At 44.7% G+C, this 71360-nt stretch overlaps 1 protein-coding gene across 1 annotated transcript; it reads left to right on the top strand.

The window, feature by feature from the left end:
* Positions 1-12432: 12432 nt before the first annotated feature.
* Positions 12433-66874, top strand: PRKCQ (protein kinase C theta). The gene is made up of 19 exons (XM_069034477.1): positions 12433-12573; positions 28531-28929; positions 30071-30196; positions 35510-35709; positions 36849-36909; positions 38560-38722; positions 39301-39332; positions 39424-39509; positions 40617-40746; positions 41407-41516; positions 41643-41766; positions 43141-43316; positions 46391-46564; positions 55997-56088; positions 57569-57631; positions 61217-61355; positions 64031-64219; positions 64793-64921; positions 65549-66874. Exons 3-19 carry the CDS (start codon positions 30079-30081, stop codon positions 65702-65704), a joined length of 2142 nt encoding a protein of 713 aa, XP_068890578.1. The 5' UTR covers positions 12433-12573; positions 28531-28929; positions 30071-30078; the 3' UTR covers positions 65705-66874.
* Positions 66875-71360: the final 4486 nt, after the last annotated feature.

Genomic DNA, 71360 nt, shown 5'->3' with positions numbered 1-71360 from the left:
TACACACTCTCCACCAGGATGCAGACATTAAATCCCTTTTAATTTGCAGTTGATGACCTTGAATTTTCACTTCACCTGCCCCGCTGGGTTGAGCAGCAGCTCCTCTGTTCTTCTCTTTCTGCCAAATTGGGCACAGAAGGATTCAAAGTGAAAGTCACACACACACGCACACATATGAAAATGATCCCTTTGGTTTTCCTGTGGTCTGCAGTTTGATCACTGAACTGGTTTGGAAAATTGACTGGCACATGAATGCACCTCTGGCAGGTTGGATGGAGATTTCCTGGTTATCCCTCTCTGTTCTGCTGTGGTTTTCAGTGTGCTCACTGCCCTAGGATGCCACCCCCTACCCTCAGGCCAAGGTGGTCATAGGTCACATGAATTAGAATCAAACCTACTCATCTCCAGACAAGCACTTCCTGCCTTCCCTGCAGCCTCGCATGTGTCATCATCTTCTGCTTATTATAGTGCCCAGTGCTCGGTCACAAGTGATCACTTCCCCTTTCTCCCCTTGCACTGCTCACAAAGAGAAAACCAGGCCCTGCCCAGAAGGGACAAACTGGTCACAGGGAGGTTGCATTTTATTTGGGCAAGGGGTACAAGCTCTTGCTATCAGGTTTAGTAGAGAAGCCTGATGAAAAGCAGGCAAACAAACCTGTGCAATAACAAAAGTGATGCCTCAGGGTTTAGGCTGGAGGAGGGAGGTCACATCCAGGCTGTGGCTGCTGAAAGGCGTGGCAGTGTAGAGTCAGTGGCACAACTCCTCCAGCATGTAGGTGACAGCCCTCTGTTCAGTCAGCTGGAGAGACAGTGCCACCTCTACTGCAAGGAACCTGGAGAAAATGGTGAGAAAGAGAGCCAGAGAGGGACTTTTTACTAGGGCTTGTAGTGATAGAACAAGGGACAATGGCTTTGACCTGAAAGAGGGGAGATTTAGATCAGGTATTAGGAAGAAATTCTTTACTGTGAGGGTGGTAAGGCCCTGGCACAGCTGCCCAGAGAAGCTGTGGCTGTCCCATCCCTGGAAGTGTCCCAGACCAGGCTGGATGGGGCTTGGAGCAACCTGGGATAGCAGAAGGTGTCCCTGCCCATGGTGGAGGGGTTGGAACAGAATGGTGTTTAAGGTCCCTTCCAACACAAACCATTCTATGTTTGGGGACACTGGGGCTGGTTAGACAGGAGCAGCCACCTTCTCCACAGCCCCACAGTCCTCAGCAGGAACAGCAAAAGCAAAATTACATCATTTCTGTTCAAGTGGGAAAAAAACAGCTGTGCAGCTCCAGCCTGGAATAGAGCTATAGCTGTTGGTCCTCTCCACCTCCTGCTCCACATCTTCTAGATTATCTCCTCAAAAGCAGACTCTCACCTTCTGAAATGTCCCCTACATCATCTCGAGCAGCACATGGCTGTGCCCATCTCTGCATTTTTTCCTCATTTTTCCTTGTGTCCATCTGTCTTCCCAGCTGAGGGACTGGAGCTGACTCAGACACTGTGCTGAGGCACTGGATTAAAGGTTCAAGCATGGAAGAGTCAGTCCATCCACTTCCACAATTCTTTCACATTAGAGCTGGGGAAATGTCTGTACAGGAATAACAGCCTGGAACAGCTTCCCTGTCTCCGTTATGTCACTGGCATGGCACAGCACATCCCCCTGGCTTCCAATATCTGGGCAAAAGCATCGAGAACATTTGCAAAATTAATAGTGAGAGTGGTGGGGAATACAAACAAACACATGCATAAATACTCACATGGGCAGATGGGACACAAGACTGTTCTGTTCCTGCAATTCTCTTCTATCATCTGAGCATCTCTTTTTATATCTCTAACTTGTTGTCACCTCCTGCTTGCCCTGCTGCTGCAGGTGACAAGGCCCTCTCCTTGGTTTTGGATGGAGACACCAGTGGTCATACCCTGGGGTGTCTGGGGGTGTATATTTGTAGGATCTTCTGATATCCTATGTAGATTATGCCCCTGCTACATCTCTGCATCTAAACATTTCTGCAGCGTGCATATGGATATGGCTTGGCAGTGTTAGGTTTACAGTTGGACTCGATGATCTAAAAAGTGTTTCTCCAACCTAAGTGACTCTATGTATGAATATGGATTTGCATGCATAAATATCTTGGGGTTTGTTATTTGTATGCCTCTAGATTAATGCACCATGGTTTCAATATTCAGTTTTCTGGCTCTTAAAAAGCGTATTTTTTACTCTTAAATTAAGTTCTTAACCCTAACTCCTAAACTAAGCTCTTACTCTTAAATTAACCTCTTACTCTCCCAGCAAACCTCAAACACAGACCAGTCCATGTAGCTTTTTGTTCTAGCACATTCCTTCTGTCCCCAGACTCAAACAGAGCAACCCTTTTTACTGACAATGAACTAAACTCACACAAGTATTCCTCTTGATCCAGACTTCTGAAATTATTGAAGATGTTCCTGCTGTGGTTTAAATGAGCACAAACCTCCTCAAGTCAATGAAGTTTTACTGACTTACAAAGAGCTGCCTCTTTGACTTCACCGTCTCGAGAAGCTGGATCTGAATTAGACTGGCAGTTCTTCATGGAAGTGAAGTTCTACATGAATTTCAGAAGGCAAAGACATGATTCCTAAAGGGAATATATACTGCCAGTTGCTATTTAGTATTCTTATTTCACCAGCACCTTGGTGAAAAGCTCTCATGCTAGGATGTGTCCAGACCTGTAGAAGTGAAAATTGCTGTTCCAAAGAGCTCAAAGATCCAAATCAAAAAGAACTGGGGGAAGAAAGGCACACCACTGGAATGAAATTACAAAAATAGATGCAGAGTCTTCATATCCAGTGCTAAGTGTAGTGACATTACAGAAAGTCAGGGCCCCATGCACCTCACGACCTTCCAATTGCCATACAGAGCTGATTCCCCATTACTGAACGTGCAATGGCCTAAGAAATAACATGAATTAGGAGTCTGTGCAGTGACATTTTTAAACATTCACTGACTTTTAGGGAAAGCCCACAATGAATATTAAACAAGCCCCTGCCTTTCCTAGGGTTGGTGGGTAAGACCTGACTTTCTCAGTTATGTGCGGTGACCTTTAAAAATCATTTTTGTCGCTGCACTATTCCCCTCTTCCCCTGGTTCTGCAGCCTTTTTACACTGGGACTTCAAGAGAATTAAGTCTCTTCTGTTCCTAATAAATGGAGCCCTGCATTCCCTCACCTGGAAAAGGACTTTTGACAAACGCTACTGTGCACAGAAGAGTGCTCAGAAATTATAACAGCATTTGAGTGCAAAGCAGAGGCACTAATGGAAAGAATTGCTGGTTTCAATTGTTACATTTAGTGCTACAGCACCCTGATGCCTTACATGACACTCAGATTACATCCAAATCTGCAAGGCGGTACTGGAAGATAAAAGACAAAGCCTTCTTATCACCAAAGTCCCACTTGAGCCTTCAAAATAGACTTCAGGTACAACTGGAGTGCTACACTCAACTCCTGCGTAGGGGACTCTCCATAATACAGTCATTTAATTTCAGGACATGTTTGAGCTTTTTCTTATGCATCCTAAAGGAAATCATAGGATCAACCACTTGGGATCAGAATGCAGAAAACAGATTGTAGTTTTGTTTTTCCTCTCCATCTTTTGTTTCTCCTCTCATTAGTAGGCACTGCCAAGCAGGCTTCCAGCCACCTAATCCTCTCTGAGAGCTCTCTCTAAGAATCAGACAAAGCCGGAGGTAAAAAATGATTCATTCACGGTTGTGTTTGTCATTGTCTGGAAAGCAAAGTGTTCAAATCCTCCAGAGACAAAACAGCCTGAGCTGACACCATGATGACCTACTTTTAATAAAGGAATGGTTCAGAACTGTGGTTTTGGGGTAAATGTGTGAGGCCCCTAGAGCACTGCTAGGAGATATCCTACAGGAAGGATGCTCTGGGGTCTTTTCACCCTTCAGATCCTGACCTTCTCCAGAAAGAGATGGGACTAGATCATGCAGTGGTACCATGGCTTTCATTTGTTACCAACATACAGCAAGAGCACTGAGGAACAGAAAATCATTAAGGCTGGAAAAGACCTCCAAGATCACCAAGTCCAGCTTTCAATGAAGCAGCCCAGGATTTATTTCATGCCAGGGGTCAATTTGCAGCCAGTTGTTAGGTTATCCCAAAGTTGCATTTTCATTGCTGCAGTGACAAGGACAGTAAACAAAGATTGTGATCCAGTGCACAGATATCAACGATCAAGCAGCTCTTCCTTCACATCTGTACTATCACAGAGCAGCTCCCTGAGCAGCTACAAGAGCTCGTTTCAGCTGAGCTCAGGCATTTCCTCACTGTACTGAGGGCAGCAGCAGCACCAGCATTCCCGAAACCAACCCGAGTGAGGCGACATCCTCTGTGTTCACACCTGCCCACGGCAGTGTCCCCGCTGTGTGCTGCCCCAAACCCTCACCTCCTGCATGGGAGCTCTGCCTCTGCCTCCTCACAGCCCTCTCCTCTTCCCACGGCTTAGACAGGGTACTGAAGGTCACCTACAGCAACACTCTATCCTTAATTTCTTACCCTTTTCTCTCCCCCTGGTCTCCTAACAGGAGTGTGGTGTTTTCAGTGCTTCTGTCCACCTTGCCATCCCCGTTGACCACAGTGGACACCAAGCTGAGTTATGTTTCAAAGGGGTTGATGGAGTGGCCTTCAGCCACTCATAGGAAAATACTAACAGTGAGAACCACAGCCATGAAATACCTGGAGAACTCCCTTTTATTTTTACCTTTGCTGAAATCCCATTTCTACTCCAGCTAGCAATGCTGCAGACACTTGGGCACCTACGTGGGTTATAATCAGTTGACTGTGGCCAGTGAGAGAGTGAGAGGATCATTGCTTGCTTTAACTTCAGGTACCTTCCTAAAGCTGGAATTGCTCAGGACATTGCCCCAAGTATCTTCTCCTGATGCTAGTTGAGATCTCTGGAGCATCTGCCTCTCCTGGCTGCCAGAGCTGGCCTGAGGGCACTTGGTTTTCAGAGGGAAGGTGACACATTTGACACCATCTTATTTTGTTTTTTTCCATGCTGCTGAAAATTGAGTCAGTTTTGTCTCTTTCTGTGCGTCCCAAAGCTGAGGTCATTGAAGGAAAAAGCATCCCAGATGCCCAGTGTCTTCCAGGGAACTGAGGGAACTGTGGAAAGTCATCATTTGGAGAATTTTATGGCCATAATAGAAAGGATCACAGAACCACAGAATCACAGAATTAATTAGGTTGTAAAAGACCTCTGAGATCATCAAGTCCAACCTACGACCAATCACCACCTTGTCAACACAGAACCACAGAATCAATTAATGCAGAGTCACAGAATCAATTAAAATGTGTGACAATGATGAGACGGTGGTTCCCTTAACCAGACCCTGACATGTTTCTGCCAGCCAGCCCTGATGGTAAATGCACTCACATCAGACATTTTCATAGTGCCAAGAAAACATTCTGACCTTTCACCTTAACCACTAAGAGAAAGCAAGCCAGCAAACCCACTCCTCACCCAAAATATTCACCACACAGAGGTCAGGTCTGAAATGTTACCGTCAGCAGCCTCTGCTCACCCTGACTTACGTTAACTCTGCAGCAGAGAAGGACGATTTCTGGGAAACTTAGAAGGAGCACACCGCAGCACCCAACTGAATAACTCAATATTAGCAAAATTTCTCTGGGAAACAACACTGTCTGTCAGCGCCCTTGTTTCTTGTGAACAGGGCACTTCACAAGAATTAATAAGCAAGCTCATGTGAGAAACATAGAGAGAATTCAGAGAAATAAAACAAGCACCTTCACAGATCAGCTTTGGCTCTCACCTGCCCATGGGGTGTTACAGAGGAGAGGTAAAACTCACAGAAAGGGCTGGGGTTTGGGTGGCTGGTCCCAGCTGAGGGGTGGCACTGGCAAAGCAAGCACAGGGGGCAGATCAGTGCTCATTTTGCAGCACCGAGAAGGGGCCAGCATGGCCTCAGCACACGGAGGAGCAGTGGGATGGGAGTGGAGCAAGGGGCTGCTCAGCACCCTGTGCTGGGCTGGGGGGAGGCAGAATGGGCTGAGTCAGTGTTAGTGCCTTCCAAACTCCATCTCAGTTTCACAGACCCATTTCCTGAACTACTGATGGCTTCTCTCAAAGCCTTTCTTGGAAAAAACACTACTGAGAGTGTGAAGATCTCTAATGAGCACCTGATATCATGAAGGGGTCAGCTTGGTGCTTCCATCTTCACCAGTGCTGTGTGCACGTCTACCAGCCCCTACTACATCTCCTCAAGCTTTTCCCATGCTAAATCAGCTCTTCCTTTGCTTAAATCTTCACCACCTGCAGCAGTTTCCCTCATTCCTTATGCAGAGGGTGGTGAGGCCCTGGCACAGGTTGCCCAGAGAAGCTGTGGCTGCCCCATCCCTGGAAGTGTTCAAGGCCAGTTTTGACAGGACTTGGAGCAATCTGGGATAGCAGAAAGTGTCCCTACCCATGGAAGAGGGGTTGGAATGATCTTTAAGGTCCTTTCCAACCCAAACTATTCTGGGAATCTATCATTAACTTATGCCCCGCCTCAAGAAAGACTCTCCAGTGGGACAAGTCTTCAGCTTTTTCCTGCCAGGCCTGACCTATCAGTTCTCTCCACATGCCTTACAGACCTGTCCAAGTGCAAAAGACACCTGGAAATAAGATGTCCTGGGACTCATAACACAGGGATGTGTGACTGATTACACAAGAGCCAGACATTGCCCTTCTGTTTCCCCAGGCTTCTCTCCCATGCCTGTTAAAGAGGGAAGGTTGATCCTTTTCAGGGCACAGTAAGGATAAATGCATTAAAAACCAGGAGATATGAATATATTGATGTGAAAACCTTTGGTCCTGCCTTAAACAACTGCTTCTGTCTGGCTTTCCCCATCCAGACTACTTGCTATTAGAAGTTGGTCTCTTTTAGGACCCAGCACGAGGGGTTTCTGTATTGGGCATGCAGCACTTCTGAATTATGAGTGATAAACTGCTTTGATTTACTGCAGTGTATACCCCAGAATCAAAGTTATCAGGCAAAACCTCTCACCTCTTCACCATTACATGAAATGGCAGACTTTTAAGATTCAAATTTGGTGTCTTATTGCTCTTTCTGGCAAACTATTTGACCTGTGTGCCTGCTGAAATTGTAAAATGAAAAACATTTTTGGATTCCTGGGGGGAGTTTTCAAATCTGCTGTGAGTGCACTACATCAAATTCAAGAACCAGATTTTAGTTTGAGGGATGTGACTTTGTCTCCAAGAACCTCTGCAAGCATTAGCAGCATCTTCCAGCCATGATGCTGCTTTCAGATTTCAGTTATGCTGCAGCTTTAATCTTGGTACACACCTCAGCCCGGGGAGGATATCATGGTGTGAGTTGTCAGCAGAAAGGATCAAAATTCAGATACTCAAATCTAAAAGTGAAGATTTAAAATAATAATAATAAAAAAAAAACCTCACCAGCCTCACAGTCATCTTGCCTTTAGAGTACCCTCTAGAGGGGTAAAAAGCATAACCTCAAAGGTAAATGTGAGCATACTGGAAATCTTGCTGATCTCTTAACCTCTGTGACCTCCCTGGGCAATGCCTTCTACTGATTCCAAATGAAACTAAAAAGTCTTTTAACTGGCAAGACAGGGGATGTGTAAATACAGAACAAAAAGAACCCAATGTCATTCAGGTGGACTCTCCATCCTTGGAGATATTCAGAAGCTGCCTGGACCTGGTCCTGGGCAGTCAGGTCTATGTGGCCCTGCTTGACCAAAGAGGTTGGACAAGGTGACTTCCAGAGGTCCCTTCCAACCTCAAACATTCTGTGACTCTGTGATTTCTAAGCTGATTTTTGTCTGTTGATTTTGCTTCAGATTTCCCTGTGTAATTAGTTAACGTTATCAAAAGAGACAGGAATGGTCCTGTAACCCTCCAACCAAGCACTTTGTCTCCAAGCATGGTCAAGAGTAATGTCCAGTCCAAGCCTGGAGCTGGCTTCCCACGATCCCCATTTCAGGGAGGATTATTAGGGATGGTGTTTCAGTGCAGAAGTCAGTGGGGGGGATACTGCTTTCACACAGCAATGGGAGCCTGTTTCCAGGACAGGAGAGGAGCTTTCAGTCACAAGTGACTTTGCATTTTCCCAGCAGTTTCAAAGCACCTCACCTCTCATGCAGTGTCAGCTGGAGCATGTGCTCACACACCATGAACTTTTTGGGAGGTTTTCACCCACTCCCACCCCTCCACCCCTTTCCCCCCACCACTCTGATCACTCAGCCCTTCATGTGGCCGTTTCCTGTGAAGATGATGCCACTTACAGGCAAAGGGCAACCCCTTTCTTTAGTTTTCTTTTGTTTTTGGTTTTTTTTTTTTCCTTTTTCAGTTTTGCTTTGCTTGTGTTTCTTACATCCAGGCTGTTGTGCTGCTCTGGCTGAGAGTGCAATGAGGCAATGGGTTGAGTCAGCAAAGTGAGGAAGTCACAGCCTGGAGTGGGGAGGCAGGAGACAGGCAGGAGTGAGGCAAAGTGTGGGAACCAGCAGGTGAAGGCAGGCAGAGGCTTTGCCTCCCTCAACCTGTGCCTTAAAATGCATTTTATACACCTGCTTAAATTGATTATTCTGAGTGCTGCTGACAAACCTTAGTATTGAGCCCAAAATGACAGAGAAAAAGCTTTGAAACTTTATAAAATCACAGCTGAACAAACTTTATGGCCTGGGAACACATTTAGCACCATATGCTCAGCTGATCCCTGGCATGAGACTAACAACTGTCGAAGGATATTTTAACACCACCAGCTATAGGACCAGCACCACAATTGATTTATTCCTCTCTATAGCTTGAAAGGGATAACACATTTTTCCAGGAGATATTTCAAGGAGTTCCAAGGAAGTAAAGTCAGGCTGGACCCCACAGAAGGATTTACTCAATGTTTTCTGGTGAAGCCTGGGAGATGGGCATCGTCACAGGGCATTTTGCAAGTGGTGTGATTTGCTCACTGCATTTCCTGTCCTCTTCTGGGGAGGCCGGGCAACTCCCGAGCTGGAAGTGTGTAACCTCCAGCTGGACAGACATCTCGTGGGAACGGGGGTTTTGGGAAGTGCTGGACCCACTGTATGGTAAAAGGGATGAAGTGACCTCTCTGCTCCTTTCTAAGCCCTTTTTTAGACTGCTAGAAGAGACCAAAATGTAAAATAAACCTCATGGTAACATGCAGTGCACACTTGGGGCAGAAATAGAAACCTTTGAGGCAGAAAAGAAAATAAACAAAAATACCAAAAACCTGAAAACAACCTGATCTATTTTCTTCTTTATTTTTCAAATGCATTAATTAATTCATTTCAATGAATTCAAAGCACCAAGAGGAATACTATATCTGCTTTCACAGCAGTTATTAAATATGTTCCCTTGTTACTTTCCCCACCTCCTCCTCTAAATTAACAACAAATTACAAACAACTACCCTTAAAAAACAAACAACAGAGACAAAATATTTTGAGAATGAAACTCTTCAGAAAGGCCCACTGCCCAGGAGAAACGCTCAATCAGTTTTGGATTTTTTTTTTTTTCTTACTGAAAATGTGGGTGGTTTTCAAATACAGGAAAGAAAACACGATGGCTTGTGGTGATATTTTCCACCAGAAAGATGCAGCTTTAAGGGCTTTTGGTTTCCAGATACCTCCACCCACAGGAGTGGCCTCATCTGTTGTAGAAGGCAACGCCTGAATAGTTGTACGAGTCAAGTTAAATGACAATAACAATGCACAGCAGTTGATGGTGTTTCAGTGGAAGCTCTGTGTCAGCTGGATAATTATCCTGAGCCTGGGTAATTAATATGGCAGCTGCCTCCCAGACCAGAGCTTTTAAATATGATAAAAAGCTGCTGTGGGAAAAAAAAAAAAAAAAAAAAAAAAAGAAGTGGAAAGAAGTGGAAAATCTGTTCTCTGTATCCCTGGTGGACAGGATGGAGTTGATGTCCCTCCTCATTGCAGGGGGTGTGGACTTGACAGCCTCTAAAGATCCTTTCCAACCCAAACCATCCTGTGGTTCTGTGAACCCATAACAAGACATGGGCTTAAATCCCAGCAAGGAAGGTTTAGGTTTTGCATGAAGGTCAGTGAAGGACAACGTTGGGACAGGCTGTGACAGGCAGGTGGGGAACTGTCACCAGAGGCCTGGAGTGGCAAGACTATCACAGGGTGAATGTCCCTTCAGAAAGGGCTCGTGTTGATTTATTTTCCCTTGCAGCAAGGGTTGGAATTCTCGGCTTGTCTTGCCAACAGTTTTCCCTGATCTGAGATCTTGTTGTTGCACAGTCAAATGTTTTGCTGGATGCAGGCTCAGACCTTCTTCTGCCAGATCGGAGGTAAGTGGCCTGGTGCACTGTTTTGTGTGTGATACATGGAAACTAATCCTGACCCTAAATATTTGCACATCTGCAAAATTCCCATAGGCAAAGTGATCCTCACATAACCACCTGCTGTGTCACGCTCTGTCCCCCAGGTCACAGGATCACAGAATCCTAGGGTGGTTTGGGTTGGAGGGACCTCTAAAATCATGTCATTCCAACCCCCTGTGTTGCTGCCTGCCCGCGTCACCCCTGCCATGAGCAGGGACACCTTCCACTAGACCAGGTTACCCAAAGCCATATCCAACCTGGCCTTGAACACTTCCAGGGATGGGATCTGATCTATGTGGGGGAGGCAATGGGGTCAGGCAATGGGGACAGACCATGGGGCTGCATCCCAGCTGGGGGTATGCCACTACAATGCCCAAAGTTTGCACCCATCCTAAATGCAGGTGCATATGGTCCCCCAAGCATCAGGTTCCTGTGTAAATTTTAGCAATAGCATCAGCAACCAGTAAAGCTGAAAACTTAAGCTTGGGATGGGAATACATTGGGTTTTAATTATCTTCAGCTCACCTTGACTTGGGGTGGAAGAACCTATTCTGTATGCCTGTGGTATCAACAGCCCGGTATAATGGACTCTGAGGCAGACAGGGAGGATGGATGTGTAAGTTAATGGGGTGTGAGCAATTAAAATGCAAAATCATCTGCCTCATGAAATGTCTTTTTCTCTCCTGCCAGTGACAGGAATAGGTATTACAATCAGCTCTAATTGTCCCAGAAAATAGGAAAGAACCACTCTTTGAAAGCAATTAATTTCTCCCAATTCCAAAGTCCCAGCAGCCTTTCCCCTTGCCTTGCCTCCTTTTTCTTTATTTTGATGCATACATTACATTTTAGAGATCAGCATCAAGGTGAAAATAATCACAATAATATTCAATGAACTATCCCAGCCTGCTCAAAGTGAGCACTTACAGGCCCTAAAATTTCTAAACACCTCATTTGGGTGATCTCAAATAAGACATCTTTCACAGATCTGGCAGGTGTCCTGTTGTATACATTGACCTTCCAGGGAAACACTATTTTAAACTCTTCACTGGAGCTTTTGGAGGCAGAGAAGGTGGCTGAACATGGCCTCGTGTTTTCTGTGGGTACACCAGAGGGATAAACAACATCTTTAGGTCTCCTTGCTATAGCTGTGATCATATTGGTTTGTTTGTCAGCGAAGCCCACGAGTCTCACAGAGCTGCTGTGGCCCTGGAGGATGGGGGGTTTCCCTCTGTCTTCTTCAGAATCCCTTGCCATTTCTGGGGTTTCCTTTCCTTCTTGTGGCTCCTCTCCCATGTTCCTGGGCCAGTTTCCTGCTCCAGATCCATCTGTCCACGACTGCCACCATCACACCTTGTCTGACAGCACAGGAAGAAACCACGATTCCTGGGGAGCTGAGGTCTCCCAGGAAATACCCTGGGGAAAACACACTTTTGATACCCTCAGCCCCTGAAAGGGGAGCATCAAACAGGTACCACCTTGTCCTTCTTCCACACAACAGCCTGGTCCGAGGTTTCAAACACCTATGTCCAAGAACATAACACAATGGGAGAGATGAAAGAGGAAAGGACTTCTCTGCTGACATTCCCTCTGCAACCCCCAGCAACCCCCCTGCCAGCCACGACAACAACGCTCTGAAGCCTGGAAAAAAATCAGGCTGTCCTATCTCGTTATTCTGGGAGAGAGTTCCACTGCAGCCACTTGTTTCCCTGTCTGCAACCGGGACCCCGTGCAACAGCCCTAAGGCGGGTCCTGAGCAGGATGCTCAGCTCTCAGCAGCTCCAACCCCCGGCATCGGGATGTGTGGGGGCAAACACGAGAGGACACCGGGGGCGGGGAGGGGGACGCGGCGGGGCGCGGAGCGGGGTGGTGCCGAGGAGGAGGAGGAGGAGGAGGAGGAAGAGGCGGCGAGGGCAGCCCCGGCGGTGGCTGCGGACGGCCCGGAGTGCGCTGCTTCCCTGCGGGGGCCGGGCTGGGCTGTGCCGAGCCGGGCTGTGCCGGGCGGAGCTCAGCAGAGCCGGGCGGGACCGGGTTCAAACCAAGCCGAGCTCAGCTGAACCAGGCTGCGCCAAGCCGAGCTGAACTGAGCCGAACGGGACTGATCCGAGCCGACCAGAGCTGAGCCGAAAGCGGCTGATCCGAGCCGATCCGAGCCGAGCCGCGCTGCGGTGCTCGGGCAGCAGGTACCGCCGGCGGAGCGGGATGCGCGGGGGATGCGCGGGGGATGCGCGGGGGATGCGCGGGGGATGCGCGGGGGATGCGCGGGCAGGGCCGGGCCGGGTGTCCCGCTGCAGGGCGATGTGCCGGGGGCGAGTGAGACCCCCGGAGGGAGAACCTGTGCAGCAGCACCGGGAAAGTTGAAGGCACTGCGTGGTGCTGTCGGTGTTTCACCGTCCCTGGCTCCGCTGCAGCCACCGGCTCTGCTGTTACGGGGTTTTAAAGCTGACAAATTGACATTTGTCCAGAGAGTTGTGTTTCATGATTTTATGGTTTTTTTTTTTTTTCCGTAAATAAGAGTCTAAATTGCTTTCAGCTTCTACACCTGATGTCTCAAACCAGTGTTTGTGGTTTCGCCATCACATTTTCCTGCCTTTAAAAAAGAGATTTGTTTTCTCCCGTGTCTCTTCATACAACAGAGAAAAGGGGAAAGTGAGAAACACAATGAAAACCGACTACAAACAGTTTTAGTCAACACAGTGAACAAACTGGGGAAAATATAGAGGGAAAAGACTTTCCCCTGCTGGGCTCAGCGATGTTTTGTAGGTGTTTCATGGTTACAGCAGCGTGTGATAAGACAGCCAGACAGAAGTCTAGTTTTAGATGCGATGTTGTATCTCAGCAGCTGGGTATACCACTCTTGGGTCGAGTTTGTAATGTTCTAGAAACAGGAGCTGCGGTAAGTTTGAGAGCAGATTTGGGCACTTAAAGAGGAATGAACGGCCTCCATCCCTCCTCCGCTCCGCCGTGTTCGAGCTGCATTTCCTTTCGGAGGAGGGGACTCGAAGCCCCAGCCTGGCTGAGTTCCCTGCGCGCACGTTGAACGCGAATGGAGTTAAACTCTTGGGTGTAATCGGATCCTTTTTAATTGCAACTACAAGGCAAGTAACCAACTTCTCGGCTGTACTTTAATCTCTAGTAGTGTGATACTTGTGATACTTTTCAGATGGGGAAAGCTTTTTAAAAGCTTTTTTTTTTTTTTTTTAATTTCCACCGATGAAAGAACAGTAGCAAAAAAAAAAAAAAAAACCCGGCTTCAGCAGCTGAAAGCCACTCAATTGAGTCATGCTAACAGCAGATTATTTAGTAGGGTTACTAGGGCAGGAAGAGATAAAGTTTCACTGAACTTGTTATTAAAAAAAAAAAAAGGCGGGGGGAGCAGCAGAACTATTTGAAAAGGACAATGTTTGAACTTTAGTATTTTTGAACAGCCCAGTCCTTGAGGCTCTGGATGTGGGGGTTTTGTATTTCTTTTTTATCCTTCTTTTTAATTGAAGAAAAGACTTCACATCCCTGTTGAGGCCACCAGGCACTGTGAGTTTCTGGGGAATGTGCTTTAGGAGCAGAGTTGAGGACACAGCAAGGAGCACCTGCTCCAAGGAGGTTCTTGTCCCACCTGGTTGTGGTGGAGCAGGGCTGCATTCAGCTGGAGGTATCAGATGGCCTCCTAAAATGCTGCCTTCCTGGAGTTCACCAAGGAGCTGCCATTGCCTGAACTCCTGGCAGCAGAGTTGAATCTGAATCCCAGTGTTGTCGCCTCTATCTCTTTTTTGCTGTCTCAGCTGGGCATGAGACTTTGGTGTCTGCCAGCCTTTACTTGCCAAGGCTCCCTGAGCCCTGCTGGATCCCTCATTTTCCTCACATGACTCTTTAGCCAACCCCTGTGAGGACACGTGGTGAATTAAGCAAGTGATGCTCAGCCTGTGCAAAGGTTTTAGCCTGGAAAGACTCCCTGCCTTAAGATGATGCCAGCTTCACTGGCACAGCCAATGCAGAGTTTAGTTAGACTTTCTCCTTGCTTTTGCATGTGTTCTGTGATTGCTTATTTTTAAAGCCCTATTGAAGATTCAGGTCTCCCTCATGAACCTCCACCCAGAAGCTCAGCTGTCCCCTGTGTCCAGGCTGGTTTGTGTCCAGGCTGGTTTGGTACTCAGGCTGCTATACTGGGGAAACCCTTTCTTTTTTTTTTTTTTTTTTTTTTTGCACCCCTAGGAGTGCTGTGAGGGTTATTACACTGCCAGGGTAAAGCTAAATAAGCTCTTTTTTTCTGCCTCAAGTGTGTTTCCTTTCAAAGAAAGTCACTTGGTTGACTCTCGGCGCTTCTCAGAGAAGCAGCATGTGGCTCAGTATCCCATCAGAGGTAGAGAGCTAAAAGGAAAGAGGGAGAGACAAAGAAGGAGGGATGGAGGGAACAAGAGAAGCAGCTTAGCTTTCCCAGCATGCCAAGTTTTATTTTTCTTCCTTGGGACCTTTTCCAGGTTAGTCTCAGTTTATCCTCCCACTTTATTCTGAAGGAAAAGATATGGTGAATATAATTTCTGAAGGCAACTTTTTTTGGTTTCTTTTTGCATTATCTGAGTTTAATTGCAAAGAGCTCAGCAGCAGCCTGGGAGGGAGGTGAAGTATGAAGCACCTTTCAGGACTTTGCCAGGAGGGCTGTTCTACTCTTGGCTTTTTTAAAGCATATGTTTGTGGATCCAAGTTAAAACACTTGGCTACAAGTTCTGCTGTTGCTTCCCATTTTGCTGAAGCCAGGATTTGTGTAAACAGAGTGTTGTTCTTTGCCTGAGCTTCGAAAAATTCTCTCCTAAAATAGAAAAGGAAGAGAAAGTCAGTACAGGAGTACGAACATCCAAAACCTGTATGTGTGAAATGATGTAAAGGATTAATCAGAGCCTTGACCCTGTAGTCCCAGGTAGGTACCTGCAGCTTTGCACAGTTCCCTCACAGGGTTGCTCACGTGCCTGTTCTCACACAGAAACGTTGGTGATTGACATCGGAAGCAGCCTGCAAACACTCACTGACAGTTTGTTTCCATCCCGTGCTGTTGTTCTCTGTTTGCCTCCATGCCTTGCATCCAGCTCCTGGTTGGGAGGAAAACATTGGCAAAGGCAGCTTAAACTGCAAACCCTTCTCTGTAGCCAATTGCACAGTGCTTTTATTGTATCATGGCTTGTTTGTGTCAATTTTGTGATTTATCTGCATCGTTGCTGCTTTGTGTTAATATTGTTATTTATCAGGCCTGTTGGAGATTTTTCATCTCACCACCAGCCAGATCACATCCAGTAGCAGAGATAACATTTATTAACTGTGATGGTGAGAGTGGAAGGGACCCAAATTACTTTTCAAATCACACCCAGCTGTCTTAGGAATGGATAATTCCTCTGGTTTGTATCATGCCTTTTAGTAGCACCATTGCTTCGGAACAGTTTGCTGGGGCAGAATGGTGCCATCTCTTTTGGGGATATTTTTATTTCCACCTATGTGTAAGAACATGTGCTGAGTTTGCTCCTTCTGGGCAGAGATGCTGAGTGGAATAAGTGTACAGTTTTAAAGGATGCACCCAGGGTGAGACAAAAAGAAAATGGTGCAGCTTTTACAAAACTGTGCCCCATTTCTGTCTCCACAGTGCCACATGTAGTGAGGATGTAGGGCTCAATTATCTCTCCAGTGAATTTCTTCATATTTATCTGAGCCATGAAGACTCATGAGATGTACAGGGGATAAGCTCAACATGACATCTTTCTTTTGTTTTGTTTCTTTTTTAAATGGTCATTTCCACTTCACATTTGACCCATTTTGGGCTGGATTGCTTCTCAGTAATCAACTGCTTCAGTTGTTATGGCATTTAATTTGCTTGGCATTCATTGTGAAGCAGTGTATCCTCTTTTCCTTATCATCCCACTTATCTGCAGGAAATACAGAATAGTCAGAGCATGTGCATAGGAAATACCACCTCTGAAAGACAAAAACAATTTCCCGTTAGTAAACAAGCGAGGACAGGGAGCTGATGAATCTTGGGGCCATCCATGTATCATATTCAGCCTGATTCTGCTAGAATCATAGATCACAGAATGGTTTGGGTTGGAAGTGACCTTAAAGATCATCCAGTTCCACTCCCTGCCATGGGCAGGGACACCTTCACTGTCCCAGGGTGTTCCAAGCACCATCCAACCTGGCCTTGAACGCTGCCAAGGTTTTTTAATGAGAAATCTGCATTCATTTACTAAAGTATCACCTCCTGGCATAGACAAGGCACCCAGAGTGATGAAAAAAAATCAGTTTTCATCCAGGGTTACCAGACCATGGACAATTAAGGGAAAGTAGTTGATGTGACGTCTAGAGGAGAAAGTTGGAACATCTTCCATGTTACGTAAAGGAATCCAAAAATGACATTAAAAAACTTTTGTACTTATCAGGTGGTAATCATCAGCAAACATGTCAGTGGGAGGACTCTCTCCATAATTACAACTGCCCTGATGTGAGCTGGGGATGAGAAACACATGAATCCATAAAAATAAGTTGACCCTATATACATACATATTCTTATATACAACGTTTATGAGTGAAAGCAAATGTAGCAAAGCCATGGCACATATGGAAGTAGAAAAGGTGAAAGAAGGAGATGGAAAGAAGAAGGAGGTATTGCAGCCTTGTGTGTAGCAAGATTCCAGCTCTTCCTGGGCACACTGACCTGTTTTCTGGTAAGGTGTTAAAACAGCAGGATCTGAGCTGGAAGCATCAGGGTTACAGACTAAGATGGCTTTAGAGTACCAGAGAAATGAAGGTGGTTTCCTTTCTAAAACACAGAAGATGGTCAGGGTTTTTAAGTTCTTTCATGGAAATATTTTGGTCCACAGCAAAGATGTTTTGATTCTGAGCACTGTTATTGTGTCTTGTAGGAGTTTGGTTAAAGATGATATGTGCATTTCCATTCAGTTATTTCCTGGGGTTTCCAAGCTGCAAAATTAATTCTTCATGTGGTGCAGAAAGGTGTTTGCTCCATCCCCAGTGTCCATGGCAGTAGTGTTCATGGAAGGTGTGGATCTGCAGATAAATCTGGTTGGCAGAAAGAATGAGGAGATGTGCGAACCTTATTGATGAGTTGTGACTGGTCAGCTTTATCAAAACATTTCAGACCCTACAGCAAAACCCATCACTTTTCTGCAGAAAATATGCGTGTTTTTTAGTTGAAAAAGCGATTCTTTATCAGATATATTTACCAGAATTTTCTATGGCAACAAAAAGCACTTCTCACCACCTGCTGCCCATGGGTTTTATCATTTAGAAAGGCAGGAAAATGGTGTTTGAAACTGGTTTGAAAAGGTCATCCCAGACACTGGTAGTAACATGGGAGAAGGTGTGAGTGTGCCTGCAGAAACGGATCCCTGAGCTGAGGAGGTGGATTAGACCTCAGACTAATCAGGACTGCAATCTGAGTCAGGAAAACACCTGAGGAGAAAAAAAACCTGAGAAAAAGGTGCTGGTAACAGTGGGGTGGGTACAAGCTAGACAGGTCTGTGGTGAGAAGAGGGGAGAAGGGTGTGTGGGGCTGGGGACAGCTAGTACAGGCCTCCCTCCTGCAGAAGGGTGAAGGTTTAAGGTATAGATTCAGCTGTGATTATGTCTAACACACTGTATTGAAGGGCTCTGGTGCTGAAGTTACAGTGATGAAGCAGTGGAGGGTCAGTGCAATGTACAGGAGCAACCTGGTCTAGTGGAAAGTGTCCCTGCCCATGACAAATGATCTTTAAGATCCTTTCCAACCCAAACCATTCCATGATTCCATGAAGTATGAGGCATTTGGAAGATCCAGGAAGAGTACAGCTGACAGCCTAAACCCCAAACAATAGCCTAAGTCAAGCACAGATTCCTCTTCTGCCATCACACTGGGATATTTTATTGCACAGCAGCCGCCCACCCAGGCCAGGAAGTGCAATTCCTGCCTCAAATGTCATTGCACCATGTGTTTCTGGAAAAGCAAAAACACCCCGTGCATCCCAAAAAGCAGAAGGGCTGTCACGCCACTGTAAATGCACCCAGTTGCTGAGAGTGTGGGTTTAGTGTAGCTGATCTCAGGGATGCGTGAAAGAGGATTCTCAAAACAGACTGGTTGTAGGGTTTTGGCTGAGTTGTTTTGTGAAGTTATTCTGGGTTTTTTTGTGAGTAAAGAACCCTTCTGACAAATGTACTCCTAGCTTTGGACTGACAGCAAGGTGTTTCTTGGGTTTAGTAGGGGAATATTTTATCTCTGTCTGTCCTCATTGATGCAGTAGCTCATCACTTTGTGCCCAATTCTTTCCTTGGGATCAAACACACAACAGCAGTTCCTCATTTGGGTTAAATGCCTCTGTTTGAGAGGCCAGATTTAATCTGCCCAGATATGTGGCCTTAATTTTATTTTTTAACCAAAAAAAAAAAAAAAAAATCCCAAAAACGTAAAAGAGAGAATTGCTAGAGGGTGGCACCAGGATTGTCATAGAGTCATTGAATCACAAAATGGTTTGGGTTGGAAGGCTCCTTAAAGACTGTTCCAACTCCCCTGCCACGGTCAGGGACACCTTCCACTAGACAAGGTTGCTCAGATCCTGGCCTTGAACACTTCCAGGGGTGGGGAAGGAGATCACACACACTCACATAAAGCTGGAGTGACTTTCCTGAACCATGCAGGCGTGTTTCAGCTTTGCCTTGGTCCAAGTGAAGTCCTAATTCACCTTGGTCTTGTTACAACCCCGTGACTTTGTAAAGAGCAGGTAACAATCCCCAGGGATTCTCAGGCACACCACAGCCAGCAGCAGGATGTCACATTCCCAAAGGGGCCAAGCTGTGGGGTCACCTGGTGCCATAAATCCCCAGGAACCTGACTCCAGATTTTGTTGGGAGCAGAAGCTTAACTTGATTTTGTTTCAAAACTAAACTAACATGTGATTAATTTTTCAGTTGGATCCAAGTGTTTTCTTCTGAGGAGTTTTTTGATGTGATCATTTCACTTTGCTGTGGAATATCTGTGTGCTGATGAGGCTGCTCCTCTTTCTCACCTAATTCACCAGCAAAAGTCAGGGAAAGCTGGGGTGGGAGGAGAATCTGAGCAAGAGGGGAGGCATTTTGGGGCTGATATGCCAAGAACAGAAAGAACAGAAAGAACAGAAAGAACAGAAAGAACAGCTGAGGCTTATGGAGATCTGCTCTGACTTGTGAATGGGATTTGGACAAGGTCATACCCTACTTATCCATGGAAAACAGAGGGACAAGTGCAGTTGTGGGAGTCACTTTTGCTTATCTTGAAGCACTGTGCACGTGCTGAGAGCCAAATTTACTCAGATTTTCCCCTCCCACCCTTACAGTAACAGTTTGCTATTTATGTTTTGATTTACAGCACAGGTGAAATAATAAAGAACGTGCATCCTCCAGCTTCCGTTTTCAGCTCCCTTGTCCCTTCTCCCCCTCGTGCCAGGGGAGGGTGTCAGGACAACTACAGACATTGTTATTAAAACAATTAAAACATTGTTTAAGTAAATAAAGAACTCCTGAAAACAGCTCTTTTTCTCCTTGTCCCCCCAGTCAAAGCAAGGTGATTCTCTGCAATGTATTTTGTAGTGAAATTGGAAAGGATGGTGCTTTTACCAAATCTCTTCATTAGAAAATTCAATTATATGGACTCTGACAGTTTTTCCAGTTCCTAGTCATTAACATTGTCTTTCTGCCTTATTTATAAACCAGATTCAAACCCCAAGGAAAGTAAATAAAGGTTTCAGTGCATTTTGATTCAGTCTGTTGTACTTTGGTAGAGCTGTAAAACCTCCTGTCCTCAGCTTATTTCTCTCTATCTGCAGTACCTGTGTTAGCTCATGGGGGTTTCAATGCAGAAAAAACACCCACAAGCTGATCTCTGAATTTACTCAGCTTCTGGCAGGTGAGACCCCCCATGTGGGAGCCATCCCCTCTTGCCTCAGAAGCTGGGATGCCAGACAGACACCTCCACCTGAACCAGGCCTGGCTTCCCTCAGCCCTGGGGGGAAAGAGGCATTTGAGGCCACCAGGCATTTGACCCATTTTAGTCAGCAACCTGGGGATAATGGAAATTGAAAACCCAGCAGGTTTCTTTCTTTCTGCTGTGTGTGAAGAGAGCCTGGGGTGAATAGTCCACATGCAAATGTGTATGGAGGAGGTAAGACAGTGAATTTCTGATGCTGGGTGTCAGAGATTGGTTTGTTTGGCTGGTGAGGAGAGGGAAGGGGCCTTCAGTGTGTCGCAGTTTGGGATTTTGTGAGTGTACCTGGACACCAAAGGGTGTGACTGAGTCTTTCACTGGCCTGTGGTGTGTGCAGGAGGAGGGACAGCACATTCCCTGTGCTCTGCACTGCTTAGCTGAGCTGGGACAGCGATGCTGAAGTGAAGCAGATTTTGTCTGCATGTTCATGATTTAGCTTTTCTCACAATGGGAAGATGAACTCATGAAGGTTTGCTTAAGCAGCCATATGGTGATATCAAAAAAACCAAACCAAAAAACCAGAAACTAAATTAGAAACTAAAACAACAACAACAAAACATCCCCAAAACCTGATTTTCAGCACTTTGGGCAAAAACTAATTTTCTCTGTGTTTTATATTTCATTTTTCCACCCACTGTGTGTCCTATATCCCTCCCAGTCAGGGAGATAACTAAGGGCAGAAGCACAGTAAGAAACTGGTGGATAAATGATAAAGTTGATGTGAGTTCAATGGTGAGTGGAGTGGAAAGATATGGAGAGGTGGAAAGTCTCCCAGGAACTGATCTGGACCTCTAACACTGAGAACAGGACACCACACTATAAATGGGAAGAGGACTTTCAGCCTAACTGGAGCCAGATCCTTCTTTATTTAAGTATAAGTGCAGTTTTAAATTGAATATGACTGAAGAAGGAAATTATATATCAGAGTTTATTACAGGCGGTGGCTGGAGTCCAGAGGCACTGGGAGTGGGAAGGACATGGAAGTTGGAGTTGGGATGGTGTTGACAAGAGATGGCACAGATGTGGCACCTGAGATTGAGGGAAACAAACAAACAAACAAAAAAAATAATTGGGGGTGATTGTGGTGAAGCCATGGCAGCAAAAATTGATGGAGCAGAGAATGAAGGCAGAAACTGTAGATCTGCCAGCACCTGCTTTGCAAAAGAAATATTTCCAATTTTAGTATATATTTATGTAATTATATTTAACAGAATAAACAGGAAGCTGCAAAGGTGTGGGAAAAGCTGAATTACCTGAGATATTCCTGGTGCTGTTCATCGTAAAATGTGAGCTGGGTCAGGTGCTCACAGGGACAGAGATTCCTGCAGACGTCCTGGGAGGATTTCAGGCAAGGAGGAGGCAGCTGAGGGCTGTGGACCAGAGCTGGGCTCGTGGTGTTGGGGTGCCTAAAATGAATTATCTGGATGGTCAGACATCTTCTTGCAGTTCCTTTCTGCTGAGCCTGAGAGGAAACATCCAGTGCAGAGGAGTGAGGAGAAAGCACTGATTCTCTTTAAATAATGGCGCAAGATCTGGAGAAACGTGGGACAATCCTAGATCAAAACTAGTTTCCTAAAATACATAGAATCATAGAATAGTTTGGGTTGGAAGGGACCTTAAGGATTATCTCATTCCCACCTCCTGCCATGGGAAGGGACACCTTCCACTATCCCAGGTTGCTCAGTGCCCCATCCAGCCTGGCCTACATTTCCAAAATCCATTTTGTCACACAAAAATGAGGTGTGCATGTCCAGTGTGGACTCCAGTTATGATCTGAGGTTTCTGAGGTAAATTTGCCCACTTTTTTGAGGAGTGGTAACACCAAGCACACAAGAAGCTTCACTGCTGACAGATGGCCAGACAGATACCACAAGGATGATGTGTAGACACAGTCTGCTGGGTGGCAGAGGGGTGACTGAAATGCTCTTTTCCAGCCCAACATTTCTGTAATCCAGGGTCCAAATACCCTGAGCAGATCTCTGCATTAAACAAAGACATTAAATACCTCTACTGCTGAATGAGGTTCATCACAGCATGAAACTGTGCCTGCAGAAGGAAGGATGTTCATAAGGCTGTACCACTCCATGAGATTTTTCTTTCTTTTTAAGAGAAAGAAAGTAAAAAAGTAGGTGCAGATGCTGGCACTGGCAGGAAGTCCGTGCATTAAAAAACATCCTGGTACAAGACGATGAAGTATTTAAGGAACACTCCACCTGTGTCATTAAAAAAAGCACCAAAAACACCCAAAAGGCCATAGCAAGAAATCTATGAACCAGTGCCAAAATTATGCAGAAATACAGAAATTGCTGTGCTAATGAACAAGAGGAAAAAGGAAAGGACATATTGTAGCTACAGCTGAGTTCAAGATACTTTTATTTCCCTTATTACATTGAAAATCTCTTGAAAGAACTTTGTGTTCAGTGTTTGATAAACAGGGCACTGCCACTTCTAGCTTGGTCTGTGTTTGTTAGGAGACAAAACCTAAAAATACAATATCAAAAATTATAAATAAGTACAATAGGGATAAATACAATAGGGATAAATACAGAAACATTTCTTTTTAACTTGTATGGCCCAGATCTTACAGAAATGAAGTGATACAGGAAAATAACCAGAAGCTTTCCAGGAAAATAAGGAAGCAAAATTAGCAAGTTGCTCTTAATACACTGGACCCCAAAAATGCAGAAAAAAAGAGAAAAGTTTTACAAAGGAGAGGAAACTGAATAGTTGGGCATTTTTCCAACAGTACAAGTGAGAAAGATTGCTTTGTTTCAGGACCATACATAACAAAAATTCATTAAATGTGAGGAAAAAAAGCGGTTTGGCCTAGCTTCAGGGACAGGACCTAGAGGGTTTTAATCAAAATAAAGATTTGGTGGGTCTGCTCTGCTTCTCTTTCCATTTTGCACAAATAACAAGGGTTTCAGCTTTAAAAGCTCTGCCAAGGCAGATAAATTCATGTTGTCTGCCGGAAAGCAAAAGGCATGTCTGAGAGAGATTCTTCTCTTTTTCGTAAGAATTTGTATCCTCCTTGATGAGCAAATTAAAAACTGCTCAGGGGTGTTCCTGTGCATTGGACCTTTTTTCCATTTCTAAGCAAATTCCAGAGTGGATGGTTTTGGTGTGGAGTCCTCACCCAGCTGTTTGTCACTGTCTTCCCAAGCTGTCATCACTGTTAGACATGAATGCATCTGCTCCTGAGTCAAGCCCTAAAATCTGGGTCCTTTTCACTGGATACCTGAACAGCAGTGGTAGGACTGACCTTGGCCATCTTTGTGTAACCACAGGGCTGAAACAGCAGCTCCAGGATGGGTTTGGCTTTATTTAAAATATTCTCTTTAGGACGGGAAGATGCACCTCTACAAATGTTTGTATCTCCGTGCTGGGTGTTCTGGGAGCTGGGCTGGCAGCCCATATGTGCAGTGCAGTTGTCTCTGTACATTCATGTGAATCCACCCTTAATCTCTTCCCAGGCAGCCAGGCTACGATTTCCCAGCCTCTTTGTCCCAGCCAAAGTGCAGTTGCTGCATTGCATGCCACCCCCACACATCATCATCATCATTCCTGCTTGGGACAGGCCCTTGCATCCCTGCCAGGTCAGTCAGACCAGGGGGTGGATGCAGCTGCAAACTCGCTGGTCAAGCAGAGAAAATAGAGGTTTCTTTTAGACAAATCTGCTCTAAAGAGACATCAGGCTGTTCTGGAAGAGATTGGGAAGCTGCAGTGTGACATGGGGTGAAAAGCTGAACTGTATCCTTGGGCACAGCCTGTGTTTATGTTAGGTTGAAGGAATTGTTATGAGGAGACCTAAGGGGATAGCAAAGCACAATTTCTCTGTTTTTAAGACCCAGCTATACATGTGTCTGCTAGAAAGGTTGAGGATTCCATCTTAGAGTCCACAGATGAATGTAATGACCACTGTCATTCCCAACAGCTCTTTCCTGCAATTCCCCAGTGGGATGGACACCAACCCTTCCACAGCTGTAAATCTGTTCACCTGTATTCACTCCACTGCAGTTTAATCATGTTTAAGATCTGAAAATAGACCTGAGGCTCTGGTCTTGCCTTGTGCCTCACAAATGCAACAAAAGAAACCCCTGAGCTCAGCAGAGTCCAGATAGAATTTGTAAGGTATGTATAGGAGATAGGTCTTGTTACCAGTACACACCACTTGTTCCAAACACAGCTTCACAAGACATCCCGGGGGGGGGGTTAAGAGAAACACCCATCCCTGTGCCTGCCACTGGTCCTAGAAAAGCCTGAAAGCCTCATTTCCAGAGGGCAGAGTAATGCTTTGCCCAGCCCTCTGTGTCTGCAAGTGATGGGAAAGGGTCTGTGTGGGAAGCATCACCTCCCTTTTGAAATCAGGTGGTTCCAAGAGGCTCTTTAGTTGCATGGAGTCTGGTATTGTCCCAGTCCCATCAGAGACTGCTGGTCCTGGCTTGCCTCCCCCTCTCCCTTCTCTGCCTTTGTGAGATGTTGAGGATGGGATGGCTGACTATGGAGAGAGTGAAAATTAAATGGCTCTGCAAATTCCCCTCTTTTTCCTCTTCTGATCCACATCCTTGTCAAAGGAAAGTGAGATACGCTGGGTGGCACCCAGAGAGGTTCTAAACTTCCTCCTTCATGAGCAGGCTGGTTTGAGCTCCTTTGAAATAACAGCTGATATGGGCACCCAAAATTAGTCACTCGGGGGAGTTATTTACATCCCCATTCCCTCCTGTTTGGTCTGTAGGATACGAGGAGTCCAGGAACAGAGAGAGGGACTTCAGCCATCACTGCTGGTGTTCAGTGTTGCTCCTGAAAGCTGCAGGAAGGCCTTGAGGTGTGTTATGCTCATGTGCATGTCTCCACCAGCCTTACAAACAGAGCTCTACAGGGTCAGGACCTGCCTCTTTTGCTGGGAGATGCCTTGGAAAGAGGGTGAAAGAAAGTTCATACCCTCCAGCTATAACTCCTGGATCCTTTCCCTCTCAGTGATAGTGATCTGAAGATTATGAACTCGTTTTGCAAGCACAGTTTTGCCTCAAAAAAAAAAAAGGAAAGAGAGCTGGAAATGTTCCCTCTGACCTCGAGAAAATGAGAGTTTGATGACATTAGGAAAGCAGCATCTCAAACCCAGAAATATTTCCCTTTTCATTTGGCCCTTGTTCAGTAAATTGCCATCTTTCCTGTGTCCTACATGCATCCATTTTCAGTCAATGAGAGGCAAAAGCACAAATCCCACCACAGGCAGCTGTCCTCCATCCAGATCTTCCACTGACTGGGACCAGGAGCTCATTTCTTCCTCTCTACTTAACCACAATTGATTAAGGATGTTAAGGAGCTTATTACTTCCTAATATCATCTGAGAATGATTTCCATATGTTGCATTATTCTCCAGAACGGGCAGAGCTCTCCTCTTCCAGCAAAGTGGGGTGCAGCATTGCTGAACCCCAGTTACACCATATTTAATGTTTCTCTGGAGGAGAGGTTGCAGGTGGCCTCTTACAGAAAGCTGCTTTTCATCCTTGGTTTTCAGATACCTCACAGTATCCTTTCCACTGGGAAATTAAGCAGACAGTCTCCATATCCACTGCAGCTGTTTCTGGTGTTAAATTAAACTGCTGCTATTACAGCGAGCCGTGCTGGAGCTGAGTTGTGTTGTTCCTTAATTGTTTATGGCCGTGGATGCCAGCCAAGTAGCAGTTCTGTAGTGGCAAACGCTGGATATCTGACCTGGAAAACAGATGTTTGGGCCAAAGCCAAGGTGGTTTCAGGAAAGACAGTGGGAGAGAAGCAGGAAACCAGTTATCTGTCTGATTTATTGGGCAGGGTAAAGAAATCCACCCCAGGGCAGAGTGCTCACACGAGGCTGGAACAGCAGTAAACTCTGGTTTTAGCAAGCTTGAGCCAGCCTTTGCAAGGCTTATAAGGGCAGCTGTTGGTTTACCAGTGCTGACTCTCAGTGTGCCAAACCTATGTGCTTTGCAGCTGGTGGAAAATTCTCACCTGTTTGCTGGAGGCTGCAGAGCATCTCCTGCCATAAACTGGTTTATGTGAAGTCCCAGCACAAGTCTTTTAGATTTGATACATTGAAGGGATCTGTTCAAATTTTAGAGGCTTGAGGAATCTGATCAAAACCAGCTCTTAGAGTGAAGGTGCTTCACGTGAACAGATAATTCCCATTTTCTCTCGAAGGAGGGAAATCTTGCATTGGTGTTTCCAGCTCAGGATCTGAGGGTGCCAATTTCCCTCTGTTCCTCTCTCAGGAGCCCAGGTGACTGCCTGGGGATGCAGATGCTGCAGACATCTGGGTCTTGGTGAGATCTACCCCACTGTGTCTTCACAGAACCACAGGCTGCTTGAGCTTTGAAGTGACCTCTTCTTGTCCCCCTCTCCTGTCCAAGCAGGGGCACCAGAAGCTGCCCTGGATCATGCCCAGATGGCTTTTGAATATCTTCAAAAATGAAGACTCCACATCATCTGTGGACCTGATCAGGAAGTGCTTGATTGCACAGAGCCAAAATGAAGCATTGCCCTGGAGGGGAGGGAGGGAACATCCAGCATTTAAGAAGAAGGAAAGTTTTAAATGTCACTGTTCAGGGAGCTGATCCACAGACCGGAACAGATGTCTTGTAGCACATCCAAGCAGTGATTTCTGGAGCAGTGATATGAGTATTTAACAGGACAAGAGGCTTTCACAGTTCTAACTATGTTGTGAATACTTTGATTTAATTGAAGTGTGATGAATTCTAGCCCTAATTTTATTTCTTTTGTACCTGAGTCAATAGTGTCACCACATTTTACTGCTGAGGAGCCATCAAAAGAACTTTGGATTCTTTTAGCAACACTTGTGTTCTTAGATGCCCAACATATTGACTAATAATTCTGACAGCCACTCTGAGCTTTTAAAGGTGAATTTTGAAAGTCCTGGTAAGGGAATGCTTAACCCCTTGCACTTCTTCCTGCTCCTGCCTGTGGAACAACAGGGTCCTAAAGCAAAAGGTGTAGGAACTGGGGAATTGGAAGAGGATCATAATCTTCTCTTGTCCAGCAGTGACCAGAATTGGTGGACTATGGTAGAGGCAGAGAGGACATTTCTGTTCACACACACAGGTACAATGAAGATATTTTAGCTGTTGGCTTTAGTCTTTGGCCATCTTTAGCTTTCCACACGGATGCTACAGAACATACAACTCCTTGGATTTCTCTGCTGCTGCTGGAGACCCTTTGATTTGTTTTTCCTTTTGTCTTTAGACTAAGGAAGCTTCTTATTTTTTGAAACAAAGAAAATGTCTAAACAATAATAAATGTCTGCATCACACAGAGAGGGAAAAAAATATGTATATACTTTTTTTAAAATTTTTTTCTGATGAAGAGATTTTTCCCTTCTTGATCAGGTTTCTCTGCTTCTGACGGTTGAAGCAGACATTTTAGCCTTTTCTTGCCATGGAGCACTCATAAACCACTCACTGTATTTCTCTGCAGTGCCACAGGTCTACCTGTGTTTGAGGATCTATCTAAATGCAAATGGCTCTCCAAAGCAGCTTTGTCAGGCACTTGGCTAATGTGAAACATCCTTCAAGATGCTGCCCTCATCCAGGGGAGACCAAGATCATCCTAATCTCCTATACCCAGCCCCAAGCAGTGCTTTGTCTTCCCCACCAGCTTCTGGAAATTTGCAGAAGTGCTGATGTTTTCCTAGTGGAAGGCAATGCCACATGCAGAGGTCCATGACCTGTGCATTCCTAGGGATACACAATAGACATGAGCCACAGGATATTTTTCTCTTTCTCTGCCCCATCCTGTCTTTCCCAGAAACCTGATGATTTTCTTCTCTTTTAAGCACAGTATCCAAGTTGGTTTATGACTTTTTGCTGTTTTCCTGAAAACTCAGCCCAGTTGTTGGCTAACACACCCAGGAGCTCAAATGGGAACAAGAGTCTTCAGATACTGTCTGTTGTATAAACAGGCCTTATGTAGGGTAGCAAATTCAGGGAAACCTCGTGGGAAGGCAGAATCTCTGTCAGAGAACACGGACAGTTGGCTTCATGAGCCATCTGTGTCGGAAAGTGTTGGAATGTGAGTGCTCAGTGCTTGTGAATACTCAGCCAGAAGAGTTGGTGTTCCAGTCCCAGCAATAACTGCATCTGTTTGTTTTATAAAACAGGAGAAAGGAGAAGATCCCATCAGATCCAGGATACAAGTGGAACAGCAACCTGCTGCGACCTGCCCATGCACTGATTGGAAGTTGTTCTGGGTTTTGTAGCGGCCCCAGACTTCTGTACAAGGGGCTCATGGAAACTCATCCCTCCACACTGCTGGGGAAGAGAGAAGACACTCAAGCAAAGGGCTACATCTTGGCTCCTCAAGATTTCCTCTCCCCTTGATGGTTTTGCCTCCTGTCTCCACAAACAGAAAGGCAGGTTTTGAAGTGAGCCCGGCCAGAGGAGCAGTTACCCTCATTCTTTCAGCTGAGAAAGTCCTTTCCATGTTGTCCACAACTGTGATGAAAAGAGAAGCTCCTCTCTGAGACTGAACTTATCCGTCAGAAAAGTACCATTTACAGGTAAGAAAATGCTATTCCCAGCAGAGAACCTGGAATATCTTCCATGTGAGACCAGAGAAGCGTCCCTTTAGAGAGATCATTTTTGTGTGTAAAATGCAGAAGAGACTTGGCTGCATCCCACACCACGAGTCATTCAGCCTTTTGCTGTTGTGCTTGAACAGTGTGTCATTGTCAATATATTTGACAGATAACAGCTGGTGATAGCACTGGTGTCCTTTAACTCTGGTGGTCCAAGGCAGACATCTGCAGCCAAGTTCAAAGTGCCTCTTGCTCCCCATTGACAGGAAGAGAAGCCAGAAATGACAAGCTCAGATGATGAGACAAAAGTTGGGTAGTAAATCTCAGTTTTGGGCCCAGATGGCGCAATGATGGGCACTAGCTACTGCAGTTAATAATTTCTGGTTTCACTAAATCTTCACTCTGAAGGCTTTGAAAGACCTTGCAGAGAAAATTCTGTAGTGTTTAAACCCGAAGGTTTTGCAGTGTTTCCTGGCATCTTCATTTTATTTGTTTCTCTTTTCTGCTGCTTAAAATAATCCCAAGGTGCTGTTTTTTCTGGTGGGGTATTTTGTTTCACTGTCTATACAGTGTGGTTCATAGGAGCTGAACTTTCTCCTTATAGCTTGTGAATATTGTTCAGCACCCAGGAATGCCCGAGAACCTTTCCATGCTGTATATAAATAGTGCACAGCTATTTCACAGTTTCATGTTCAGCGTGCAGGCTTCCAACAGTATTCCCAAACCCCTCTCTATTCCCGTAGCATTCAGGTTCTTGATGTGACTCAACACAAATTACAGCAGAGGTTTATCCCAAGCCAAGAAAGCTCTGATTTGACTCCTGTGCATTGTCATCCTTGTTCCCGACGGTGGGCGTGAAGTCATCAGTGCTCAGAGCTGCTCTTGTGGGTTTTTCCAGCCCTGTGATGAGTTCAGCTCCGTGCTTAAGCCGACAGCTGAGTTTCACTACCTTGGGCACATCCAGCAGCGCTGGGTCAGTCCGTGGAAGGAAGTCAGAGAGGCTCCAGCTGGATGGATAACTAGCGGCCGGCGTCCCGCTGTCCGACGGAGATAAGGGGCTGGTTAAAACCAGGAGAATTTTTAGACTCTCTCCCAAGTGTCGCCTGTCTTTTGTTTGGCACAGGACTTGTCATGTCTCCCTTCCTACGTATTGGTTTGTCCAACTATGACAGCGGCCCTTACCTGCCATCCCAGGGGGAGGTGATTAACCCCTACTGTGCTGTGATGGTTAAAGAAGCCGTGGAGTCAGGTAAGTGGGGAGGGGTTGAATATGGATGGGGGCTTTTATAAGTCATGTCTATGCTTTTCTGTGTCATTTCATGTGTGTAGGTAACGTGCTGGTAAACCATAGAATGAACCATGAAATAGGTTGTCTTGGAAGAGACCTCAAAGATCATCCAGTTCCAACCCCACTTTATAAGGGTTCGTGAAGTCCTTTTTGGGTTCCAGCACAGTGCAAGTTTGGGTTTGGCATGGTCTGCAAGGCAATCTGATTTTAAGAGGACGCCCAACAAATCCATGTCTTCAGTTTGAGGTTATTATCAGCTACATTACAAGCCCCAGCATGTGACAAGGCAGATGAGCTGAGCTGTATTTGGTTTCACCCTTCCACGAACAGTTGTTGGTTTGTCAGTGGGACTCCAGACAGGTGAAATCTGAGTGTCCTAAAATATTCTGGCAGGGCCATCTTTGTTAATCACATTTTTTGTGGGGGAGAACTGACAGGCCCAGCCACTTCCATAATTTAAAAAAAAGGCACTAAAACAGTCCAGTCTTTGCAGGGAGAGTTAATTTCTCTGTGTAATTGCTATGTTGTGTAAAAGGTTTGAAAATGAAACCTCCTGAGAAGCTGCTTGCTGGATCTATGGATTGTTTCACATTTTTCCCGATTCTCATCAGGACACTGATGAGTCCTCCTTCAGAAAACATTTATTATATGTCTTATGCATGAAAATAATTCCAGTGAAAGGGTGAAAAGTTCCCCAGTTGTGCTTTTGAAGAATCATGAAGAGCAAGACCTTCAGTGTTAGGGAATTACTCATATTGGCTGATATTTAGCTTAAATCTTCGATAAATTTCTAATTTTCCTGCTGTGATTCTTTGAAAAATAAAATCCACTCAGAAATCCCTATTTATTGAGAATCTCTATGACTCTAATCCCCAGAGGATGTTAAAGTAGTTTAAAAAAATTAGAATTTTAAAATAGTTCAGTATTTCACTGGGGTTCATTTTTTGTTTAAGACTCAGCATTTATCACATTGAACTTTGTCTTGCCTTAAATGATACTTAAAATAATAATGGAAGATGTGGTGAATAGTAAATTCAAAAGGAAAGAAAATACTACATGACAAGATATCCCTAAGATCTCACTTTTATCAGAAAATATGTTCTATTTTAGCTCTGTGCAGAGCTTGGCTGTTTGCTTTAATGAGGCTTTTGAAAGCCATAACTCAAATTGAAATCTGTGTCAGTTCGAAAGTGAATAAAATCAATTTGGTCAGAACAGACCTATATTTATTTGTCTGACACAGAGCTGAAAGTGTTTTCTGGTATCCAACAAACACAAAAGTACTTTCTAAGGGATATAATTTTTGTGCTCCTCAGAGTCAAGGATCATAATTATTATAATAATTAGAATTATTTTAATTATTACTCTAATAATTGTAATTACTGTAATTATCATTATAATAAATTCTCTACCAAGAAGAAATAAAAAACTGTGTTTGAAGGAACCTTACTCCATTAGCGAGGACTGAACATAGGAAAAGTGAACTTCTGCTATTAGGAGACTTCTGTTTGCTGGGATGTAATTTCATCTGGTTACTGCTAAGAGCATGGTGGGACAACCAGAGGGATGCATCAGTGAAACTCTTGGGACAGATTCACCTCAGACTCCCCTCCGAGGGTGGGCTGAAGCACCCTTGGGAGGTGTTAATCTGCTGCTGCTGGAGGGTGTTTAAATGTGTGGGTGGCCAACGTTACCTTAAGGGGACTCAGGAAAGTGAGGCCACCACAGGATCCACCTGCCCTATAATTCCTGGATGTTGATGTCTGAGCAATCCCAGCCTGAGGAACACGTCCATGATGAGTGTGGTGAATCACACCCTGGAAAAGCCCCGAGCTCTCCCCTGACCAGACAGACCACTCAGAGGTCCATGTCTGACGTATGAGCCTGACTGTAAATGCCAGGAATGCTCTCAACATGACCATTCCAAGGAGCTGTCGTGCTCTAACAGGCTTCAAGAAGGCAAAAGGTCTCCAGACAAACATTAGCTGAACATATTTGAGGTAGAATCATGGAATCATTAAGGTTGGGAAAGACCTCTAAGACCATCATGTCCAGCTGTTAATCCAATACTGCCAGTTCCACCACTAAACTGTGTCTTATCCCTGCTTCATGATTTTATTTTTTTGGTCAAAGCTTGTTCTCCAACTCCCTGATTTGACAAAGCACTTGCTGCTCAGTTGTAATGGGATTAAAAAAAAAAAAAAAAAAAAAAAAAAATATATATATATATATATATATATATATATATATATATATACTGGTTCTTTGATATGCAAATTTTGGCTAAAATTTTAGCATGACCAAGAAGTAGGAGTGGATCAGCTGCACAGCTGGTGTGAGATGCAAATCACCCTGACCACCAGCCTTGTGCTCTGACACTTGGCCATTAAAATGTTTTTCAGGGCAAAAATGATTACTGAGCACAGCAGGACAAGTCTAAGTGTCCATGGCCAGGTTGGATGGGGCTTGGAGCAACCTGGTCTGGTGGAAGGTGTCCCTGCCAAGGCAGGAGGATGGAACTGGATGGTTTTAAGGTCTCTTCCAACCTAAACCATTCTGTGGTTCTATGTTTAGCATTGGCAAAGTGTGGGGATTTTTGGTTTTGGATTTTTTTTGCTTGGTTGGGTGTGTTTTTGCAAACAGAACAGTGGTAGATGATAAATGTGTTTGGTTTCCAAAAACAGGGAGTCTGACTTTGGGTTCATGCCAAAGGCTGTCTCTTGTTGACCAGACATAACGAAAAAGTCATTGGGACAGAGGTCCCCAGGGATCTGGGAGTGATGAACATCATCTGTGGACACAGGGATGTCACAGCAAGACCACCCCAAAGAATTTCAGAAGTTCTGGATAGATCTTGGGCAGCCTTTTAGATTTTTCCACTTGCTTATTTTGTAAAAGGGACCCTGGCACATCATAATACAATCTTTAAAAAAACCCAACCCGAAACAAATAAGAAACAAACCACACCTCCATACAGTTGGAAGTGTTACAGCAGTTTATAATTGATGACAAAATATTTCAGACATTATATGTGCCTCTCAGATATAAAAAGAGTCTGCCCTTTAAAAGTGGCTTCTGCCTTCACAAGCCACCTGGCCAGGTGCCATTTTGCCACCTGCCTTGGTGACATTTGCTTCACAAAAGATCCTGCTCCATGTTTGAACTCAGCAAAGCCTCCAGGAAAAGCACTCCCAGCTACAGTGGGAGCTGCTCCCTGGGAAAGACAGTTGCTATTTCATTTTTCAGGAACCCGGCGTTGGATTAATCCCTGGCAGAATTCCCCAGCCATCAGCGGGGACGCAGCAGGGGTGATTGTCTGATCCCATCTATCGGGCAGTTCATTCACATTGCAGGGTTTGTTTATTTAAGCCTGGTGTTCTGGAGTGCAGTGCAAACGAAAGCACTTGTTTTGCAAGTGCTGTGTTTCACATCTGTGGTTTTTTCACTGATGCAGCAAAGAAATAATGGTCCCTTACTGAGACTTCTGTTTTCTGGGATGCTGGGAAGTTTATGTCTCATTTTTGTCTCTAATTTTTTGTGCTTTTTGTTGAAAGAGTGTGTTGGATATATATTTGCAAGCTTGATGGGAATGAATTAAGTCTGCAGACAATGAGCTCAGTATAGGATTACCTCAATCTGCCTATGTGAAAACTCAGCCTCATGACAGAGGTGGATTCACCTTAGACTGAGGCGTTCTGAGCTTTGGGGAAATCGAATTTGTGCCTAAAATTTAGCTGCACAACTGCTTATCACACCAGACAGGAGGTTGAGAAGTTGTTTTGTGCTGCAGGAATGATCTGGGAATCAGATCATTAGTCCCAGGGAAATAGTGGAGGCACCATTCCTGAAAGTGTTCAAAACCTGAGTAGATGTGGCACTAGATGATGTGGTTCAGTGGACAAGGTGGGTTTGGGGTGAAGATTGGACTTGGTGATCTCAGAGGTCTTTTCCAACTTTAATGATTCAACGATCTCCACTCGACTTGTGATGCAGACCAGTGCTGATGGTCAGAGCTTAAATCGAGTTTACATGATGGAACCAAGTGCAGAACTGCTTTGTGAGAGCCAGGTGTGGTGTCATGAGGTGGAATTTCAGCCAGTCAGTGCTGATTGCAGGATCCTGTCCTCAGGAAGCTGCACCTCAAATCAGTCTAGTGAGTGTAGCTTATGTAGAAGCTCTGGCAGCCATTTCTCCATGTACAGAGTGGTCAAGGGAGATTTTTGGTATAATCTCACGGCCCTGATATTTGTTCTTTCCTCAGTAAACATTCTCTCATTTCCTGAGGTGAATATCACATAATCAGGAATCATTGTTGCCTTTCTTTTCCTTCTCTCCTGTTTTCCATAACATTGGAGCTTATTTGCTAGTTTTAATCTATCCTGAAGGTGTGGCACAAGCCTCAGATATCCTGGAGTTCCTGCCTGTGTAAATCAAAGCTGAGCAGAGGGAAGAAACCTGAATTAGTCCTCTCATATAGGGAAAAATATTCTTCAGCACGTGTCACCTTCCAGGCTATCAGCTGCATGTTCTTTTCCAGCTGTGTGAGAGGAGGGAAATGCTGGGATTATTGGAGATAGGAGCAGGGTCTTTAGACAGGGTTCACAGGTCTCCTGCTCTTTTCTCTTATTCCTTCAGCTTCAGCATTTGATGGGTTGAACATTTGCAGAGGGTAATTGTGATATAGAATTTACCTTGAGTAAGCATCCAATACTTTTACGGGGCTGTATGGAGTAAAACTGGCTCTGTGAGATAAATAAATCTGGCTGAGACTCTTTTCAGAGAGACCCAGTTAGAGAGAACCCTCTGCAAGCCTCAGAGATACCCATTCTTTTACCCATCAACATTTTAAGATGCTGTGAGGGAAGAGGAATTAAAGCATCGGGGGAAGTTCGCTTTGTTGAAAACTCTACATCCCCGTGGGGTGGTTGCAGGTCTGCAAGACAGTTCATGTTTTAGCACCCCTTAGTTGGCTACTGGGCTGGGCATGTGCTCCAGCAGAACCTTAATCCCAAAGTGCACCCAGCTTTTTGGGGGTCTGAAGCAAACCTTTCTCATTTTGCAGTGCCTTGGGACAGATGATAAACAAGGTGGCTGTCTGGGATGAGGTTCACCTGATTAGAAGTGCGCATTTGTGGTGTTGGAGTCTGCATTAGAGATCTCCTCTACAGAGCTGATGGAGTCTAGGGTGGAAATTACATTTTTTTAGGGTAGATGTCTGTATTTGGTAACACGAACTGTCCTCACTGCATGGATTTGTGTTCTCCCTCTTGACAGAGAATGGCCAAGTGTACGTGCAGAAGAAGCCCACCATGTATCCACCCTGGAACAGCACTTTTGATGCCCACATCAACAACGGCCGGGTCATGCACATCGTGGTCAAGGACAAAAGCGCCGAAATGGTCTCAGAGACCACGGTGGAGCTCAAGGTGCTGGCAGAGAGGTGCAAAAAGAGCAATGGGAAGACAGAGATATGGGTGAGCATCACTATCCTCTCCTGCAGGATGTGCTGGGGAGCTGCTGCAGGGTAAGGGGATGCCTTGTGTCCGTGCCAGGCTGTGGCTGTCACCAGCAGGACAGCAGGGACTGGCTGCCACCCAAGGAATAATGTTTTGAGACTACTTGGGTGTGACCTGAGGGAGAGACTTGTCAGAAGAGGAGAGCTTGGCACTTTTATTTTACCTGCTGCTGCTGTGCTGAAATGTGCCCTGTGCTAGTGAGGATCCTGCTTCAGGTGAGCTGTGCCCACAAATTAATCTTTGCTGAGGAAACCCACTGGGAACAAGTGGTAGTATGAGTGGCTGAACATGAGTTATTTTATTCTCTCTGGGGAAACAGCTTTAAAAATTTAATCTAATGTCAAGTAGCTGATTCACAGCTGCCTCAGTTCAGTTATGTCAGAGCAACTCCTTAAAAATCACCGAAGTTACGGTGGAGTAAATTTGAACAGTCTTCACAAGAATGCTAAACGTAAGATTGTGTTCCCTGGCAGTCCAAGCAAGAAAGATCTTGACAGAAGTCTTTAAAATGTAGTATCCAGTTTATACGTAGTCCAGTGGATTCAGATTTCCAAAAGCAGTTATGGATAACGAGTCAGGTAGGTGGGAATTGCCAAGTCCAGTGGGAAGGCCCCTAAAAAAATGCCTGAGTAAGCTTGTAGCATCCCTCACGTTGACTGTAAAGAAGTTAGACTTGCAGAACTGAGTGCCTAAAAGATTTCAGCATCAGCTGTCTGAAGCTGGCTGGGTTTTCTGAAGTGCTCCCACTTTCCTCTTGCAGGGTCCATTGGGAACAAGTTTTCTCTATAGATAGTGCTGGTGCTAATCTGGTGTCTAAAAACTGCCTACATCTTCTGTGGTTTAATCACATTCATCTCTCCTATCATGCTGCTCGGCTTGTTTGATATGAGGTGATCAACCCTCCTCTCTCTGCAGTTGCTCCTACCCTGCCTTGTTGCCTCACATGGGTATGAGCAACCCAAAAATTAGCATTCATTGCTGTGCATCAGTTCCCACTGGGAAAAGGAGATCGCTTGAAAGTCATCTGAAATGATTTTTCCTTCTTTGAGTGACTGTTTAATGGACTTTTTTTCTTGTTTTTCACTTATCTCAACCAGCTAGAACTGAAACCTCAAGGGCGAATGCTGATGAATGCAAGATACTTCCTGGAAATAAGTGGCAAGTGATTGTGTTTGTTAATTTATAGCTGTGATTTCTGGGCTGTGGGGCAGATGTGGTGTCTTCACTAAAAGCAGTGCCTATGTTATTACTGACTGATCCATAACAACAAACATAACTCTTTGAAACAAAAACTCCAGAAAAGTCATTTTTATTGTGTGGTGGGGATGAAGACTGACTATTCTTCTGTGATTTGCAAGGCAGAGTTTTGGCTGGTTTACCACTAAATGGCAGATATTCCCATTATGCTAAACAAGACAGAACAGATACACAAGAAGCCAGCTTCCTCTGAAATCACTGTACTTTATGTACTACAAGAAATACATTGAGGGGCTGGAGCATGTCCAGGGAAGGGAACGGAGCTGGGAAGGGGCTGGAGCCCCAGGAGCGGCTGAGGGAGCTGGGAAAGGGGCTCAGCCTGAAGAAAAGGAGGCTCAGGGGGGACCTTGTGGCTCTGCACAAGTCCCTGACAGGAGGGGGCAGCCGGGGGGGTCGGGCTCTGCTCCCAGGGAACAGGGACAGGAGAGAGGGAACGGCCTCAGGCTGGGCCAGGGGAGGGGCAGGGTGGATATTAGGGAAAATTTCTCATGGAAAGGACTGCATTTTGCTTTGTTGAAGAAATGGATTGAATCCAAATGCTTGGTCTTATTCTCCCATTTTCATTGCCAAAATTCTCATACCCTCAGGTGTAGGGTGAAGCTGTGAGGTGCAGGTATCTGGAAGGATCTTCCATTTAGAGAAACAGAGAAGCACTGAAAGCAGCCATGGCCATGCTGATATTTTCTGAACCATCCCTCCCTTTAGTATAGATTGGACTGCTGTTGTCTACTTGTGTGTTACAAGGTGTCAGAGAGGCCAGAGCATAGAAAATTCAAGTTGTGCTTTTATTGCAAATACCAAGATCAGCATCAGATCACACAGAGGGCCAGTTGCCACAGATTACTTTTGTGACTTGCTGTGCAATGCAGGAGTGAAACAAAGCAGAGATTGATTTCCTGTGTGAATCTCAGATTTGTAGGCACAAGCGTGTCTAGCAGTGCAGGGGTTCATGTGAAGTCAGAAGTGGTTTGTTTGCTGTTCCAAAAAGCTTAAAGGTGAGCTGTGAATAACAGCAAGGGCACAGCAAACAGCAAAGCAAGTGTTGGCATGGGAAAATAACAAAAAGAATATCCTAGAGACCTCAATATCTGCTTATTGACACACATGTATATGGACACAGAAAGGATTCTGTTAAATACCCATATATATATGTATGTATACACATGTGTGTGTTTGTGTCCATATATCAGTAATTATTAATTTTTATGTAATTTCACCTTTTTTAGGCATGCTTCTTTGGTGCCATACAAAGTTAAAGTTTAATGTTTAAACTATCTCTCCTTGGGAAATTTTTGTTCTACATTTCAAAAACAGCACTATGAATAGCCAAGGGAGCTCAGAGTCCCAAGTCTAAAGACATTTTAGTGTAGGAATGGTGGATAAAAACCATCCAAATGAGACTTGTGTGGGTTTCATAACATTATATTTCTTTAAGTAGTCATTCCCATGAGTGAATCATCAGCTTCAGTCACGTAGTGTTTGGGCAACTGCATTTTCTCAAGGCACCTGATCAGGACAGGGTATGCTTAAATATCTTTCCTCTCCTACCAGATGCAAAGGACCTGGCTGACTGTGAGACTGAAGGCTTCTTCTCCTTGCACCAGCGCAGGGGAGCCATCAAACAGGCCAAAATCCACAATGTCAAGTGTCACGAGTTCACAGCCACCTTCTTTCCACAACCCACCTTCTGCTCTGTGTGTCACGAGTTTGTATGGTAAATGAAAATGGATCCATGCTGCTTTTCCTTTTAACCCTAGGAACCAGTTCTGGTGTCAGTGTGGCACTTGGGAACATGGTTTAGTGTTGGACTTGGCAGATCTGGGTTAGTGGTTGGACTTGATTTTTTCCAGCCTAAAGATTCTGTGATTCCCTGATGAATATCTGTGCTCCTGCTGTAGGACCCCTGACACCTTATGTGCAGAGTTATGGCACCAATTCAGGGATGTGGTTTGCAGCTGTAATTCCAACTGTGAAAATTCCCATCATTTTTTAATTTATTATTTACAAATATTTTTGGGTTTGGCCAAATGCACAGGCATTTCTCATCGGTCCAGTTTGCTGTTTGGATATTGTGAAACTCAGAAATGTGAATGTGTGCTGAAAAGGCTGTGAGAACAGAGAATCACTCCACCATTAGACTGAATGAAGATAATGAAATTAAATAAGCTCAGCAAAGAACGATAAAAAGCAGAGCAATTTTATTCCCTTTCTTTCATAAATGCTGATCTCCTTTCTTCTGCTGAGGCATTCAGACAATTCAGAATTAATTAACCACTTCTCTGTTTATTTCAGGGGTCTGAATAAACAAGGCTATCAATGCAGACGTAAGAATTTTTTTTTTCTTATTGTCATTATTTACTTAATCTTTTCTTAAGGAATTTCTTTATTAACATCCTGACACCTTTACTATTGCAGAATGTAACGCTGCCATTCATAAGAAGTGCATTGATAAAGTCATAGCCAAGTGTACAGGATCAGCAATCAATAGCAGGGAAACAATGGTAGGTGCTATTACTGTTATTATTATTATTATTACTATTATTATTATTATTATTATTACTACTACTACTATTGTTATTGTTATTATTAATTATTATGCTCCTTTTTAGAAATATTCAGTGCCATTCAGATCTCTCCTACATCACTGCAAAGCAACTTCTGATGAAGCAAAAGGTCCTGCTGAGCTAAGGACTTTGTGATCTTGATCTGTGCCCTTTGCTTTTTATGTTCCCAGTGGTTTCATTACCTCCTACTTAATATTTACTCAAATGCAGCTGCAGAATAAGCAGTTGCTGAATCAGAATTGACATTTTTCTAATGCATAAAGTATAACTCAGAGGGAAGTCATGGACATGAGGGGGAGATTTACTGGAGAAAACTCTTCACTATCCAGTGTCAGGCCAGATATCAGGCTGAATTTTCAGATTTGTGCTGGAACATCCCATTCTGTGTTATCTGAAGCAGTCAGTGGGAGATCTGACATCTCCACTATTATTTGCTTTGTTTTTCTCATATCAGTTTATTCTAAACTTTGCTTTTTGGTAGGCAAAACCAGAACTTAAATTCCTGATAGGACTGTTCCGTTTCCCTTGTGTCCTACAACTTCTGTTTACTCTCAGTCCCACCCTGGCTCCTGTTGTCCTTCTACCATTTTTAAGAGATGAGATTCCTCTCACTTCTCTTCTGACATCTCCAGGGCAGATGTAACCAACTTTGTCATCACCTTTTGTACTAAAAGAATTAAAACAGGCTCTTCCAAGGAGCGATTCATGATAACAAGTGTAGCCATCCTTTGCAGGATGAGGTGAATAATTTTTAAAAGTACCAATGTTTTCCCACTGAGTGTTAGGGGAGCCTGAGTATGGAAATGAGGCACAAGCAGTTCTTTGGTCAAGGCCAGGGATGAAATGACCCGATTCCCTCTGAATTGCAGTTATTATGTTGCAAAATTTGGGTTTGTGTGCCTGATAGGCAGTTTCTGCTTGGCAGTCATACCCAAGGAAAAGAGGGCAGTAGACAACCCAGCTTCTGCAGTACACGTTTGGTTTTCTATGGGGAGCTGAGGTGGGAATGAGGAGTGGATTTTCAGCCTGGCTTTTGTCTTGCAGTTCCACAAGGAGAGGTTCAAGATTGACATGCCCCACCGCTTCAAGGTCTACAACTACAAGAGCCCCACCTTCTGTGAGCACTGTGGCACTCTCCTCTGGGGCCTGGCACGGCAGGGGCTGAAGTGTGATGGTGAGTCCCTGGTAAAGGTGGCACCAGCTGAGCACGGGAAGGGTCGTTGTCTTTGGAGGGTGGCAGTGTGAAAATCCAAATCTCAATCTCATTTATCACCCTTCTTTGCAAAGCCAGTATAAGATGGCATCCAGGAGGGTGAAGGAGTGGTCTACAGGACTATCCTTCAATGAAGATCATTCTTCAAGAATGAGGACAACTGTCCATGTACAGAGAGATATTTGATCCAGAAGGAGGATGAGTTGCTTTCCAAAGAGGCAAAGAACATCACAGTGACAATGTTATCTTCCCAAATCACCCCCAGTGTCAATTTGCAAGCTCTATTTCCACTATCAGACCCAAGACACTTCACTGTCTTCCCAGTCCTACACCAATGGGAGGATCTTGTTCTGTGATTACAGTTTGTCTCTGAGTTAATAGACTGTAGAGTTTTGGTAGCCTGTACCTGCAAAGGCTGATGGATGCGGAAATGCAACCTCTGGCCAGAAGGAAATACAAAAATAGTCTCCACAGAGAACAAAAAAATGACCTGAATGCCATCTCAAGAGACATTTCAACTCTTTAAGTGGCTAAATTCTGCCCCTGGCCAGCATCAGTGCATGTTCCTGCCCAGCCCTTTACAGCCTTCGTTGTCCTGACACCTCCTGTTCTTTCTTTCAGCGTGTGGCATGAACGTCCACCACAAGTGCCAGACAAAAGTAGCAAATCTTTGTGGAGTTAACCAGAAACTAATGGCTGAAGCTCTGGCAATGATAGAGAGCACTCAGCAGGTAAATAGCTCAAGCATTTTGAGATGCTCATCTCATAAGCAAAGACCTCTTCTAAATCTTGGCTTTTGTGAGCCACACTCGGCACATGACTTTTGGCTCAAAAGTTTGCTATTTTCTGTGCCCCAGGCTCGCTGCCAGCGTGACAGTGAACAGATCTCCAGGGATGGACCTCTGGAAATTGGCTTCCCTGTTCCTGTGAAGGATGTGACACCACTTCAGGCCTTGCCAGCATCTACAACAGGAAAAAAAGGTAATTCCTCCTGGTGATACGGGGCAGCAGCTTTGTTGTTGTTTGGTTTGTGCGTGGTTAGTTGGAGGTGACACAAGTGGGGAATTTATTTTCTAGTGAATTGTTCATGAAAGCCCCCCAGCCAAGAGCAAGACAGACCCTTTCTGATCCCAGGATATCAGTGACTCTTCCCAGCCACATCCCTTGGACATGGCAGAGACCCTGGATCCCAGCCTGGTTCCTTCTCTAGAAACCTACACTTCCCCCATGCCATCCCAGCCTCCAGTGACATGATACACCAACCACCACTCCTTCAGTCGACCCCTGAAAACTCCTTCTGACCTCGTGCTTGAGCACATCTCACCCCTCCACCAGCAATAATGTGCTTATGCCCTGCTTGGGCCTCATAGATTTAAAAATCTGAGTACTTTACAGAGAAACCAAGCTCTAAATGGGATAATTGGAATCCTTCTGATCGCCATGGCCAATTCTCTTTCTGATTTTATATTTTTGGGTGGAAGTTGACTTCCAGTAGCTTTGAAAACCATTGGTAGATCCCCACTTCATTCACCCATGAGCTGATCCAGGTGTCACAGCTGTCTATGCTACAAGAACAGATGTTTAGAAGGGTAAATGAGAACCTGTGCCCTTTGGCCCCCAAGGAGAAATGAATGATGTCCCCATCTGTGCTTATTTTTGTTCTGTCCTACAAGTAGAACTGGCTATGCTGATGTGAATCAGTAAAGCCCCAGATGGTTTCACATCTGTTTCACATGTGGGTCTGTTTGTCTGCTGAGTAGTGTTCTTGCAATTCATGCTTTTAGAACAGCTACAGCAATGGGATAAATCCAGCGAGGGACAAAATCTCTTACAAGTTCTTATAAATCCAGTTAGTAGAGTATTGAAAAAACTCTGAGTGATTCCACTCCAGGCTGGCTGGAATGGTTGATCTGGACTGCTTCACATTCAGAGCAGGAACACAACATGAAAATACCATCCCACCTTTTCATGTGGCTTTGCCTAGGGTTTTGAAAAGAAAGACCTTGAAAAAATGGAACCATATCATAATGGCAAGCAGCAAGAAGGGCTGGAGAAGACAGGTGGCCAGAAATTAAGGGTTTGGTGCCACAAAACAGAAAGAGAGATGAAGGGGTTTGTAAAGTGGTTTCTAAACAAGAAAAAAAGTCACTGAAGAAGATGGAATTTCCACTGGAGTAAAGTCTTCTCTGGAGAGAAAGCAATGTGGGAGCAGAGCCAATCTACTTAGACATGGCCACCATGCTTCTGTTTGTTTGAAATACCCTTTTAAACCTCTAAACACAATACCTGTGAGTGTTCTGGGGATTTTCTGCTCCTGACCAGGAGTTTATTTGAGTGCTTTGATGTGTGTTGCAGAGCCACAAGGCATCTCCTGGGAGACTCCGGTGGAGGGCACAGTGAAGGGGGAGTCTCTCATAGAGTCTGACTTGGGAGAACAGTCCCAGGAACAGCAAGAGCACCAAGTGCAGTTAAAACTGACCATTGAAGACTTTGTCCTGCACAAGATGCTGGGGAAGGGCAGTTTTGGCAAGGTAAGTGTTGGGACTCAGACACCTCTGTGTGCATTTGCATGTTGCTTTGTGTGGCACTAAATAACTTCTGGTTTGAAGGGACACGTGGGAAAAAACATGGAACCATTTAAGCTGGAAAAGACCTCTAAGGTTACTGCATCCACTTGCTAACCCAGAACTACCAAGGCCATCACTAAACCATGTCCCCAAGTGCCACATCTGCATGTTTTTTGAGCACTTTCAGGGATGGTGACTCCACCAGTCTCCTAGGCAGCCTCTTCCAATGCCTGACCACTCTTTCAGTGAAGAAATTTTTTCTAATATCCCATCTCAACCTTCCCTGGAACAACTTGAGGCTGTTTCCTCTTGTCCTGTTGTTTGTTCCCTGGGAGCAGAGCCTGACCCCCACCTGGCTGTCCCCTCCTGTCAGGGAGCTGTGCAGAGCCACAAGGTCCCCCTTGAGCCTCCTTTTCCCCACGCTGAGCCCTCCTACCTTCCTTAGCCCCTCCTGGTGCTCCAGCCCCTTCCCCAGCTCCATTCTCTTCCCTGGACACTCCCCAGCCCCTCAATGTCTTTTTTTAGTGATGGACCCAAAACTGAATACAGGATTTGAGGTGTGGCCTCACCAGTGCCCAGTACAGGTCACTGCCCTGGCCCTGCTGCCACACGATGGCTGATAAATCTCCAAGTCTTCAAAGAATCCTTGCTCTGGCATGGCTGAATCCTGAACTTCATCTTCTCCTTGCCTTGTCCTTCTCTCTGTCCCATTAGTTGCTGTCTCATGACTGCCCATGAGAGGACAGGAATGCCCCAGGCAGGGCTTCAGCTTCCCCTTCTCTGCAGGTTGATGGGTCCTGGGCCTCCACAGAGAGCTGGTGGGACAGGTCTCTGTGCTGTCCCTCTTCATAAGGAGGTGGAAGCATGAGCTGAGAAGCTGAGTGTGGATCACCTCTGCTCTCCAGAGCAGCAGGTCCCCAGCTGGGAACAGTAACTTCTCTTTCCCAGCTCTGATCTGTGCTGGAGCGTGAAGCAAATTTTGCAACAGCCAAGAATTTGTGCTTTTGAAACAAGAACCACCTGTTTTCAGTGGCTTAATTAATCCTGATGAACTGTGGATTGTTTCTCCTCATTGCAGATCCACTTGCAGCTCATGTTACTCAGTGCCAGCACAAAGCTGCATGAAGCAATTTCAGCGGGACTCACCATTGTATTTTCACAGCCAATAAGGAGGATTATCATTATGGATCACACTGCTCACATCCCACATCTTTCCAAGGGGGAAACTGTGCCTTGACAAAGGGCTGCTTTTTGCCTGCTAAATGATCTGGAGCAATCGCTGCAGCCAGTTCTTAAAGTGGTCAAAAATTTTGCTGTGTTCATTTTTCATGAAAATCATAGTCATAGAATGGTTTGTCTTGGAAGGGACCTTAAAGATCACCTAGTTCCAACTCAGGGATATTTTCCACTAGAAAGTGTTGTGTCTACCTGTCATGTCCACAGTTTGCATGGGAACCGGAGCTGAGGCATCTCGTGCTAAGCCAGAATACCCCAAAATCCACATTCCAGATCCTGGACTCAAGGGCATAGATATCATAGAAAATTTTTATCGTTAGGAAGGGACCTCTGGAGGTCTTCTAATCTAAACCATTCCTCAAAATAGGTCTAATGTGATGAGGTTGCTCAGGTGTTTGAATGGCTCCACCGAAGCAGATTCTGTGCCTTATTTTAGCCCTCATGCTGACATGGACTCTCCAAGCCTGCAAGCTTCTGCATCTCTCTGAAGTGCACACTGCAGGTGTGGAGAGGATGGGGCATTTTGTGTCTTTCTGCAACAAAAAGTCACCCACAAGTTTCCTGTGTTGGTGTCACTCCTGGAGTCCTCATTTGCTTGGAGCGAGATTCACTTCCCCATAGAGGGGACAGGGTGTGCAGATCTCAGTGCCTGAGGGGTCTCTCCAGCTCTGTGTGGTCCCAGGAGATTGGGAGCCAGATCCATGAGGATGTGTCCCACCACCACCTCTGCATGAGGTGTGGCATTGCCTACCTGCTCCTTGGAAGTCACGGCACAGGTCACAAATGTAGCACATTCCCCAGTTTCCCCAGGAGAGCAGTGCCCAGCACAAAAACGAGGGTAAAAAGGGTGCCTGCAGCATCAGCACAGTGAGCATTTCTGGTCATTCAGTGCAGAGACAGAGGGAGGCTCTAGGCTCTACTCTCTGTCTGGTGCTACAAAGTGAAATGCAGCAGTAGCCAAAAGGGTAAATAAAACTTTTGTCAGGGCTAAAACATGTCAGAGCTCACTCAGTAAATAGTGTCTGGTAAAGAACTTCAAAGACCTCTTTGATGAATCTTACACATTTAGTCAGTCTATAGACACAGGGTCAACAGGCTGTTAGTGTGATGATCAGGACTGTCACTGCCTTCCAGCAGGGACTTCTTTGCTCTGTGGTCTCTACAAAACCTTTCTCTTCTGCTCCCGGCCTCATTTCCCCTGCCTATAAAAACAGACAGAGGCTGTAACTCCTCTGGGATGTGTTTTCCCATTCTCAGAGAAGACCTTCTGCAAAAGCATGGGGAACTCACCCTGTTTGCTCAGACCTGCTGACTGAGCAGGAGGAAGGAGAGAAAGGCATCTGATATAAAAGCCAGTCTAACTACTGGTGGACTTAATTTTCCAGCTGCTGAGGATCTGGTGCAGGGTATTTGCATTTCAAATGCTGACAAAGCAATATTCTGTGTTTTGTTATTTGAAGTTAGAAAACAGGAAATGTATCTCAGGAGCATTTGCATGAGGATGGTTTCTGTTATCAGAGGTGTTGGCTCTCTGGCTTGTCCTGTCCATCTGGGCATGTAGGACCCTGCTCCTGTGATTGCCAAGAACTTCTCATCCTTCCCCAGGGCTCAACTTCAGAAAACTATTCTGGGTGTGGGGAGCAAACTCAAAGCCTACAAAGTCTTTAATGGCAGAATGGGGCCTTAGACATTAAGGTTTTTAAGGTGTACCCCAGTGAATTCCCAGGAGCTCAGCTCCCACCCTCACATGGCTGTTCTCAGAGGAGATAATCCCTCTTTCTGAGCAGCTGTTTGCACCTTAGGTGTTCCTGGCCGAGCTGAAGAGCACAGACCAGTATTTTGCTGTGAAAGCCCTGAAGAAGGATGTGGTGCTGATGGATGATGACGTTGAGTGTACAATGGTGGAGAAGAGGGTCCTCTCCTTGGCTTGGGAACACCCATTCCTGACTCATGTCTTCTGCACGTTCCAGACCAAGGTAAGACAAGGATATTCCACTTTCTTCCACAGTCTGAGAATACTTTACTGAAACACGGATGCTTGGTGAAGGGCTTCAGCCTTCTGGGGTGTACTTTGGACAGGAAGTGGTGCCAAGGGAAGGTCAAGCACTTGGGAAGTGGTTCTAGAAATTTAATCTGCTTTCTCCACATTAATCTGGAGGTGGGATGGTGTATTTGAGGATTATGGCATCCCAGGCTCATTGAGGTAAAATCTGCTCTTAAAATCTGCATCCTGGTACCCTGGGCCAAGGATGTGCAAAGGCTACACCTGCAGCCAGGGTAAGGATGTGCCCACACTGATGTGTTATCTGAACCTCTCAGACCATGAAGCGTTGTGCTGCAGCTAGCCTGGATCAAAGCCAGCTCGAGAATCTCTGGTTTTGGAGGACAAACATGCTATCACTCACTTCTTTGCCCCCAGTTACTGTTAAATGGCATCAGGCACTGGTGGTTCTGCAGTTCAAGGGGCAGCACAGAGCATCACCTGAAATCTCATTTGTGACTCCAAACCAAAACTGAAGTGACATTTAAGTAATACACATATTTTTATGGTCCTACATACCAACATCTACCAGCTGCTTAGCTTTCCAGAGCTTTTCCTACAACCAGAACCATTAGTCTTAACACCAAAGCACACACAAGCTGTAGAAAGAAACAATGGAAGTTTGAGAGTTTGTCTCATCTGTCCAACCTACTCAAACAACTCCTGAGAGATGATTGATATCTCTTATCTCCAATTCAGAGCAGCACTGCCTCGTGGATGCTTGTTCAGGGTTTTTTTTTAGGATGCTCCCAGTCCTTGCTCAGCCTCAGGATTTAGTGGCACAAGCCACTGCTCAGTGTGAAGTAAGGACCTGCTCAGTGAGAGACTCTTGTGCAGGGTCAGGAGAAACAAATATAACCCCTTTGGTGTATCCCAGTCATCTGTGGGATATGGCACCTGTTTAAAGATAGGTTAAATTTATACCAGGGAACATCTGGGAGCTGCCGTAGGTGAGGTGACACTGAGCCCAGGCATTCATGTTTAACTCCTTTGGGATTGACAGGGAGGATAGTGTGTCCTGGGAATGGATCCTTGACTGGCAAGGAAAGGAATTAACTCCCTACTTGAGGGCAGCTGGTTTTCAGAGAAAAATACAAATGCCACAACTCCAAAAGCAAGGAAAATCAAGATTTAATTGAAGAGATAAAACACTCACAGTAGTCACAGCTCTATGAGGGGGCCTTTACTCCAGGGAATTCTGCCTGTATCTCCAGAGGGATGCTGACTGAGGCCAGCCTGAACCATGCTGGCTGTGCTCCAGCCTGGTCCAGCCTGGTCTGGAAGCTGTAGGTCAAGTTCAGGATGGACACAGCAGGGACACTCTGCAGCTCTGGGTTCAGGCAGTGCAGGCCTGCAAGTGTCCCCTTATGAGACCATGGCAAAAAGAGGAGAGACCAAATGGAGTCGTGTCAGGATCCAAGTGGGATTTACTGACTGTTCAAGGGTGTGCTTCCAGCCTGGAAGCCATGGAAAACCTGAAGGATGGAAAAGCAATGAGTGACTGAAAAATTCATAGTGCCAGGCTCAAAAACCCTGTCAATTTATTTCTACACTTACGGGCAGCAGCACAGGATTGCTGTCCTGTCATGGAGAAAGAATCTCCATCCACCTCATCCCAAGCCCTCACTGCCACTTAAAGCTGTGTGATCTCCCCATCTTTCCCCCAAGTTCACAAAAAGAGAAGCTGGAATGGGGCTGCCAAGACCAGAGCTGCTCTAGGCTCTGATTGATTTTTAGCTCCTGTTTTTTCTCCTCTGACCTTTGCAAGCCAGCAGCGATCACTCAATGCATGAAAGTCACCCAGAGCAGGGGGGCTGTGAGAAGCCATGGATGGCCTTTCATGGCTCAAAGGACAGCGTGGTTCAGTCAGAATGTCTTCTATAGCAATCATTTTAGGATCGTGGGATGGTTTGGGTTGGAAGGGACCTTAAAGATCATCTATTTCCAACCCCCTGCCATGGGCAGAAGCCACAGCACCGCTGTGTAGAGTCCCTCTATGGATTTTAATATTGAAAATTTGACATTTTTTTTTGTTTTTTTAAAGTTTCACTGCATAGACAAGTAGTTTCAAACAGAAACATATGTGCCAATGCCTTTCTGAATCCTTCATGCTTTGGCTTACCTGAGCTGCTCCAGGTGCTGAGTATCTCTGCAAAGGACAGTAAAAACAGGAATATTCCTACACCAAAACAAGGACCTCAGTAGTCCACATGTTTCCAGAAGGGGAAAAAAAAAAGTCCTGTAATCTGTTGACAGTTGTCTGAGCTCTGGGATGAGTTTCTTCCTCACTTCCACCCAGGTAATGAGTGCTCAGTTGTGTAAAGCTGGACAGGTTTTAATTGGTACCAGGCACTTAAAGCTTCTCTTCACTCCTGTGGGGTCTGAATGATCAGTGTTTTCAAAACTCAGAACACCTTTCTTGTTTTACTGCATGAGAATAAATGCAAGCCCATGGTGTTTGGGTTTTTTTGTCTAATCTCTTTTTGAATTTGACTTTTTTATTTTACTGCAGTCATCTCTGTATCCAGATACTCAGCTGACACAATTACATTGTGTGAATTTTAACAACAAGCTCAGATATTCTGCTGCATTAGATTTGAAGGGACGCTGTTATGTTAAAGAGGAGGAAAAACATGTTTATAATTCTGTGAGATCCTAAAATCAGTAATGCCCAAACAGTGACTAGCACCCCAGTGCTTATGTTTTATTCTTTTTTGCATTTCACTGATCTTCTGCCATAAAAATAGTCTTTCCCTTTCTGAAAGTCACTTTTATTTCTAACTGCTTCTTTACATCATTGACCAAGTTTTATTAACACCCTTTACCTAAATGCAAATTAAATCTTGAGGCATTTTGACTTGTAGCACAAAATAGCACCAGAGGAGACTATCTCAACCCAAAAGAGAAGTAATCGTTACTGCAATTTAAAAGAAAATATTACAGAACTGTTTATTTTCTGCTTTACTGTTGTATTATATGTTTTCTCCTGGTGGTGAGCCCTTTTCACATGCTCTGTTACCTTCATGGGCTTAATACTGACTGAAAAATCTCATACACTGGCAGGAAGGAGAAGAGAATTGTAAAACAGGAGTGTGGTCCTAATTTGAAAATTCTCAGGCTCTGTTTTCCATGAGTATTTTCAGATTTCTCATCAAAATATCTCCTCAGAGGTTACTTCAATTCCTGAAATAATTTTTTTTTCCAAGTGCAATTTCAGGTTTTTTTCTATCTCTGACTGCCTGTTGAGGGGCAGGGCTGATTTCTTAGCCCTGGATTGGAGAATGGGGTTGGCACATGGGCACTTCACACCTTTAGGATGCTCAGCTCTACTGCCTGTTTGTGCCATGGACCTACTGAACACCCCTAGCTCCATCCTCCCCCTTTTTTGGGGGTGATACATCAGCTTGAAAACATCTGTCCATCCTCGAAATATTTTGAGCTTGGAAAAAATCTGATTCAAGGCCAAATTTGAACCAGCTGATGGGAAAGTTGAGGAAAGCTTTGAGGATTTTGCCTCTTGCAGCCAACAGGCAGGAAAACTGGCAAAGTCTTGTTCAATCCTGGCCAAAATTTCAACGTGGTTTAGCAGAAATAGCAGCATGTCAGCAGAGCTTTGGGATTTCTACAAGGTTGTGCCAGAGAAGGTGTGAGCAGATGTAATTATAATATCAAGTATATGAAGTTTTTGCAAGACTCTTCTAGAGGGTGTCAGCCCATGTGGTGTGAACAGGGGAAAGGCATTGGCCAGGAAAAGAGGAGGGCAGCTCACAACTGGATTGGGGTTTTTTAAGTGATAGATGATTGCCATATTCAATGCACATATTGTCATTGCCTTCCCATCGTCCAGCCTGAGGAAAATCAGCCCAAAATGCATTCAGCTTTTCCTGAGATTTCTAAAAATCTGCAGTCTAGCTACACTTTATCCTGAAAAAAAAAAAAAAACCACTTCTTAAAATGAAAACATTAAAATTTTTTGCCTGTTTTTCAGCTGCTAAAATATTTACGTTTCATGAACTTGTCTACTTTTTGTTTAGTTTTTGGTCTGGTGATTCTTATTTTATTTTAATCCACAAACCTTCAGACAAATCTTTTTCTAGACTTGAGAAAATTAGTCCCTCTCCAACATTGTGTTGGACTCTGATAGGGAAAACCACTTCCTCTTGCAAGACATGGGCTGATAGTACCTCAGTTTATCAGTGAGTGATGGACTCTGTCTGCTCTGAGTGTGAGCAAAGGTCTTGGGATCTCAGAGCTTGACTGGAAGGAGCTATTGCCAGCCAAGTCTGCACCTTTATCTCTGCAGATGTGTTTTATTTATGTGTATAAATATATTGCCATGCTTTGTACCAAGCAGATGGGCACACCACGCTGAGCATCCCAAACGAGCATCTTAACATGCAGTTAAAAATGCTGACGGTGGAAAGATTAGAATGAGGAATAAATAGTGAGATCAGGGGCTGGACTGGATTATTGGGCAGCTGTAAGAAATGCTGCCATCTCCAGAAGATAGGCAGATATTACACAAGAGGGGAAAAAAGTCTTTAAACCAGAGAACAAAATTAAACCTGTGATTGCTCTGGTGCAAATTCCAGTGCAGGTGAACGCCTGTAGTCACCTCCTAGCAAGGAGTAACCCTGTGTTAACTGTTCCTCATGGCAGTGACACAGTGAGGACTGAATTGCCCACTTTCCTACTGGATGGGATGCTCTGATGGGGTTGAAACACTGAGTGATGTGGTGGAAAAGGCTGAGATGCTTTTGGCTGTCAACTATCCCATGAAATAAAGTAGATCCAAAGTGTGGATCAGCACCCAGACTGTGCTGAGCTGCATGAAAAGGTGAGACAAGAGTCAGCTGCAGGAATTGCATCAGGTCCAGCCCTTCTCTTTTGGCCTGGGACAGCATAATTCAGTGGGAATGCAGCAGGATTAGGTCACTTAATCCGGAGCCTTCTCCACGTGGAGCCATTCGTTAGGGTAACTCCTCTAAGCACAGGTAAAGCCTGTCCTGCAGCATTAATTATTCTGACATCCATCCTCCTGGAAGCCCTGGGAAGAAGAATTTTTGCTTCTCAGTAAATGGTGTTAAATCGCCTATTTGTATGTATGCAAGCGCTTTCAAAATACAAAGAAAACAAAATCTGAAAATCTCTGCAGAAAAGTGCTCTGGAGGGCTTCCAGCTGGTTAAAGGATTTTAAGAGCCTATTAAAGGATGTACCTTCAAAAGATCAATTTAAATGCTTTATACTCATTGTTTATAAAGTTGAAAGCATCTCTGATAGTGACTATTCATTGTCACAGCAGTCGAAGCAGAGCAGGAGCAGGTTGGTTTAACTCCATCCCTGCCGTGTCCTGGACAGGCAGAGGGAGCAGGTGGCTCTCTGGGGAGGAGTCAGCTCAGCGCAGGCACTGAGGGATTGAAAGGGCAGGAAATTGAGTTCTTGCAGTAATCCAGGCTTTCAGCACCTGGCAGAACTGGCTCGACTTGGGAACTGGGTTGTTTTGTGTGCAGGAGCTGTGTTATTTTGTGCAGGACACACAGCTGCCGTGCCGGTGTGTTGTCCATCGTGTTGAAGGGCTCTGCTGTAGGAGCAGCACTTCACCCTCCCACAGGAGGGTTTGTCCTGTTCCCTGTGCTGCAATGGAGAAAGCCCCTGGAAGATGGCCTAGAAGCAGGGAATGGCTGATACATGGATGTTCTCAAGACAGCCGGTTCCAGCTACGTCAGGAAGTGTTTGGACAACACTCTCCAGCACATGGTGTGATTCTCAGGGCTGCCCTGTGCAGGGCCAAGAGTTGGACTTTGATGATCCTTGTTGGTCCCTTCCAACTCAGAATTTTTCAATAATTTTATAACTACCCTGGTGCAGTAAGTGCCTTTGCAGTTCTTGAGCTTTGTGGTTGTAAAAGGCTGTCCCGAGCTCTGCCATGAGACCAAACTATTTCTGTTCTGTCACGTGAGTCCGGAATCATGACCAGAAGTTTGTCTTGAGCATTTGCTCTCCAGGAATGTTCCCATGGGTGGTCAGCAAGTTGTCTGTCACCTGTCTGCGAGGCAGAGGGGCAGGGCACTCTTTCCAAACCTCCTGCAGAGCTGTGTGAGTCTCACCACTGAGGAACAACATTCCTGCTTGTTTGCTTGACATCCACTGGCAGGACCATTGCAGGGGATGAGGACGTGGCAGAGTCTTGAGAATGAGAGAATCACAGAATGGTTTGGGTTAGAAAGGGCCTTTAAAGGTCATCTAGTATTACCGCAGGCCTGGTTCCTAGGGTATAGCACCGTGTCCCGCAGCCATAGGGAGGAGGAGGAGGAGGAGAAGATCCAGCAGGCAGGAATTGTGCAGCAAGATTGATTTATTTAATTTTTTTACAATCTCTTTTATAGACTTTTTTCTTCATAGTCTAACTGGACAAAGGACCAGCCACCCCTTGGGGGTGATTGGCTAAAATCCTAAAACATCCATTGTCAAAATATTTTTCTACTATACCATAAACAAGACTTTTCAAGGTTGCAGGTGGCTTGGTTGTTTACATTCTCTGCTACCTCTTCTGTGAGAGAGAAAAGTCTCTCACGGACTTAGAAAATAACAAGAAAATCCTCGCTAACAGCATTTTTGTACCTACAATCTAGTCCAACTGCCTTGCGGTGAGCAGGGACATTTTCAAGTAGATAATACCCCCTTAACCCTCCTTGCCTGGTCCAAGTGCTGACAGACTCCAGAGCCTCTCAGCAGCAGGCATGAGCCATCAGTTAACTTTCGCAGGACAAGAGGAAGTGAAGTTGGAGCCTGTCTGCAAGAACATTCTCAGCACCACTCTAACCCTTTGACCTCTAGCACTGTCTTGAATTTTTGGTGGTTTCTAGAATGGGTTTTGCCACTTCCCATTTTTAATGTGTTCTGTGGCTCTGTAGATCTCAGGTTTAGGAATCTGACTCCAGTAACTTGTTGCACTTTGCTTGGTTACACCTCACTACTCAAAATGATGTAGGGCTTATCTCTACCAATTTTCCTCCGTGAGCTATTCCAGACATCTGCACTTCTCAAGAAACAAGAGGAGCTTCCAAACCCCCGAGGAGGAAGGCCAGAGTGATTCTGTCTGTCTTTTCAGTGGTGTTTATGTACCACTCTATAGCACCTGATATATCATAAACTTCAGCACTAAACATGCCTAAGTAAAGTTTGTATTCTCCAGCTTCATAATTTAAGGCAGCTGAGCAACAGGGTTTGTATATTTGGATGTAAATTAATCTGAGGGGTTGTCCCACCTTTTCTTCCCTCCAGGATGCTGCCAAAGTCCCCAGCTGCAAGTCAGAGTCCCTGGTTCAGTTAAACAGATGCATCAGATGGTTGCTCAAATCCACGAGCAAGCGGAGTGTGACTGCTCGTTCTGCGGAATAAACATGCATTTCAAGTTACAGTTAGAGATGTGTGATAAGGTGCAGCCAAAATCAGTGGACTTTATAGGGAGACTGAGAGATTTTCTCCTTCCCAGCCCACTAAAGCTGAGCCTGGCTCATTTCAAGACCCATGAGGTTTCTTCAGTCCCAGCAGGACACATGTGGTTGCGGGTGTGTTGCTGGCTAAACCCCATCACCTCCCTGTGTACCTTCCCAAAGAGCATCTATTCAAGTATTTTCCTGGATAGGCTCCTGAGCTCACATTGCTTCCAGTATTTTTACATTTCTTCACTAAATTGCCCATCTTCCTTTGGCCTTTTTACTTGCTGGAACTCATTTACATGCACAGCCCCCTGCAGATGCAAGGACTTCAAACTGAGAACCTGAACCCATTTGTTATAGTGACGGAATTTGTATTCTTTCCCCAGGAGGCCAGATATGGCTTTGAGCTTGTTGGATGACAGGTGGGGTTTCCAGTGAGTCCATTTAAATAAGAGTGCCGTAATTAAGAGGATCTGGCTAAAGAAATTGCACAAATTAGAGCAGACAGCTGTTGTTTGAAAGGCACAAGCACTTTTGTGGTTTTTTTAACATAGACAGCTCTTGGCTTACTGCCAGAGACACTTACATTAGATCTTATGGATAAAAAGTCTTCAACTGTTAAAAATATAAGTGAAAATAACTCTATTCCCCCCCCAGAAAAAATGTAATGGGAAATAGGCAATAGGGAAAGGAAGATATTCATAAACGTTTTAGCACAGCCTAAAGATGACTGACTTCAGGTGTGTACAGAACAGAGAGGGGCTTTCGAAGGGAAAAAGATACTCCACCCATTTTATTTTATTCCTTCACTTATGCACAAAAGGTGAGATTCCCAAAACAGAAGTTTAAACTGGGAGCATAACTCAGTATTCAGATCCTCTTCCTCCAGAAAAAGGTGTCCTTTCTGCTTTGTGGAGACAATTCAGCATGGAAGGGATCAATCAAGCAAACCAGCTTCTGCAGGCTTCTGGTGGTGAAGTTTTGGCTGATGAAGCTGTGAGAGAATCAGTATCATGTACATGAGCAACCTGGTCTAGTGAGAGGTGTCCTTGCCCATGGCAGGAAGTTGGAACTGGGTGGTCTTTAAGGTCCCTTCCAACCCGAAACATTCTGTGATCCCATGATTCTGTATCAAGGATTGGAAAGGAAACCTCAGCGATCTGTTCTGCTATTACAGAGAAAGATTCCATCATTTCTATGTACCATGAGGAGAGTTTTTCACTGCCCTGGTTGAACAGTTGATTGGACAAGGACTGGACTTTTTTCCAGGCTTCTCTGGCGTGCAAGTGCTCAGTGTGTATCCAGAAATGTGATTAATTCATTATTTTTCCTACCAGCAAGTTACACAGAGCAGCTCTCAAGCTTAAAATCAAGCATGTGCTTAAAACAAATTGCTGTGTCTGGCCAGTGTCTCTGATAACTTGTAAAGGTCAGGCCCATGTGCCTCCATGGAAGATGTGCAGGAGTGCAGCTGACACCAGCTTGACGTCATACCACTGGATGGATAATGTACTGGAATGGGGACCAGAGGAGACTTAGAATTGATTTTTGCATTTTCCACTAGTCCTTCTGCTATACAGGCACTGTAGTTACTGTGTTACACCTTTTGTGAGCCTGGAGCTCTGCTGGTAAAAATCCACAGCCCCAGCTGGCTATTAAGTGGCTTTGCAATATTTGCTAATGGTGTTTATACAAATCAGAGCAGGGAGGGTGGGTATGGGCTTAAGGAACCAAGAGGAGAAATGAGGAATCTAAAAAAGAAGCTTCTTTCTTTCCAAAGAATATGTAATACAGTAATACTTTCCTTCCTCTTTTTGGGTACTTTCTGAGCAGTTTGATTTTTTTTTTTTTTTTTTAATATATATAAACTTTTACCTTGCTCTTCACCACCCCTTATCTATTCTCACTTTATCTCATTCTCTAGGAAAACCTGTTTTTTGTGATGGAATACCTCAATGGAGGAGACCTCATGTTCCATATCCAGAGCTGCCATAAGTTCGACCTTCCCAGAGCAACGTAAGATGTTTGTCATTGCCTTTGGGCCTGCAGGGTGCACACGAGAGAGAAGCAAACTGGGAACTTGATTTTATTCCCAGCTCTGCTCCTGCCTTGCAGAGGAAACCTTGGGCAGATTATTTAACCTCTCTTCACCTTGCCCAGCTGCAAACTGGGGATGATGCTTGTGCTGGAAGCTAAGTCACTGTTTATCCCAGCTCTCTCCAAACTCAACAAAGACATGCAGGTCATCCCCCTGCCTCAATGAAGGACTAGGAGTGAGTCACTTCCCATCCTCTTTTCCCTCCCACAGAAGACTTTTGGACTCCATCCACACAGTTGGTTTCACTCAGACACAACCTTGCTTCTTTACAACACTCTGTAGGCTCCAGGCTGCTGGACCTGTTTAACCTGAGGTTCCCAGTCCAGTGGTCAGAGGTGAAGCTGTTGTTTGTTAGAAGTAATGGGATTTTCCCTTTTTTCCCTTTAAAGTTCAATGGGGTGGGGGGGAAACCTATCAAAAGCACAAAAGGTAAATTTAAACAAAAAATTAATACACCAAAGGAGAATTAAAAATGTATTTAGCTTTGATTAAAGTAAATAGAAGAATTAGAATAAATGAAAGGTGCTTTTAATCCTTCTGCAAGCAAAAGGTGTTTTGAAAGTCAATATTGAAGCTACTATAGGAATTACTTTTTATTTAATAATTTAATAAAAAAATCCCCACACTGTCGTTTAAATCAGTGATGATTTTTTTCAAAAGCATTTGAATGTCCAGAATTAAGGGTCAATGCACTGAAGACTGAGGGAGCACAGCTGTGCCACATTGGAGGGGGATATGATCCTCTGGTTTCATTCCCTTCTGGGAGAGCACTTTCATTCTTCACACTGACGCTGCCTCTTGGCAGCAGGATGTAGTGGTGTCCTTTGGGGAAAAATGTGCTGAGAACAAAGACTTCAAGCTCAAAACAGCTCCAGAGAAAGGCCCATACTATGGATAAGCTTTCAAAATTGGAGAAAATTTCTTCACTGAAAGTGGTCAGGCATTGCAACAGGCTGTTCAGGGAGGTGGTGGAATCACTGTCCCTGTAAGTGCTCAAGAAACGTGGATGTGGCACTTGGGGCATGGTTTAGTGGTGGGTTTGGCACTGCTGGGTTAATGATTGGACTCAATGATCACAAAGGTGTTTTCCAACCTAAACGATTCCAGAATTCTTGGATTCTGTGAAAAGCAGGTCATAAATCTGAGCAGGGAAGAGGGCAGTTTGACAAGCCAGGGAGTCTGTCTGTGCTCCCCATCCCAGACTCTCACCTGCTTTTGGGAACCTCACATCACCCACCAGTAAAACACAGTCACCCCAAGCCTTCTGGAGACACTCCAGACATTTGGGGAACCTAATGCAATTTTGGCTCTTGTGGAGACAAATTTTCCATCTTTTTGGGTCCAGTTGAAAACGCCTTTGGGAAGCTCCTGTTCTAACTTGTGCCTTCTGCTGTTCAGGTTTTATGCTGCTGAAATCATTTGTGGGCTCCAGTTCCTCCATTCCAAAGGCATAATATACAGGTAATTTTACTGTAATTTAGTGTAATTAATATGCTAAATGCTAAACTTTTTCTGCTTTTCCCTGCAAGCACTGATGGCAACAGAGAGGCTGTTTCTTGGCTGTGCTTACTGGCATTGAATTTCTCTGCAGATTTCCCTTTTACAGAGTTTGGGTGTTTAAATTTGAAAAGATAGTATAGAGAAGGCAGTTTTGATCCCTCTTTCAGAACTCTGTCCTATTTCAGTTAACATTAAAACAAACCCTTGGATGCATTTACACAGAGTCATTCACACAGCACCCAGTATAGGCAATCTGTTTAAGCTTTCAACATATCAAGGTGTATAAGGTCAAGTTAGACATGAGAAACTTGGTACATCTACTGTGCTGGTTACCTTGGGACAGTGGTGACAAGCTCAAGCCATGTAATAACAGCAGGGAGACGGTGATATATCTTAATTTTGGATTATTAACAGGTCTACTGTGCACAGTTCAATGGGGAGATGGGATTCGCCTCACCATCGTGAATCTGAGTTGTCTGTCAAGTTCTTCTCGTAGTAAGCAGAAAGCAGAGGGCATTTTTATGTTCATCAAACCTGTGTTAAAATGTTTATGGGAAGTACCCATTTCTACCAGAAATTAGGCCACAGTCTGATTTCCCATGGCTGAAAGGAGGAGCTGAATTTCTGGGGAGCTCTGTCAAGCTCACCTTCACGGCAAAATTCAGTTACTACACTGCAGCCTTCTTTAAAAGCAGGAAAGAAATAACTTATCACAAACAAATGAGAAATATCCCTACAGCAAACAATGTTTGCTGAACCCAAAATGAGCTTATTTCAGTGTTTGTCATGTAGTGTGAACATTAGAGCAAATGCTGAAAGTGGATGGCTTGCTCACAATCCATTCTCCCTTTAAAGCACGAGCTTTGATTCCTATTAGTACTCATGTGGGAGCCATTTATAGTCTTTATTGACTGAGGATGGTGATTGCATAAACATGAGATCAATATCAGTGGCATTAAGCTAAGATGATCTCTGGTGCCTCAGCAAATTTCTGGCTCTAATTACTATTCTTGATGAGTGAAAGGAAAAATTTTCTGAAGTGCCCAAATCACTTGGCCATGTCTGTTGTTTTTAGTCAGACTTCTCAGAAAATCTGATTTAAAATATCTGCAGGACGTGATGAGTTTATGGCAGGACTGCTAATGCTGACATTTTATTTATAATTCACAATTTTACTTGGAATCACTACGCCAGTGCTGTGTTGGGGTTTGGGACCCATTTCCTCCTGAGAGGAGAGGGGTGTTTAGAGTCTGGAGCCTTGGGAATTGAGGGAGAACTGGGACATCTGGGCATTGGGTAGCATGTGGATAGGAAGAAGTATCTCATTCCCAGGAGCTGGTGATACTGCTCTGGGTATCAAGTGTTGAGAGAAAATGTTCAACCAGCCCTACTCTCTTTTCCCTTTTTCACTGAAGACAATGACAACGAGGTCAGCTGAGAACACAGAGTCATCAGTATCTCTGTCAGAGCAAACTAAGCACTTTGGAAAGTGAATAGAAATCATTTTTGAAACTACATCTCTTGCGATGTTGTAAGAATAATGAATCCAGCTGTTCTGTCTCATGCACCCACGTTTGGAAACGTTGGCTTAAATTTTAACGAATGAGCCGAGGCATTTTTTGGCAGAAACTCCAGTCCCTGGAGCCAATGAGTTTGAGACTCATCAAAATAATGAAAGAGAACTGTAGGTGATGGGTTTCTTTGTTTTGCTTCGATCTATCGGGTGAATAAAAGCAGTGCTGGCAGCCTGAGATTGATCTCAATGTTGTAACTAAAATAAGTCATTCCAGCTGGAAATTGTGACAATATGAGTGTCTGCCACTTGGAAGGCAAATGTCTCGGTTTTCTCTGTATTTCTCTTTGATTGATGACTCCCATTTCGTTTTGGGCCATGTTCTTGCAGCAGTGAACAGTTGCCCCATGGCAACAATTTAGTGTGTAAACAGTACAATGTCCCCCACACTGTTGAGGACCAGCCCAAGCAAGACAAGGAGCTTTGCACAGAGGGAGGCTGAAGAATCACCTTTCCTGCAGGCCATCATCTCAGGAGCATCAAGCATTAGAAATTTACCTTCTTTGAGGAACATTTCTGAAAAGAAACCCACGTTGTAAAGCAGTCATCAGCAGGAGGGTGGCTGTGCAGCAGCCTCATGGTTAGGCTTCTTGCCTGAGATGTGGAAAATCATAGAATCACAGATTCACAGAGTGGTTTGGGTTGGAAGGAACCTTAAAGACCACCTAGTTCCAGCCCCCTCGCCATGGGCAGGGATGCCACCCACTGGATCAGGCCCCATCCAACTTGGCCTTTTGGCCAAAACGTGTAGGCTGTGAATTAGCAGAGGTTGAAAAAGAACAGTTACACCCTCAGCTGTGGGTACAAGCAAATGTGTCTGGGTGCTTTGGAACTGAGAAGGAACAGTGATTGATAGCACAAGCCAAGGCAGTGCAGGAATGTGTGTGCTCACAGACCAGGTCACCCAAATTCTACCCACATCCCCAGTTAAGTTCAGCATCACTGATCCAAATGTCTACCTGAGTCATTGTCTCAATGAAAAACAAAACTTTTAGGTAAGATTTAAGAATATTGACATAGAAACCATGCCAGTCTTCCTTTCTTTCTGCCTTTTTCTTTTCTTCTTTACGAGCTTTTCTCTCCTTTCGTAGTTAGTTCCCACTTCAGGACCTCTTTGTTCTCCATCAATGGTCATGAGTCATCAGCTCGTTTACTTTTATTTCCTTCTCTGTGCTTTTCTGTTTTCTTCCTCTCTCTGGGCTCTTTGCTTCCCGGAGTAGCTCAAAGCCTGAGACCTCAGACAACAACCTGGCAGCTGAGTGTGAAAGGCTTTGTAAATCCCGGGTTTCAGCTGGTGCAGCCCAGCAGTGGTGGGGGTTCTGCTGATGTCTGGGGTTATTCTAACCCTCTGCAGAGCTTGTGGGTCCTTACCTCTTGCAACATTTGTAGAACCTGCTCTAGGAGGGAGATCTGGCAGCCGCTTCAGAGAGAATACTGAGATTTCCAGGGTAGGAGAGGGTGAGAATCACCTGGTCACTGCTTGCTCTCGCTCTCCGGGCTGTCTTAGGGCTGAAGCACCAGTTGGCACAAAGCCCATCTTAGCTTCACTATTCTGCATCCTTGAAGGAAACAGCTTTTAGAAGCTGTCTTGGGTGATGTGATCGCTGAAAGCCTTCGAGTGCAGGCTGGATGTGGCTTGGAGCAGCCTGGTCTAGTGGGAGGTGTCCCTGCCCATGGGAGGGGATTGGAACTGGGTGATCTTTAAGGTCCCTTCCAAGTCAAACCATTCTGTCATTCCATGATTCTGTGTCTTCTCCAAGAGATAGATCAGTGCTGGGACAAGAGAAATGAGGAAGAGAGATACTGAAGCCCAAGAGAGCAGTTCCTCATTCATCCCTCAGCCTTCCTTTGTATTTCCAGCATGTAGGCCCTGCACAGGGGCAGAGAACAAGTTAGTAAGTGTAACCTGCTGAGGTAACTTGTGTGCTTCTGGAACACTTTAAAGAAGGGGGTTTCCTTGTCTTCCTCCACAGAGACTTGAAGCTGGACAACGTCCTCCTGGACAATGAGGGGCACATCAAAATTGCTGATTTTGGGATGTGCAAAGAAAACATGTTTGGAGATGCGAAGACAAGCACTTTTTGTGGGACTCCTGACTATATTGCCCCTGAGGTAGGTGTGGGGCACAGGGAGATCAGCAAGTGCTGGGGGACAGGAAATACATCTTAAGACATGACTGTTGTGCAGTGGTAGAGGCTGCAAAGGGTCGTAACCTGGCTTGGAGCAGTTCCAGGCCAGGAACTGGATTTCAGCTTGACTCAGAGTCTGTGTTGCTGTCTGGCATTGCTTATTTTTGTGGCTAATTCATTGTTTTTGTGCGAATGACTCTGGGAAACAAGTGGAGCTTGGCTTAAACCAAGAAGCAGAATGCTTAATGGAAAGTCAGTTTGGGCCATGGCAGAAGAAACTCCAAGAGGTCCTTCAATTCAGGGACAGACACAGCACAAGGAATGCTGACTGTGCCCTTCCCTTATTTCTTTCAGTTTTTAACCAGAGAGAAACTTGTTCTTTTTCTTTTTCCCCGAGAAAATGTAGGTGTTTTGAACTAGATCCCTCCAGAAAAGAGAGAGTTTCCTTAACCTGATGACTTCACACAATGATAGATCTTACTGTGGAGAGGCTTTGACTAATTAGGTGGCCAAAGAAAATGTTTCTTAGCTCAGAGAAAAACCTACAAGTCATCCATGCATCATGTCTGACATCGGTCTGAAATCCATTTATTTACCTTTCAAGATCCCACTTTGTAATTTTAGTGTTTTCATGATGGATATTGGTGCTTTCCAAAGAGCTGTCAAAGCCTTTAGGGTTTTTTTTTCCCTCTACTATAATTCATTGGTCCTTCACTGTGCACTAAGGGTTCTATTCTGGCCAAGGTTACACCACTGCTGGCTCAAGGGTCTCTTCAAATCAGTTGGATTTCTATTGCCTAAGAATGGGTGTAAGTGTACTCTGCAATCAAGCTAATTGTCTTTTATTCCACTTCAATATGCCTTTATTTAAGAAAAAAAAGGCTATTTTTTGCTCATAAAAAAAAAAAAGATAGCCAAGTGTTGATCCTTTATCTGTGATTTTATTTTATAGAAAAGAGAAAAACTAAAATAGCTCAGAGTTTTACTTCTGCACCGTATTTATTTTAGGGATTCAACGAGTGCATATAAAACATTTTACCTCTAAATTGAAAGCACTTCTAGAGTTTATGGATTGTCTCTCCTGCCACAGGCAGGAGCACTGGACTCTGTCAGTATTTTACTGCAGCTGCTACCACTGTTCTTTGTTACAGACCCAGCACCTTGGCCACAGCCGTGCAAATAAGGGGTTTTGGGGTCAGTAGACAAGCAACTTTTTTTAATTTCAAAAAATACCTGACAAGAAAAAAGACAGCCTGAAATTAAATTGCTGAGTTTATTTTTTTCCCAGAGAATTTCAAACAAAATAAACCTTTTTATTTTTTCTGACTGCCATAAAACACTTTAATTTCAATTTCCAGATATTTTAGAGTTTAAAAGATAAAGCCTTGTGAAAATGATTTCTCTTTTCAGAAGGAAAGGTTGGGATGATTTTGTTTGTAAGTGATTCAGAAAAAATGTACTAAGGGGTCTCGCTGATTTCTTTGGGTTTTTAGCTCTGAGTGGAACTCGTTGCATATCTTACATCATATATTCAAATTTCTTTTTTGTCCTTTTTGCATCTCCTCTTTTGGAGACAGATGTAGTATAAAGCATCCCATTGCAACCAAGCTGTGGGCTCAAAAGTAAAGATTGTGCCTTTAAATGAAATTTTCCCCTCTACAGCTCTAAAATTCTGATAAGAATCCTACACAAAGCAGTGATCATATGAACCTTTAGATATCTGCAATATAAAAATCCATATATGAGCAAGTTTTTGAGCCTCTTTGAGAACCAAAGGAGACAAACAGGGGTTGTATTTTACAGCAGGTAGATATTTATCTGGATGTTTAAAATTGGGCTTATTCCCTTCCTTGGCTATAAAAGGAGCTAGTGATAACTGGTTCAGCTTTAGGTATCTCCACAACAGATATCCAAAGGCAGGTGAGATTAATTTTGCTTCTCCAGAAGGGAAGTTAGAGAACTTGGTGATGATCCTTTAGACCCTGGCAAGGTTGTCACTCCAGCTGGATGTCACTTTATAGGTGACACTGAAAGGCACAAACCAAGGGACTGACTGAGGGCAAATTCCTGGTCCTCTACCTAAAACTTAGCTGGTCTCAAGAGGACAGATCAGCAACCTCTTCCATGTCTTTCCTGGGGAAGATTTTTCTGGGGTAGAGTCACACCATTTTAACTGAGTCATGGTCCTAAAGTACCCTTATGCTTTTTTTTTTTTTTTTGTAGTTCTAAAACTCAGCTTGTATGACTTCAGTCAATCCCAAAACACTAATACCTAGCCTTTTGTCTTCTTGGGCTTCGCAAGCCTGAAGTGAACCCTTAGAGAGCAGACTAAAGACAACTTGTCTCACCTTTTATATTTGAGAACTCTCCAGTAGCCAAGGATTTGTTCAAGTAACTTAAGAGTTACATGCAGCCTGTTGTCTGTAGTGCCAGGGACTGTTTTGGCACCCAGGTGTGGCTGTGCCTCATCACTCCAGGAGCCACAAGCCCCTCACCACTGGCAGATTTCTGGCTCCTGCTGCAGGCAGAGGGAAGCACCTCTGCTATCCCACTCTGCAGAGCAGCTTTTGCAAGGCCATGGTCTGGCCACCCGTCTGAAGTTGAAAAACTCATGTCAGACATTTTACTTCTGCCTTTGTTGCTCCTCTTTCTGGGCAGATACTGCTGGGGCAGAAGTACAACACCTCTGTTGACTGGTGGTCCTTTGGTGTCCTTCTGTATGAGATGCTCATTGGCCAATCCCCTTTCCATGGCCAAGATGAGGAGGAGCTTTTCCAGTCCATCCGTATGGATAACCCCTTCTACCCTCGCTGGCTGGACAAGGATGCAAAGGACATCTTGGTGAAGGTAAGAATCACCATCCATCAAACAAAGGTCTTTCTGCCAGAATTATTGTCTTCAGTTAGTTTATCTTCAGCTGTTGTAGGGAGAAACAGATTTAGTGTCCTAGGACCAGGGAGAGTCACTGTCTTTTCTGCAGGCATCAAACTACACATGACCTAGGTCATAAGGAGATTTGTGTGTCTTCCTTCTCCTGAGTTGTGATGTTGGCTCCTCAGAGGGCACCAGACACCAGCAGAGATCAGTTTATTTGCAGAGCAGTCCCTAAGGTGCCAGGCATGTTACCTCCTGGAAAAGATACTTCAAACTAAGGGCTACAGCAGATTGAGATGTTGAACATCTCTTTTTGGGGCACCCGCTGCCATCTTTCTGCACAAACAGCCTGTATTTCTGTCAAGATTGGAGATAATTATCATCTTTACACCAATCAATAAACGTCCTTGTTTAGGAAAAAAAATCCCAACATTTTCTCCATTATGGGCTCTTCTCATGGCACTGACTCTAGATAATTACACATTCCACCCTGCTTAATGCCTGTATTATCAGCAGAGAATTTAACCTATGGAATCAACATTCCAGCTTTTTGTAAGAGAGCCTGAGAGGAGACTGGGAGCAAGAGGGAACATCCGCCAGCACGCCTTTTTCCGGGAAATCAACTGGGAAGCTTTAGAAGAGAGAAGGATGGAGCCTCCTTTCAAACCGAGAGTGGTAAGGATGGATCTTCTTTCAATTCCACACATCTCAGGTCTTCTAAACTGTGCATTTCTGCTGGTTGCCTGACCTGATCCTCACAACTACTCCTTTGTGGTGGCTGCAAGCCCAGGTTTGGCACGCCTACACCTGAGAAACCATAAATTTCTCATCTCTTTCTCAGTTACTGCAGCAGAGTAACACTTTCCCTTCACCACATAACTGCAGCCCCTTCTGAAAGGATTATCTTTCCTTGCACTGCAGAAGGGAAAACAGTTCAGGAACCAGGTGTTTGGCTAAATCAGAATCATTCTGACTATTAATAACAGTCTAATTAAATTATTATACTCCTATTAATAGCAATAATAGAATTTAATTTGACAAGCACATCATACTTTTATTTTACAGCCTTTCACAAGTGTTATTCAGTTGATGGGTTCAGTCTGCCATGTTACAAAGCTGTAACATCCCTGCCTGGCAGAATTCCTGGATCACAAGCTCAGTGCCTCCTTTATAATATTTACTGGCTCCCAGCTAAAGGTTGAGCTGAGCCCATAGGAAGCAGCCTGATAGGGCCAGTACTTTTGCAATGAAGATCTGACTATTAGTGGTTTGACATCTTTTTTTTTTTTCCTTTTCTTGAAGAAATCTCCAAGTGACTGTAGCAACTTCGACAAGGAATTCCTAAATGAAAAACCCAGACTGTCCTGCGCCGACAGAGCACTGATTAACAGCATGGACCAAAATATGTTCAGCAACTTCTCTTTTGTGAACCCTAAAATGGAGAAAATATTTTCCTGAGATCTGCCTTACTGAAGGAATTCTCTGTAATGGTTTGAGTAGCACTTTTTCATCTGAAGACTGTGCATGGTTATTTTTATCAAGAACCCTCCAGAAAAAAAGGCACCTCAGTGAAAGTTTGTACCATGCCTGGAGGCTTCTGAGTTATTCCAGTCCGTAGAAGATGCCAGCCCACTCTTCACTGATGATAAAGTTTCTTTGTGGTATCTTTTGGTGTCTCTTCTCTCTCTTCCCAATGTTCTTGAAGTTGAGAGCATGAGAAAATGAGGAGGTGCCAAAACCTGTTCCCCACTACTTGTACATGCAGCCGACAGGTTTCTCTGTAAGGAAAAATAAGTATATTTGAGCTTCTGGTGATTTCAGTGCCCATTTCTGCAACTCTGACCCAGACCCACCTTCTTCTGAAGGAAAAGTGATTTGCTCAAGGCCTGAGAATATCAGGGAGGACTCAGATTGGATGCTTTGGTAACCTCCTCTCGTCCACATGCAGAATTGCCCATGTGTGCACAGTTTTGAAGCAGAAATTTGCTCCCTACACCTTTAAAAAATGCTGTTCACAGGTGTTAAGTCTCAATTTTTCTCCATGGGACAAAGAGACTTTCAGGTGCCCATTCCACCATCTGTACATCTCAATGGATCATTACCAAAGGAAGTGCCAAGATCAGTACAGAAAAACAGTGGTTTACACTTAGTGCCTGAGCAGGGAGGATGGGAAGTTGCAGAATGCTTTGAGAACCCTGTTCTAAAGCTTTAAGTGTCCTCTCACACACCAAACTCAGGGCAAGATCTGGATGGGGCTTTCTGACGTGTTAACCTGAAACTACATGAGAAAAGTGCAGCATGTTTCCTCAAACCATTGTTTAAACATTGCAAAAGTCACAGAATTGGGGTACTTCACTTGAAAGGTAATAACTGGTCCTGCAAAGGCTGATTTACTTTCTGTTTCTCTAAATGATGTCCCACTCTTTGGTACAGGTCAACAAGCTGCACACGATGGTCTCAGGGCAGGAGGCACATCAGGTGAGGGTGGCCCTCACCTTCACCTTGTGACATTTTTCTGTGTGTTCTACCCCTTTGCAGCCTGTGGGAATGTAGGTGGGTTTGAAAAAAGTCTTTTCTGTGGTCCTTTCATCATGGGATCCTTTTAAATAAAGGTGCACTCTCTTCTGAGGTTGGAGATTTGTGAAACCACCCAGTTACTGCTTGTTGCTGAGACACCTGTTAAAAGCTGGGTCAAAATCAAGTCAGAGCCTAAAAAGAAGATTTTGTAACAACTTAGGCTTAGGCAGCCACTCAAGTTGGTGTTGGGGTCTATTTGAAGAACATACATTTGGAGCTTTGTTGCATCAACTCATGTCCATGGAGAAGAAAAGCTCTAGAAGGTGAGTTATCCCAAATTCATGTTCCCTTCAGAGGTGCCTTCCTGGCTCTGCTGGTCTGGGCTGTCAATTTGGACCTCCCAACAGGATGTATGCAGCCTTGAAGGCAGTGCTGGGATATCACTGGCAGTGACTGCAGGCACAGAATCCAGCAGGAGCAAGAGCTGAAGTGCCTGAAGTGGGCAAGAAGAGCAGAACACCCTGAGAAAGGTCTCAGTCCAGTGACTCTGATGAAATCCTTGTTTGTGCTGTATGAAACACAGGAGGGGGCATCTGTGCTCGTAGTTTGTGGAGCTGGTCATCGTGTTTAATTAGAACAGTTAACATGAATTTTTTAAATGCCAGTGCTGTTTGTACAGTTTAATAAAATGTTGTGTATAATTGGGAAATAGGCATTGAAGTGATTAAATAGGGACAAAGAGCAGAGGTGCTTAGAAAAGCCATTAAAATCACTCTGTGCTGTCTGGGGAACGTTCCCCAGGGGAATTTCAGCCCATAAATACACAGCAGCAGCAAGCACTTGAACAACTGTAACTACTCCACAGGGCAATAGTTAAGCCAAGGATTTGGTGCTGTGCAAAGATATCCAAGAAGAAAGTGAAATGTTCCTTTTCACTGCCAAAAGGTGACATGGCACTGAATGGGATCGGGTATCTCAGAGGGGTTGCAGAGGAGATGTGCAGAGGTTGTTATTAAAAGTGAGTGATTCAGGACATCTTCCTTTGGCACCCGAATGAGGCTGGGTCACCCAAGTCCTGCAAGGGTCTGAGTGTGTCCATGACTCTGATGGAGTCTGGCTGGCCTGATCCAGACTAGGATTCCATTTCTGAGCATTTGAAGACTGGCAGTATCCCTAAATGATGGTAAGGGATGTTCTCTTTGCAGCAGCACAGCAGTTTGGGCTTGACACCAATGCAGGGACAACCCAAGAGCGTAGACTAAGGAAAGAGGGTGCTGGTTCACCTATTGTGGTTAAGCCACTGAAGAGGAGCAGGCTTTAACACCTCTCTGATCAGAGGCCAGGCTCTCTGCACTCCAGCTGTGGTCCTATACAGCCACACGCACAGTGCCTTGTGGAGGAACCCGTTGAGTAACTGCTAGAGCAGGCATAGCATTAGGATTAGTGTGAAGCTTGTGATGCAAACCACAAGAAGAAGCACCTGCTTCTCTCTGCAAGGCGTCTTCAGCTTAAAAACCCAATAAACCCATTGAGGATGGGGGCAGGGACATGGGGAGAGGTGGATAGGAGCCACCACGAACGTGCTCACTGTGTGTCCCATCGGTGCCGCAGCCTGAGCAGCCTCCAGCTGTGCCTGTGGGGTGTGAAGAGTGACGTGGGAAGCAGCAAACGCTTTCCTGTGGTGACAGTGATTGAGAGATAACAGCCAGGGAGGGCTGAAAGCCAAACACCCACGTAGAAATGAGCAGGAGCCCAGGTACTCACCAAGATGCTCCTTTGTCCTGGCTGAACATGGCACCTCCATTCCCATCTTCTTTCCCTTTTTTTTCTCTCCTCTCCTCCATAAAAATGTTCATTTTATGGCATAGTAGATGGGGCTTGCCAGGTTTGGTGATTCATTTCCTGACAGCTCAATCCTGTTCTGGAGCCCAGTGGGATCACAGCACTACTGCAGGACCATGGCACCAGCAAACATCAGGGTCTGACCTCCAGCACCACCTGTTTCAACTCAAGTTTTGGGAGTCCCCAAAGCACCCAAATGCTCCTTACTTGGTCTTGCTGCCACACCTGATGGAGATATGAATTCCTACTTGTTGGCATCCACCAAATCAGGATGAGTGGGAGTCACCTGTAAATGACAGCCCTAATTTCAGGACTCCTGGAAAGACTTCCAAGAGGAGGTGGGTTGGTCTCACAGCTCCTCAGTGTTCAGAAGACAAAACCAAGCTCTGTCCTACACCCCACCATGCTCCTTGCAGCCTGTGCTGAAAGGAAAGACAACTTTGCCCAGTAGTTACAAGACATTCTTGCAGTGCAGAGGTGTCACCAAAAGTCCCTGTCTAACAACACAACTCCAAAGAGCGGGTCCTGGGAGTCGAAATGCTCTTCCCTTTGTAATTATATTTGTACCTCAGCTATCTAAAACCCAAGAGAGAGATCCCAGCTGGGATCTAACCTGGTCTCCCACTCCAGGGATGCCACATCACCTGCAGCCACCAGATCATCATCAGTGTGTGGCCCAGAGTGTGCCTTGTGGTGTGAAGCCAGCGGAGGTCTCAGTGCAGGCCTCAGGAAGCTTTTCTACCTTCCTTGCTTACACAGAAGTTTTATCTCTGGTACATCACAGCAGCCAAGACAGCACATGCAGAGCTGGTGAAGTACAGGAAATAAGTGTATTTTTGGCTCTTCTGTAACTGGCACTGGGTGCAGCTCAGTGACTGCACGCACTGTAGTGGGGTCCATTCCACTGTTGGTGACAGCCACCTTGGAGTCCTTTATCTCTTACATCCCCTCAATGTTTATGTATGCAAAGATAGAATTAAAAATAGATGAGAAGTGAAACAAAGAAAAAACTGGCATCGAGTCGTGGAAGGTGAAGCAAGAGCAGAAAAGGCAAGAAAAGAAGAAAAGAGGGATACAGGTTGGTGTAGTATTATGTAACACTTCCCTTCATCCATTGGTTTCAATTAGAGCTCTGCTGTTTTCCTTCAAAGCCACTCATACCATCCTAGAGTTGCTTTTGTAGCCAAAGCACAGAACTTTTGGAGATTTCAGAGAATGGGACAGCCTGAGACCAGAATGGCTCTGATCTGGCCTCCCAGGTAGCACAGAGATGCCAATCCTGCTCTGGCATCTCCCCTAGAAATCCAGATATTTCTGCTTTGAATCTGGATTCAGGTCCCATTAAAATATATTAATTAGGCTGTCTATAGCAGAGGAATGCAATTTAACTGCTCACTTTTAGTCAGGTAGCATCTCTGAGACACCCTGGGTTATCCTGAAGGACTTCTGCTGAATATGGTTCTCTCCTATAACCTGTGACTCATCCCACCCCCAACAGCCATGGACACCTCTCTGTAAGCAGCAGAATCAGGCCTGGAGTTCACCCTCCAGCAGGCACCTGCACTCAGCCAGTCAAGTCTGGTAAGAAGAAACATCAAAAATTAGTTATCAACGTGATTTCTGCAGTTGCTGAAGAAACTTCATGAAGGAAATCCACCATCCTCCTGGTACATCCTCATTAAGGGGGACCAGGGGACACTGCATTCCTGTTTTCACTGGCAAGCATATTCCCTTCCCCCATAATAAAGCAATGACAATGAGAGAGACACAAAACTCAGCATTTACGTTCTTTTGAGAACTGTCTTTGCTCTTGAGGGGAAACACTTTTAAGCTAAAAGAAGGTAGGTCTAGATCAGATTTTAGGAAGAATTTTAGTTTTTTTTAATCAGAGGGTGGTGAGGCCCTGGCACAGGGTGCCCAGAGAAGCTGTGGCTGCCTCATCCCTGGAAGTGTCCAAGGCCAGGTTGGACAGGGCTTGGAGCACCCTGGGATAGTGGAAGGTGGAATAGCAAGGGCTGGAATGAAATTGGCTTTAAGGTCCTTTCCAAACCAAACCATTCTGTGATTCTGTGATCCAGCACAGGAGATTCACCATAGGAGAGACTCAGTTAAGACAAAGCTTAAAGGCATCAGCTCTTTCTCATTCTGCATTTTCACACGTTAAATAAAAAAAAAAATCCCTTAATCTCTGTTTCAGGAGTCAACTGAATTCTGCCTGTCTGGGACCCAGTGATCACTCAACTCATGCTGCTCCTCTGCCTAAACAAAAACCTGCCAGTGCACAGCAGCTGGGGAGGTGAATCATTATTTTAATAATCACCTAGAGGAAAACATGCTGCTTGAGTAGAGAGAAAATAAAAATTAAGTATCACATTTAATTTATGATGTGGCCTTTTATTTTAAAGGAACATAAACCGAAAATACTCAGACATCAAAGGAAGAATCTCAGCTTTCACTTCTAAATTCTATTTTATTATTGTTGTTAGCCTCCCAGTAGCAAAGGAAATGAGTTCTCCGGTAATCATTTCCATTTAATTTTCAGCTCCCTTCTGTTGATAGCATCGTGTGTAACCTTTTTTCTAACAGTTACTTTAAATTGTGTATTTTGATATTCCATTCAGCTGGTGGAGAAAGAAAAATCACTCCTAAAAAAGCCATTTTATCTCTGCTGTTCATGAGCTCAGCAGGATAATGTGATATCTCAGTGAGCATATTTATTTTAAGTTATTGGTATTTTCCACCGGGGTGAAATTGT

The sequence above is a fragment of the Aphelocoma coerulescens genome, chromosome 1A (genome assembly GCF_041296385.1).
Source record: "Aphelocoma coerulescens isolate FSJ_1873_10779 chromosome 1A, UR_Acoe_1.0, whole genome shotgun sequence".
In the NCBI taxonomy this organism is placed as follows: domain Eukaryota; kingdom Metazoa; phylum Chordata; class Aves; order Passeriformes; family Corvidae; genus Aphelocoma; species Aphelocoma coerulescens.
This window is presented reverse-complemented; position numbering and strand designations above follow the sequence as displayed.

Coding starts and splice junctions, on each gene's coding strand:
- PRKCQ (XM_069034477.1), top strand. CDS start 30,079: ATGTCTCCCTTCCTACGTATTGGTTTGTCCAACTATGACAGCGGCCCT. Junction 36,910..38,559: donor ATACTTCCTGGAAATAAGTG/GCAAGTGATTGT, acceptor CTCTCCTACCAG/ATGCAAAGGACCTGGCTGAC. Junction 43,317..46,390: donor GGAAGGGCAGTTTTGGCAAG/GTAAGTGTTGGG, acceptor TTTGCACCTTAG/GTGTTCCTGGCCGAGCTGAA.